We start from the raw sequence: 69917 nt of genomic DNA on the forward strand, positions 1-69917 counted from the left end.
ATTTGGCAAATCTGAAATGACCCCATGGTACACCTGGCTGAACTTTTACTCTATGATATTTGAACACTGTTTGGCCAGTCTTCATTCTCCTGCTGTGGTTTTCACAACCCACTAGTGGGACGCAGAAGGGGTAAACTGGTTTGTGGGACAGCCACAATAAACAACAGACGTATTTTCCAAAAATACATACCTTGTCGGTTTCATTTGATCATTAAGTTTGAATACTGTAGAGAGGAAAACGGTTTATTGTATGACATGCAAGAATGTTTTGCTTATTTTACTGCACAAAATATCTGTTTGTCTTTGAGTCAATAGCATTTGCAAGGCCATTGGCATGGGACACAAAATGCCTCGTATTGCGATACATTGGCCACGATACGACTCATATCACGATACATTGGACACGGCACCACTCGTATCACAAAACATGGGACACGATACCACTCATATCACTATACATGGGACACGATACGACTTATAGCATGATACATTGGTCTCGCTACGACTTGTATCATCAACATACGGCACTAAACTGGATAGTAATTGATGTATTGTTGTAAAGATATCTAATCAGCCTTGGAGAAGTTACCCTGTTCTCCTCCCAAACCCTACATTTTGGGGGCGAGGGCAGATGATAGCAGTTACTAGTACCACTAACTTTACCCATGAGGACTTGGAAGAGGGACTGATGCTCAAGATTATTTATTATTATCCTCAGCCCAGCCATCCGCTTAAACTTGTCTTACAATTGTCCACATGCATGGCACACGTTTAAGAGAGGCATCCGGCTTGTTTAAAGAAGAGCTTTAATATATGAGTGAATTAATAAGACGCATATCATCACCAAAGAATGTTTTCATTCACTGCCAGAGGGCATAACCAATGTGCCGAGACAAAAATTCACATCTTTAAGTTGTTAAAAGGTTACAGAGCTATAACTCATCTCCTGCCCTGCTGGGCTGAATTCTTCGTCCAGTTAGGATCTATTAGACAAATAAAGCTACAGATGGGGAATCCCCGGTGGCCAATATTTCTCGGAGTGGGATCTGGCTGTTTACAGATGTTCCCACACTACAGCTATGGAATTTCAAAGCAACTATTTCCTACTGGGCATGAATCTATACTGAACCCAGCGTCTTGTGCATATTATGTCTCTGTCATAGGTTCCAGGGCAGAGCTGGCATCAACACAGGACGTCAGGAAATGCAGCAGGCCAGGGAAGAAGTTTTTAGCCGATACGTCAACATGTTAATTCAACCTCAAAATGTTTTTCTGAGGTTAATCAAGGGCATGTATTGTTAATTGGCATGAGTGTGAATAACGAGAAGAAAATCTGCATTCTGACCTTGTTTTCTTGCATGGTAAATTATTCTCGGATTGGATACAGGATCAAAACAAACTCCCAAAGAGAGAAAGAAAAAGAGACAAAGAAAAACAAGTCTGATCAGTGATCTATAGGTCTTCTGACAGCAACCCTGTAGAACAAAAACAAAAGGCTTTGGGCCAAATCAGGCCTTCGGCCAAATTCCATCCATCCCGCGCAATCATTTGAGTTTTGAAAACTCGTCTACTCCCCCCATGAGCTCACAACTCGTCCCAGCAAGCACTGCCAACGTGCGCCTACCTGGTGCGCCTACCTGGTGCTGCATGCTGAGTGACTGCACCCTTCTGCCCCTCGGAGAACACTGTGGCGCTGCTATATCCAGGCGTCACTAGAATATCAGGAGAACTTTCTGGGTCAGCGGCCCCCTTGACTTCATAGAAGCCACCGTACCGCTGGGGGGGCACTGAGTCAGACTTGTGAACTCAAGCAGCTTCCAGAGGCAGCCATGCGATTCCTCGGGAATTGCCATGTAAACAACTAATAAAAAATGACCTTGGTTGGCAACATTTTGTCAAAACAAACCCCGCTTCCAGACGGATCTTTAGAGAGAAAAGCTTTGTGGAAGTTGGTCCAAAGAAAAGTAGAGTCACAAGAGTCTGAGTCATGTCAGGCACTGAGTTTATGAAAAGGGGCCGTTTGTTCCTTTTCGAGGTTCTTGCTCAATAGCCATTGTTTTTTATATAATTTAATAATATATCATTATAATGTTTTTTATATCATAGGTCGTCTGACTAGGAGAACTCCTGCGCTATTCATTATAAGATGATATATATGGATGTATGTATATATATATATGCATATATGTATATATATGTATATAGAGATACATATATTTATCCATGTAAAAGATATAGGCTATAGGTATATGTAATACAATTATTATTATTTTATATGTAGGCTATACTTATATAATAAAATAAAATAAAATATAAAAAAATATATAAAAAATATATATAGGTATGCAGTGCCCTTGTGCATTCGTTTATTTTATGTAAAGAAATAAAGATTTTATGCGTATCAGGGGTTCTAAGTTTGTAAGTTTGAAAGGAATGTTGTTTTGCCTATTTTCCGGACACAATGCATTGTGGGAAAGAGGCCGACATTGGAGTTCGTGTGTGTTTACCGCGGTTGCGACCGAACGGTCTGTGAAGGTGTTACAAGTTTGTCGCCAAGAGTCGAAAAGTGCGACCCACGGTTGATGTTTTGCTTCGGTTTTTTGGTTTTTTGAAGTTTGAGGAACGTCGTTGTTTTTTTTCGTGGGAACGTTTGGGTTCACTGAGTTGACGAAGACGGCTGAAGCTCAGAAAGTGTACGCGAACTAACAAACAGTAGACGCCAAATGCTGTGGCTTCAACGCGGAGCATCGCGAGAGGACAGCGGAGGCGCCGGAGGAGAGGACCCGCCAGACGGAGTTGCCTGTGGGAGTTCTCCTGTTGGTTTCAGACTACTGGTCATCGTGAGTACGAAAAGTACTCACGAAGTACTCAGTTATTACGGTATATTGAGCTCCAACAAGCTCCACCATCAACCGGTTATGAGTCCTGGAAACCCCGGGCACTCAGTTATTTTCTTTCATTTAAAATATTTAACTGACATGTGTCTTTTTGGACAATAAATCCACCAATATATTTAAGGAATATTTGAATCCTATGGTTGTTTTACAGGTAAATGCATATTGGGTGTGTTCCATCATTGAGTGCATGTGAGATGGCTTTACGACAGTATAACTACTACTAATGCTACCTGATCCCTCTCTGTTACGGATAGCGAGAGTTATGGTAAACAACATAGTCATTCTTTAGTAGGCCTAGATCTCATCTAGGCTTCTCCAATGCAAATAGGTAAAGTTTATGATGCTTTAAGAGTTTAAGAGCGATTTTGTGAGAGGGATGTGTGTATATATATATATATATATATATATATATATATATATACGGATATAGTGCCAAGTGAGGGACCGCAGAGTCAATGATCATGGGTCAACTTCTCCATCTTACTGGGCCCAAGGAGCTATGGCTACCAGGAAACAAAGCATAACATCTGCAGGCCATTCTATTCTACCTAGCAAACACAATCATGTCCATCTGCATCCCACCTTCTGAAGAGCCCAGCGAGGAGCAGCCAGGGGTCGTAAATGTTACAAAGTGGGCGGCTTGCCATGTGACATCTGAAAGCCAATAGCAAATCAGGACCGACTGTGAACGAGAATATGGGATCAATGTTGAGGGGAATGAAGTGCATGGGCTCTCACAGAAACATTGTGCTGATTCAGTGCAGAAGTGGATGTGTGATTTTGAGATTTGTGTTTTGAGGGTTTTATTACGAAACAATCATAACACAAACAACAAAGGTTTCTTTCTTGGCGTGAGAGCGGGTTATAGGGGAACTTTTGGATGCCATAATTCCTCTTTTGTCTGTTAATTGGAGTTGGATCTATTGCTGGTGCACATGGCGTCCACATGGGGCAGTTTTGGTGAGGGGAGATTCAACTGTCACAATTTCATCATGAACACATCATACAACGACCCCCTGGAGGTCAGTTGGGGGTTGGGGCAAACTTTGAGACGGTAGTGTTTGATCACTCTGAGCAAAATATTCAATATGGACATTGACACTATGACATTTAATAATAGGTGATGTTATTATTTCTCAAAGGGAGGCTGCACATCAGTAAACAAATTCAAAAGAAGGCAGCTTTGCTTGCCCGTGGGTCTAATTGACTTACTAGCCAGTCTGGTACTAAATGCAGTGAAACTCCTCATTTAGTTCCCCTAACAAGCTAGCAATTTGAACCAAGAGGTAACCAAGATGTCGGCTAGGTGAATGAGGTCCATGGGGCAACTCTTGATGAACTCAACAGCATTTGGTTGTTGGATCAGGACCATGCTCTGCATGTTGTTTATGTTGATGTATGTGGCTGATGTTTGTTAAAGAAAACCTGATGTTATTTATTACAGCAGGGCTGAGCTGCATCATGGAGTGCATAAAACCCTATAACTGCTAAATCCAACTGCATGTACACACCCACTGTGAATGTATTTCACATTTGGCAATCATTCATTTTGCTATAGTGCTGTTCTAGTCTAGAACTCGCAACAATAGCCAACCAATTAGCCACATTTCTGAAAATACATTGTTAAAGTCCTTCAATGGATTTGCTTGGATTTTTTCAAATTCCGATTATCTGCCTTTGCACTTGCTGCTTCTTTCTGCTTTTGAAACGTAAAAAAAACAAAAACACTGTGTGGTCCAAATGAAGTAAATCTCTACCAAGTAGAGCCGAAGCTGTGTGAGATAAATCAGAAAACAGGTCGGTGCTCAGACAGGATTTGGCACGAGAAAAATCTTTCTGCAGTTTATTTGTCTGTGCTGCTCTTCAGCAAAACGCCATAACTCTCCATGGCTGCCAGGCGTGTAGCATGGAGTTTCCATTTCTCAACAAGTTAGACAAATGGCCCAATCCAACTCTCTGCTCACATTCCCCATTTAACCCAACTCATGGCCTATCACCCCTTCCTCTGCTCCGTCTCTCATAATAGGTGCAGCGTCACTTTGAACACTGACACTTTCCTAACCAGCCTTATGTAAGAAAGCGCTCTCTCTCTCTTTCTTTCTCTTTCACGCTGCAAAAATGTGATGCCGCACATGAACAAGAGAAATATTGGTCTTGTCTTCGGAAAGTCTGAAGTGTGTATGGAAGTGCAGTGCCCCGAATCAAGCGTTGGAAGCCGAGCGCCAGACATATACAATCTTCTTCACCGGGTGAAGCCAGCAGCTCTGGATGTAAGCCCGGCAGAGTTTGGCAAACGCTGCGTGCTGTGATTGGTTGCAATGCAACCTGCTGCGCCGTCAGTAGTAGACGGCAGCAGTGCCTCTGTGATTGACTCCTCTTGTGTCATTTTTAACTGCCCTATTTTTCCTCTCAGGGAAAAAATATGTTTTCTTTTTTTTCCGCCAAAAACTTTTCAATATCCAAAACATATTTCATTCCTTTTGAGATCCTACGCATGCGTTTAGTTTTTATTAGAAAGCTCCCTTTGAAGCCACGTCGAATAGCAAAGCAGCCCTGTCGAAGGAAGCACTGCAGGGCTGAGTCTGTTGCAGGTTATATCACAGATCGGTGGCGTCATGCGTTCACTCACTCACCCTCCGGGACGGAGTGCTCTGTACCCCCCCGCTCGGAGCTGCTGTTGGGGCTCTTCAGCCCCCCCTTCTTGCTCTTGGCAGCCTTGCCGCCGTCTGTCTTCTCTGTGGAAGACACAAAGGACACGCACACCTTGCCGTCATTACATTTCACCTGACCGTGACCACTTTTGTAGACTAGCATCAAGCGCTTGATGCCCACGGCTTCAAAGTGTTTATTGGATGTGTTTGTGACCCAAAAGGTTCAAATAGATCGACCATAAGGGGTGTGTGTGTGTGTGTGTGTGTGTGTGTGTGTGTGTGTGTGTGTGTGTGTGTGTGTGTGTGTGTGTGTGTGTGTGTGTGTGTGTGTGTGTGTGTGTGTGTGTGTGTGTGTGTGTGTGTGTGTGTGTGTGGTGAATAACTTGGAGAGGGGGGGGCTTACTCACATTCCAAGAGGAAGTGGAAGATCGCAGTCTGAATGTGTGTGTGTATCTGAAGGTGTGTGTGTGTGTCTGAGTGACGTGTGAGAGGTTCTTCCCACATCTGAAAGCTCTTACGCTCCCCTCACTCGGCCGAGGACAGGTCTCAGAATCCACAACGATGCTTAGCGCCGCAGTGTGTGATTGAGCCCCGGGGAATCTGTTTGAACCGTGCAGCGCTGCATCTCAATGCCAGGATAGGATAATTGCGCCTTTCTGTTTTTCCTCAAAGCGTCGCGAGACTAGCATAAATAACCAAGCTCATCTGCGACCCGAAAGCAGACGACGGCTTGAGTTTCAGATGATCTGACGCCTGGGGCCCTCACCGCGCATCTGACACGTCGTTACGACGCCTGCTAATGTACAGGGAAAAAAAATACGCATTCATGACAGCGGCGTCCAGGAGGTCAAGGTTGTTTTCCCGGCTCCAACATGTTCCTGTTTTCCCTTTCCCGCCTCCGCGTCGAACCTCCCGGCTGTACCACGTGTGACCGGCCGGCGAACACGTTAAGTAGCGCCGTCGACACAGCTGTTCCTCGCACGCCTGCCCGCCTGCCGCCGTTGACCCATCCGAACCCTCTGCTAGTGCTGCGGCCGTCCCCTCCGATGCAACCAATCAGCTGGCAGCAGAAGTGATGTGTGCATAATGCCATTACGCGACAGCGCTGGCTGCAGGCAGGGCACAAAGAGTTCTGCTGCCTTATGGGATCATTGCATGAGGCTGGAGCACCTCCAGGATATTATCATAATGTGACGGTCCAAAAGTGTTATGCAATGTTATGTCTACACGCTCCCGGGACTGTGGATGGGAATGAGCGAGAGCCTTTTAATACGTGGTACGATGCTGTTCTTCTCATTGGGACTGGTGCATTTTGCACATTGTACTCGTTACGAATAAAGTAACAAAACTCAACAAAACTGTCAGTGCTGTCTCCGACGCTGTGCAGTGGAACAGTGAGTTTGCCCGGTTTCCCTGCTATTGCATCATCTCCAGACTCCAGCTCCACCAGGAAGCCAACACGTGGGCACAATGAGCATGAAAGCCAAACTTATGAGGCCGTTTGTTGTTGCTAATGTTTCCCGGTATTTACGGTTGCACATCCATCACCAATTTAGTTGATTTGATCTGCCCATGTGCGGGGGCATCAGGGCACCGGCGGCTTTACTCAGCCTCCGGCTTCTTCCATGTCTGGAGTGTCTGGAGCACATTAGTGGTCTTTGAAGGTAGATAAAGGAAGGCCGACTTGGTGTTGGAACACGGCCTTTAATCGCATTAACAAATTATTTCTTTTGATCAGACAGAGCAATACTTTTAGAAAAGATTTCCTCTGGTTATCTCTACGTGTACAGCTCTCCCCCTGTGTTGTTTTTTTTGCACTTATTTTCTTTTCCACATTTCCCATTATTGTATTAAGCTACAGAGATCATTACTCCGCCGCAGCCGTAGACCAGAGTGGGATTTTATGTACCTTCGATGTTATTACTTCCGCGGGTCAAAAAGGTTTTGTCATAATGTGTGTTAATATTGTGAAAGCCAGGAGGATTACACGTTGTTCATCGAGAGATGAACGCACTCCTGGCTAGATGAGCATTTTTCATCATATCGGATTTAAGCTACCTGGAGATGCAATATTGTATGATTTACAGCCACCATAGTGACAGACTAAACAAAAGCACGTAATGGCTTACATTAAACAGTCTCCTCTTCTGCTGATGATGGCTCACATCGCCTGCTCTGCAACCGAACCATCCAGAGTGTTGTCGTGTTCCTACCTGATTTGCTCTTGGCGGTCTGTTTCTCCGGGCTCCTGCTACCGTCCGTCTTCCCGCCCCGGGGGTTCTTCTTGTCGGCCGGGGTCTGTCGTAGCCGCGTCTCCGGGGGGCCGGGCATGGAGGCGGCGGGCTCCTCCCCCCCTGACACCTGCATCTTGCCATACTGCTCCCTGGCGAGCAGCTCCTGCAGGTAGTAGTCCTGGTCCTCGTGGCTGTAGCCCCGGCCGGGCTGGGCGGGCCCCACCAGGGTCAGGGTCAGGCCCAGCAGCACCGCCAACGCGGGGAGTCCCCGGCGCCTGCTCGCCCTGACCTCTGGGGTCAGCGTGGTCCTCTTCGTCATGGTCCTCGTCGTTTCCAGAGCGGTCTCCGATCGGCGTCTCCGAGGCAGACCGATAGGGCCGCTGGGCCGCCTCCCATCAGATTGCCTCTGCCTCCCCCTTTTTCGTTCCACTCCCCCCCCCCCTTTATCCTCACCTCTTCCTCACCCACGCCTGACACACGCTGGGTTTACAAACTGTCCGGGAACTCTGCGAGACTGAACCAGAGCCCCTCTAACCCGGGACCAGCCGAAGTATGCAGCTGGGGAGAGCAGAGAGCAGAAGAAGAGCACAGAGAGAGAGAGAGAGCACAGAGAGAGCAGAGAGAGGGAGAGGGAGAGAGGGAGAGGGAGAGGGAGAGGGAGAGAGAGAGAGAGAGGGATTCTTTTTCTCCTCTCCCTCTCTTGTGTCTCCGGGAGAACTTGGCAGGTGACTGGGAGTGCTTGAGGTTTAACGGGATCGCTCGTGTTTAAGCGGAGAACCGCAGGCAGCCGGAAGACGTGCATCCAGGTCCGCTCTGAGCAGGGAGGACTGCAACGGCGTCGGGCTTAACAAGCCCTCCACCGGGCCTCTGATTACCCTGTCCTCCCACTCCGTCTGGCCCGGAGACGCTGGTAATCAGAGAAACAGTGCGCTCTGCCCCGGAGCCGTAATCACCGGGCAGAGGGGGGCTGGATCGGTGCGTTGCTGAACTCTGAGCAATTAGCCTTTTTTTTTTTTTTTCGTTCAGAGAGCTTGTCTTTTATTTAACACCGTAGTCCTTTCATCCCCTCGTCACTAATTAACCCTCACTGCTGCAGCCACGTATGTAGCTGGTGCTACCGCAGAAGAAGAGGGTGTTGACGGCTGTACTGTAACTTCCTGTGGGTCTCATTTCAACATTAAAGGGACAGTGAAGCAGTTCAGATTAAGAATGACTGTGAGGTTGCCCTCACATCTCATCCGCATGGTAATTAACTGAACCGTTTTCTTACAATATCATTTAGAGTTATGAAATAAATTTGCCGTTGCCACTGCTCTGTCTCCAGCGTCTCTCCGGATGCAAGCTGTTCTTGTGCGGCGTCAGGGCCTGTTTGGACCGAGAACCAATTTCCACATTAACGAGTGGCATAAGTGCAACGGAGCCCCCTGATGCATGCTGGGACACGCCACCGACGCCATGCCCAGGGTGTCCCGCCGCATCACGTCAGCGTTCCCGCTCCCCGGAGGACTTGTCGTCCCTGGCATTCCCCGTATCGCGTTCTCTCTCTCAATGGGAAGCACTCAAGCACACACATGCATGCACTCGCACACAAACACACACATGCGCACAAGCTCACGAGCACAGAACAGATGTCCCCCCCGTTTTGCCATGACTACGTCGTAAGTGAAAGCTTTCAAGAAACCCTGGATATTGCCGAGCAACAACAATACCCCCTCCCTTTATCACCCCCCCCCCCCCCCCCCCGCCCCCCGACCAGGTTTAAACCTCCCCTCCCCATCACCGCTCTGAGGTAACAAAGAGGTGCTCCAGTGTACGGAGCGTATCCGGCGCAGTACGAGTCGAGCAACACAAACAGTATCTGGCACGGCTCTGGGCAGCCTATCTGATGTTCTCATCATGCACCAGAACTGCCTGGCCTGAGGCCTAGCACATGAAGCAACAAGGAGGGCCAGGCGTCCGCGGAGCTACCGCACAACTCGCAGCGCGGGACACACAACTCACTGCGCACAACCCGCCGGCCGGGACAGAGAACGTGGATCCTCTCTCTCTCTTCCACTTCCTCTCCCCGCAGCATATGAAGCTGAGAGCTGCCCATTTGTTTTCGCCTGACGAATGGGCTGGTGGAAAAATATGAAGTTATGTAACGATTGTTTTGTAACGAGGGGGGACCTTGAATCTTTGACGATACGAATGTTCAGTCTGTCGTTGAATTGTCATGTCGTGAAATTCTTGAGTGTGTAACGATGGTATATTCCATCTGGAGGATTGGGTTGCTAAATGAGTTGAGGCACCGCATTGCTCGGCTTCTGGAAGGAAAAGCCTATCAAAAGCCTATATTTTTTATCGGGGTGTGCAATGACTTGGTCGTCTGTGTGCAATTTGCTGTTTTATGTTGTGCTTTTAATAAATGTTCTTATTGTTTGCTTGATAACGCCTTTGTGTAATGGGAGTGGCAAAGCCAGGCTTTCCAAATTCTGTATGATGATAATAAGATAATGATAATTTATAATGGTCCTCCGGCAATCGTCGCACATTCCCAAGTCAATATCCGTTGACGCTCACTCCCATTTGGGTGCTTTGTTTGCATTTGTGTCGCGGCGTTTGCATATGTGCGGCTTATGCGTGTGTATATTCCGTTAATGCGCTTCTGTTTATCGAATTTTAAAATCTTTATGGATAGGCGGTTCTTTCGACATGTCTCGTCGTGCCACCGTGAAGATGATCCCAAAGAATTATAGAGGTGATATTTTTACCGCACGCGATGGTGAGAAGTTGAACCAGCATCTCTGTCGGTACTCTTGAGGCATGCTTGTTGTTCTGCTAACAACAAATACTGTGTCAAATACTTCCAAGGACTCATTGCAGGTTTTTTGATCGAATGATGATCGGATGTGAACACGTGTGCGTATTCAGACAGAGCCCTCAGTCTTCTGCCAGATGACTGCCATTTCGTCGCCGTATTATATTAATAACAGTATTTTATATTGGCCTACACTAAAGTGACAAATACAAGGCTATATTTTCTGTCAAATTGAATTCAGATGCTGACATGAACGGACGAGCACATTGTCACCATATTGTGAGATATGCGTTTCGCCTATTATGGAGTGTACGGGGGAAACCGATAAGCCAATGTATTATCTTGAAGCGTTTAAACCACGCAAAAAGTCAAAAAAACACGATGCCTCATTGAGACGCATATGTATAAAAAGATATAGGATTTGTAGATGGATCTGGCTTGACAAATCTGATTTGTCGATGCAAATTTGTAATCAAGGACGTCCCTAATTGTAAATATTATGCAAAATGCATGGCGCAGCAAACCTCTGAGGGACAGCCTCGGGGTGCCGGGAGGGATTGGAAATGTGTTCAGCACAGAGGGACGTGTGTGTGTGTGTGTGTGTGTGTGTGTGTGTGTGTGTGTGTGTGTGTGTGTGTGTGTGTGTGTGTGTGTGTGTGTGTGTGTGTGTGTGTGTGTGTGTGTGTGTGTGTGTGTGTGTGTGTGTGCGTGTGTGCGCATGCGCACGCGCGCCGGGGGGCCCACAGTAGGCTGCCAAGGCGAGACGGCAGCAGCCAGCGGCCTCTCAGCCCAACTAAACAGATCTGTCCAATAGAGGATGAGGGGGGAGATAAGAGGTGTCAAGAGCGCTTTGATACAAAGGCTTCACGGCAAGATGCGCCGTGAAGCCTCCCTCCCCTCGCTCCCCTCGCTCCCCTCACTCCCTCCCTCCCTCATCCCCTCCCTCCCGGTACACCTTTAAAACAATTGGCTCTGTTCCCGGTACACACACAAAGACCAGAGCAGAACAAGAAACTAACAAGCATGCCTTCAACAGCCAGCATTGAGGCCTGGCTCCGGCCTTGGTTATTGACACTAGAAAGGTCTGCACCCTGCAGCCTTATTGTGTATCCTTTTGATTATGGGATGTGCCTCTGTGCATCCTTTGCACCAAAATGACGGCCCAGTCAATCTGTTCAATTTGTCAGATTGCTACCTCCATGCATTATTTGATTGGATTCTCAATCTGTGTTGATTCAGTGGGATGCAGAAGCTCACACCCATCTCATTGACAGGGCAACACTTTCAATAAGGCTGAACACCCCACCCAGCTGATTGGTCACTCTGCTCCGGGCTTTGTGATAGATTTCCTTTGATCACTAAAGGGAAGGTTTTTTCTGACCAGTCCGACCACTGATCGGTGATGGCTTGGCACCATGCTTTATTTGCATCATTGTAACTCATGGGCCTTTTTGAGGTGGGACACTGAGTCAACTTTACTTTACTAGAGCAATCGAGAGATTAGCTTCTATATGTGCCAAAGTGTGACCTCTCTACAGCTCGCTCTACTGTGCAGATATAAATACAGTCTACAGCAGTACGAACGCTTGAGGGAATATGATGTCTTCTTCTCTATATAAGAAGATGCATGGGAGTTCTCTCTCGCTCTCGATTGCTCTCCTTTCTCTCTCGCACTCTCACTGTCGCACTCTCTTGCTCCCTTCTCCCTCTTGCTCCCCTCTTTCTCTCTCGCTCCCCTCTCTCTCTATCTCTCTCGCTCTCCTCTCTCTCTGTCACGCTCCTCTCTCTAGATCGCCCCTCTCTCTCTCGCTCCCCTCAGTCTCTCTCGCTCCCTTCTCTCTCTCTTTCTCTCTCTCTCGCTCCCCTTTTTCTCTCTCTCTCTCGCACCTCTCTCGATCCCCTCTATCGCTCTCCCCTCTCTCTCTCTGTCTCCAGTACTTCTTATGGGAGTGTAGATCCTACTGCTGACATTCTCATTAGCAGGGTGTCAGTGCAGCCAGTGACTCGGTAGAATTGAAATAATAAATAAATGCATGATGCCGCACCAAGCTATTGACAACAGAACTGGAGACGGCTTAGATGCGGAAGGTACTGGAAAGACGGTCGAACAATGACACTTTATGTTGACCAAACCTGGTAAACATAAAGTAAATTTCCATCGTTAAACATGTTAATGATATACAGAAGTGTAATTGAGTAAAAATAAAAAATAATGATTTATTTTCTGCAGGGCAAAGCAAGGGTCGACACCACAGTCTTTTAAGTGTTTGTTGTGTCATTGGAAATGTTGCGCAGTTGGATATTTCTTGGCCAGCTCATTAATCTGAAATCACAGCGCTAAGGGGGTAATGGATAAACAGAACGGCCTCTCTGAAAGGAACGAGCTCGGTTCCAAGTTGACATCTGGATACGTCATGACAGGCCATTGAACCCGAGAGACGATGATAAATCTGATGTTTGAATGACATCCCGCTCAAATAAATGTGATATGTTGAACGCTATGAACGCTAGATTGTATTAGTCATGGTCATGAATACACATTGGAGACCATAACCATTAAGCGATTGCTGCAGTACAAAATAACCTTTCATTTTTAAGACTGAAAGAAAATGGGTTAACTTTGTACAAGAATAATATCGGTAAACATGTTTGTTACACAAAGAGACTGTAATTCTGTCTAGATCTTGTGATGCGTTTTTTCTGTGTTGCTGAAGCACATCGTTACTCGTTGTTATTCCTCAACCAGATTGTCACTTTGGATCAGAACTCGACTGTTGAACGAAGAGGCGGCTCCTCAAAGCCATTATTCCATGTGGCTGTTATGGTCGATAGCTCAACATAGTTTCAAAACTTGGCTCAAATGCCACTGGGCAACGTTCAGCCCTTCGGTTCGATGTGATCAGACCAGAGATGGAGGAACTTTGCCATTAGGGCTATTGATATTTCCCGAGGATCTCCATGGTAACAGTGTGAACTGCCACAGGCGCACACAGGCTGAACAGGCCCAGAAGCTGCGTCAGTCCGCTCCCGATGAGCCAGTCCCAAACCACATCTGCAACCGGCCAGGGGCGTAGCACCAAATTCTGGGCCATGTATACAAGCACCGGGGCCCCTTTCTTTTTTATTTGACAAAATAATAAAATTGTATTTTATTTGACTGTATATAACCTAGTAAACCACTGATTACCAACGAAACATGTGTTAGGCCGCGGACAGAACCACATGTGACTTTGGCCCATCTTGGAGAATCAGTAATAGCCTATACATGTTTTTGAGGTCTCTTAGGGCGCACTCACACTAGGCAAGTTTGCCTGTTCCGTGCTGCAGGAAGATTCAGCATGATTCCCCCCCTCCCCACTCCCCCCTGGGCACGATTGCTCCTTCATACATACGTCATCACGTCGTAATACGATAAATACGTCATCACCAAGCGTGGTGTCCAGCTGCAAGTAAACACTCGACTTCACTATCGCACCAACGTAAACCCACTCGTGAACCGCTTGCCGCCATTGTTTAAAATGATTTTTTGTGAGGAAGGAGGGCATGGACCTATAAAGAAAGAAGGGTAGCGCAAGGACTACGTCATCCAGCTCACGTTGCGTATCCGCGCGTCATCTCATTAGCATCTGTACTTTGGCCACGGCACACCTCTCCCAAGTGCGCCGTGGCCAAGGGGCTGTTCCGTGCTGGAATACGGATGGCGTGGTCACACTAGCCAAACGTTCTAGACTTTAGTATGCAAATGAGCTCGGGCACAGGCCGCGGCCCTAGTGTGAGTGGCCCCTTAGTCTATGGACTCGACCATAACTCATTGGGTTTTATTTGTTGTGATAATGATTTTTTTAATTTACAAATAAACCAGTTAAATTCTGATTTCCGAGGGGCCTTTCACCAGCTTTGAGCCCTGTAAGTCCCTACCCCTATTACACGCCCTTGTAAACGCCCTTGCAACCAGCAGCCATAGCCCTGGGCCTGCTGCAGCTTTTTCTAGCGCTGACACACAGTGAAACATAAGCACATTTCCTCTGCTATTCAGACATTAAGTGAGACTGTGAACCAAACCTTTTTTAGTTTCCTGCAATCTTTTATTTAACCTTTATTGAACCCGAGGCAAGAATCATTGAGATTAGAATCTATTTTTTCAGAGGGGGAACTGCAGCATAAAACTACACCAGGGTACTTAAGAGACACCACTAAAAGCACAAACGGCATTCATAGACAAGCAGGAATCTCTGGTTTAAGCATACAACGAATCAGTTTGAAATTCATGTGAACAATTTTAGTCCTTAAACACAGAAACTGCCCAGAACTGTCTGTGTGAAGTCAAATCCTTCAGTTTCAAGCCCTCCTGCAGAGAGTAGCTCATGGAAGGGGCATCAGACCTAAAACATTTCCTCCCCTGTTCTATGCGGATACAAGGAACGGACATCAATAGTGAGTTCCGCGATCGTGGTCCTCGAAGTGCGTTACATCTGCTTTTCATCCGTCGACGGTAAAAGCGCAGCCTCTTTTAATTAGCTGCAGTGGTAATCCCACACTGCACACAGCATGGAGAGTAAACTGGGTGGTCAAGCCTCAGATAGCAGACGCTGGTATTTGCATGGTGCCGCTGGGTGTATGACTGCATTTCGGTTTATTTGCTAGCTAAAGGTCAGGGGAGGATGTAGGAATTGGATGTTGTGGCAGGGTTTTAGATTGTTTGTTCTGGTGTGTGTGTGTGTGTGTGTGTGTGTGTGTGTGTGTGTGTGTGTGTGTGTGTGTGTGTGTGTGTGTGTGTGTGTGTGTGTGTGTGTGTGTGTGTGTGTGTGTGTGTCCTGTTTGTAATCTAGTCACAGCTGATCCAGTTTAGTCAGTTCTAAACCTTTGATTTGATTTGGGTGTTTATAATAATTGTAATCTTTGTAGCCTTACGTCGGTCCGTTATGGCAGCCATCAGTCTCCGTACCATCTCTGGAAGGACGGATCCCTCTTCTCGGTTCCACCTCGCCGTTTCGTCCTCGATGATTTATTTGCTTTATCCTCGCGCTTTAGGGGTTTCAGGGTTGGGTTCCCTTATCAAAAATAGCCTTTGAAGCGTTTGGAGACTGGAACTGTGATAAAGGGCTGCCCAAATTAGATTCCTTCATTGAATAATAAAACATGATTAACAAGTTAACAACACTTTCCTTCTTGGGAAACTGACCATGCATGGCAGTCCGTGTCATCATGAACTCTTTTCTTCAAAGCGCTTTATCTGGGTATGTGTGGAGGGGAGAAAGCGTGCAGGGGTGACACTCAGGATGTTGTACAGAGCTGGATAACAGCGGAAAGGCTGTCCGCAGGAGACTCACTTTCACTGGGTGTCCGCCAAAGTCTTCGACTGGCATTCCCATCGGGCTTTTGTAACGGCGAGAGAAAAATATCCAACAAAGATATATTCATATTGTGTCAATATGCATTGAAATAGAATGGATTTCTTAACCCACGTTATGAATTTTAGACTGTGTGTGTGTGTGTGTGTGTGTGTGTGTGTGTGTGTGTGTGTGTGTGTGTGTGTGTGTGTGTGAAGTCGTTTCATCTGCTGACCCCAGAAGAGTCGGAGGCTGGACATTGCTGCCAGGGCAGTGACCTTAATCTCGATGCTAAGCACAACTCCGCCTCATTTCCCCCATGGAAGCCACCCTCTTCCTGGACACCTGCGTTCCTCATAACCTTCTCCCTGCTTAGGGCCGCTGCCTCCAGCAGAATGGGACCGTAAAGCATCCAGATGTGCACCGCATGACGACAAACACTCAGCGCTTCAACCCTTTATACTCGGGCCATGACCGATTGCATGTGTAGCAATGGGGTCTTTCATGAAATCTGTCTTTTTCTCTCACACTTTTACACAGCAGCATCAATGATGGCCTGCCTGAAGAAACAGGGATTTAAAGCACAGATTTGAGCAGTTCTTCACAAGAAAGGTCGGCGTTTGTTCAATCATTCAGTAGCTACCGAAAAACCCAAAAGTCAACCATTATAAAAACATGGCACGCGGTCGTTCCCACATGGTGGCTGTCGAGGGTAGTTGGTAGCTCATTGGCTGAGGAGGGGGAGGGTGGAACGTAGCAACCTTAGCACTCTGTTGTTGTGAGGGTCTGCTTATACTAGGGCTGCTTGATTATGGAAAAAATCATAATCACGATTATTTTGGTCAATATTGAAATCACGTTCATTCTAACGATTATTTTTGAGTTTGAAAACAAGTTGTATTTATTCAGCATGTCTCTCCCAAAAAACACTTTGTAACTGAGAACTTTGAAATTTGACCTTTAAAAAAAATACACAAAATGGTCAAAAAGAAAATGTTCAAATCTAATAATGTGCAGATATGTAAGATATGTTAGATATTCTATAAAACATTTAATTAAAAATAAACGAAAAATCGCAATCAAAATTAGATTAATCGCCCAGCCCTACCTTGTACTGGTGTACCTACTCTTGCGGGTGAACACGGAGCGATGACCCTTTCTGACGCAGCAGCGCTCTGCTCGTTACTGACCGCAGGGGAAACCGACAGCCAGAGAACAAGACGCTAACTCACAACATGAACACAAACATCAAACCCACATCTGGGGCTAGCATCTGGGGGACAGCTCTTTCTCAAACAGGGATGATCTCGATCCAAAAGAATCGCCCCAGCGTCCGGTGCTCCGAGCCTCTCGAGGGAACTGCAGAGGAAATAAGAGGAGGATGGCTAACAAATGATAAACATGTTTGATGCTTTACAAATGGGAACTGTGCCTTAGTCTCCCCAGGTGTGTATGTCTATAACCAGAGGAGGAGGAAGAGAACGGAGAGGAGGACGTGGAAGAGAGAGGAGGAGGAGGAGGAGGCAGATTAGGAAGAAGGGTAGGAAGAGGAGAACAGGGAAGAGGAAGAGAGCAGAGATGAGGAAGAGGGGGAGGAAGAAGAGAACAGGCAAATAGAAGCGGAGGTGGTGGAATAAGAACGGGAGGAAGAAGAGGAGGAAGGTAAGGAGGAGGAGCAGGAAAATAAAATGATTGCCAGGCACACGTTACGCAATTCCTGCTTGGTTCAAATCAGTCACAGATGATGGGACAGTTTTTCTCCTGCAACAATTCGTGTCGATGCGAAACTGTATTTACCCTCTGACATTTTATTGTAATTATTGGTCACCCGTTGACAACTGCAGTATAATGTCAGTTTCAATACCCCTGACACTACTAATCCCAATGGATATCCATGGCTGCAAGACAAGAACAAATTCCTGACCCTCCTGCCTGGAAGTATTATTACAATACGTGTCCAAAAGGAGAAAAAAAAAGACAAAGCATGCCGTATTCTATTGTAAACACGTGGTTTGGACTGAATCCTTTGAAAAGCTGATCAAGGCAAACCGGATGAATAATCAGTGAAATGATCAAATGGGGACGAAATTAATAACTTAAACTTTGCACTGGATTGCTGTGCAAATCGAATCATATCTTTTTATTTGAAGTGCTTTTTAAGGCAAACACACACACTTTACACATTTTAAAACCAACTATATGCCAACGTAGATTAAAAGATAAATAAAAACCAACTATATACTAACTACGTTAAAAAGATGCATTAAAACCAACGTTATACAAACTACATTACATAATACACATAGGTCGAAACAGTTTCATACTGGCTCATACAGGGCTCTTCCTCAAGTGAAGTCTGCAGTGTAACAAAGGCAGAGTCTGACTCTGTCTGTTAGTCATGCCCTAGTTGCGTGAGTCCCTGACTGCTGTGTCATCTCATCTCCCTGCACCCCCATCACCACCACCACCACCACCACCACCGCTGCGACGCACCGGGCCTGATACACGCCGACAGGGCGTCTTGAGACCTCAGAAAGCCTGATGACTTGCAAATGTGTGTCGCAAAAACGTGTGTTCATCTGCCCGTCTCTTTTTATAGATCTCAACGAAATTCTCTTATGGGAGAAAACCGCAGCATTTAACACACAGAAGTAGTTTCAAATAAAGGAGGATTTGTTCCTCTTCTATATCTGGAATATGTGTCTGCTTCTTTTTAACTGTGTGTTTGAAGGAGAATTTTTTTGGGGATGTTTCTGCAATGTTGGCAGGCATTGGTCACAGAGCCACAACTGTCTTTGACACTTCCCCTGCTGTCTTCTTTGTGATGGGATCCTTCCATGCTGTGGAATTTGATTTTCAGGTTCAACGTGACCATGATTGCTGAAGACAAGACTCTAGGGGGAATGAGTGAGATGGCCAGGGGAGCGAGGTGGCAAGAGAGAGCGAGTGGGAGAGGGCGGGAGGGTGAGGGAGAAATAGAGTGGGGGAGTTTGGTAGCACGAGATATGGAGAGAGGTAGCACGAGATATGGAGAGAGGAGGGAGAAATGCCAAAAATGCCGCGTGAGAAGGTGGATTGAACGATCAATTGTCATCACTGCAATCAGACAAAAAGAGACCTTCTAAGGCAATGTTTTGCATAAAGACTACCTCAGGAATTCTGAACAAGTCAAGGAATAGACTGGTCACTGAGCTTCCCCCCCCCAAGTGTAATCTGCAGTTCAACAAAGACATTGCCTGTTTAAAAAGAAACTAAATGTAAAGCAGTTAAAAAAAAATTATCCATCCAGCCATCTGTCAATGCAATATATCCATCCATCTGTCGGCCTGTTTGTCTATCGGAGATTACCAATTAAGTCTTGTACACCACCAGTCCGGGGTCACATGACCCACAGCATCCGCACACGGCTGCTCTTCCTCTCCGCACGCACAACGTTGCCGGGTAGCTATAGCAACGGATCATGCGCGAGTTCTGACGCCAAAGCGGATGACGAGCGTTGCGGTTCATCTGGAGGTTGGACAGATGTTGCTCGCCCTCCGTTCAGGGCTGTGAAGGGATGGGCCGGGGCCGGGGTTGGGTGGGACCACTTGTATTAGACGCAGGAGGTACCCGCGAAGGACACCGTCAATAGATACGGTCAAGTTGTGCCCGTATCTATTTGGGTATGGCCACAGAGATAACGGCCAGCCAGGAAGCCTCGTGATGGCGTTGTCTCTAGCTGCTGCTTGTGGACGTTTACCACGCTGTTATTGTTGTTGTTGTTGTTGTTGTTGGGTCGGCTTGGCTCAGGAGGTAGAGCAGGTTGGCTGGTAACCGGAAGGTTGTGAGTTCGATCCCCGGATCCTCCTTGCTAGAGTGTTGAGGTATCACTGAGCAAGACACCTCACCCTGACTGCTCCTGACGAGCCGGCTGTCGCCTTGCATGGCTGACCTGTGTGTATGAGCCATTGTAAGTCGCTTTGGATAATAGTGTCTGCTAAATGGCCTTTATTTAAATGTATTGCTTAAAATTGAACTTTATTCCAGCCCGCTCAACATCCAACAATCCCTTGACCCAGGCGATATTGCGTCGACCTACAGAGGGAATGGGAGGCGTTGCCAGTCGTGGGACCACATGTGTGCGTCTGCTGGGGCAGGACCTACATTGACAGGTGGCAGGTTGCCGGCCGCTGTCTGCTTTCCACAAGATGCTTTCCTGCTGCATGGCTCTTCTACTCAGCAGCTAGAATATCATTCAGAAAGAGCAGGGACTTCTGATTCCCTCTGTACACACAATAGACCGGGCCAGGTGGAACGGATTCTATTCATTATTATTCAATCCATGGTATTTTAATTCGCTTTATCTTTTTAATTGCAGGTCAAACCCCTGCCACCTCTGGTTTTTTGGCCATCAACCAAATTAAAGTATTTACTTTCATACGGTTGAACTGCAGTAGTGTGTTTGCTGTGGTCAGTGGTTTTCAACCTCATCTATTGATCTATTCTAATCTACTCGGATCCCGGGGGGCGACAGTGGGGTCGGGTCCCCTCCAACTTAAAAACATGGAGTTGGCCCCCAATAAAAATCACTTCTAAATGCATGTAATTTAAAAAAATATATTTAATAGATGCCTACTCCCCTTTTAATTAATTCCCACATCAATACAATAATTTTTAAAGGGTTTTGATTATCTCCCCTCCCCTCTATGTATCCTGCCCAGTGGTCTGACCCATTGTCTATACAATTGGTGCGTTATACCTCTATGCCTATTTTCTGAGCATGATGGTGCTTCATTTTTGGATAGGTTTGTCTGTAAAACAGGACGTTCCTGCATATAATATAATCATATATATTTAAACTACTACTGGCTGTGAGTTTGTTACAGCAGATCACCAAGAAAGTACTCCAAGGTAGCCATTATTTTCAGAGACGCAATCTGTTTTTTTATCACATCTTACCTTTTGAGAAACGCAGAATGCATAGCTATGACAACACTGACCTCTGGTGGTGATGAGCGCACATTTGGAGTGAGCGATCTCACTGCAAATGTCTGTTCAGCGCTAGTGCATAGTCAACTGATCATTTAAGCATCTGGGGGCTCTAATGCATTTTTCTTAATTTGACATCTGTTTTGAAGAGACAATGCTGCATTGGTAGCTTGGAAAGGTTGCATAGTCGCAAGGTGACAGTAAAACCTCTGCGTCGTCACACTGCTTTCTTCCTGAACATTTCACCCTCGAACATTTTACCTACTTCTGCAACTTGCCAGATCAGCCACTAGATGTCAGTACAGTACATCCTAAACTTCTTCTTAATATTTGACCAAATCTGTGCATAGTACAATTCATGCACAGTAATCTATAGCCATGGAAGAGCAGAAAACAGCATACTGTTTTGTGTTAAGAGTATGCATTTTAAGAAAAACAAATGCATTTGAATCGACCACTCTTATGTTTCTTAAAGTTTTTTTATTCAGTTTTATCCAAAAAAAAGAAAGTTTGAAATCTCTCAAATGTTCTCCCTCTATACATATATACATAAATACATTTGTGTTGTCGTACACACAAACAGACAAAAGCAAAGCATCAGCCCAACCCATTGTATTCTATTGTAGATTCACCACCACCACCACCACCACCTCCTCCACCACCACTACATTAAATAACTTTGAAACAAATTATTTGTACCATCGATTTCAGAGAAGCGAAACCAACAAACGATAGCAATTGGGTACTTGTTTTTGACGACTCAGTGGTTTCGTCTACACAACAGTTAGGCGGCTGTTTCCTATGTGTAGATAGTGGCGAGAGAGAGGGAGGGACTTCCGAGGGACAGAACAGGATATCGTGTCTGTTACATCCTTGGAGTGCAGAGAGGGAGGGATTTCAGAGGGAGGGGACAGGATATCGGCATCTGTAACATCCTTAGGAGTGACGAGAGAGAGAGGGAGGGACTTCAGAGGGAGTGGAAAGGATATCGGCATCTGTTACATGATCCTTAGGAGTGGTGAGAGAGAGAGGGAGGGTTTTGCGTTTCCGATATTGCTTTGTCGAATCCTTGGTAATAGTAAAACCCTCTGTATTTCTTCTTCTTATCGTTGCCGTTGTTATTCTTGTCGTGGTGTTAGTCCTTCACCTGGGAGTGTTCACAAAAATACACGGCTCACACAAAGTCAGAATTACCCAAAAAATTGCATTCGGGTTGCGGGAGCCGGCCGGATGCCAGCCCATAATACCCAGCGTCCCTCTCCTAGTCCAACACGAGGGAGCAGATGTTCCCCCGGCTGCTATGGGCCGTCCCAGAGGAAGGAGTTGTTGTGCAGGACCTGGGCCAGCTTCTGGTTGAAGGGCTTATAGAAGTCCTGCAGGAGGTCCCTGGTGCTGGCCAGCATGGGACCCAGGTTCCTGTTGGCCTCCTTCCGGGTGTTGGAGGCCGGGCTCTGGGTGATCTCAGCCTCCTGCTGCTCCGTCAGCGGACCTGGAACACACACACGCACACGCACACGCGCACACGCATGCACACACACATGCGCACAAGCACGTACGCACATACAAGCATATGCGCACGGGCACGCGATAAACAAGCACACACACAGACACACGCACGCGTACGAACACACACATACACGCACGCGTACGAACACACACATACACGCACGCGTACGAACACACACATACACGCACGCGTACGAACACACACACACACACACACACACACACACACACACACACACACACACACACACACACACACACACACACACACACACACACACACACACACACACACACACACACACCCCAAGGTCAATACAGATCCAGAGGCGTCCTGCACCGCTGTGATCCAGTTCCCACAGCCTCACAGCTCTGGACGCGTGAAGCCACACTGAAGCAGCCGCTGTGAAATTCCTGTGTGTGCAGTCACAGTGTGCTCCGAGCCCGCTCCCCTTGGCAGGTGCTCTCGAGGAGGTAAACACACACTGCGGCTGGTGTTGCCAGGTCTCTCTGTTTTGTGTCTGCATCTTTAGTATGTGTGGCTTCATTTGTTGAAGGAATCCAGGAAATGAAGTGCTTTGTTTTCACGATGCCATTCACTGCCAACTGTGGTACCGTCGCTTATCTGACAAGACCTCCAGGGCTCCCCACCTGCGTTGAGGACTTTGAGACATGCTTTTTCCATTAGGACAAGGCCAAATAGGTGTGCACATCACACCCACTGTTCAATAGTAAGTAGTCGGTCATAATCCGAGTGCATCTCCATGCCGAGTATGGTTCTATTAATAGGAGTGGGGAAGTAATCTGGGAAGCAGAAGTCCTGCCACATTAAACCGAGGAGAGAGGCTGGGCCGGAAACCAGAAACCAAAGGGGGCGGTGGTAGGCCTCATTTCCTGTTTCGTTCCGGAGACGTTCACCAAAGAAAAACGCATTCGTGAAGTGGTTGCCACTTTGAGACGGCGATTTGAATAAGTGTATTTCGACAGAAGCCAGTCTACACTGTTGATTTGAAACCAGCACAGACAATCTTTAGTTTTCTACCGCAGGCCACCAATTACACACTTGGAGATCCACGCCTCCAGCCACACTATTTGTCGAAAACGAACACGCCAAAACATGGCATCAGAACAGCGGATTGGTGGTTGTGTTCCTCACCCAGGTGGAGGAAGTCGAACACGCGCTTCATGGTGTACTTCCGGTTCAGGGCGTGGTCCTCCAGGCGCAGGACCAGCAGCTGGTCCCGGTGGAAGATGGTCAACCAATCTAGTAGGAAGACAACGTAGAGGCCCACAGGCATTCTGATCTACAAGCAGTGGAGACCACAGGGTCAGTGGGCATCGGTTAGGATCAGTGGACACTTGGATTTGATTGTATTAATTATGTATTTATTGCATATCATTCATATTTTGTTTACTTTAACCTAGCAGGTTGTGATGTTGATTCAAAAAACGGTCAGGCCGTTCTACTGCCTTCATTGCTGGTGCACTAGTGGGTGGGGCCACAGAGACGTCCAACGTGTTCCCAGTGATACTAAGGGACCACGGAATTGTCCCCAGCAATGATTTTGATTGACAGTACAATTGTCCAATCCCCGGCTCTGGACCTATCCCCTCCCACCCCCCGTGTCAGAATCAATCAAATAGATGCCCTTGAAGTCACCGTCACAGCAATTGCATCAGCATGAGGTGGTGAGGTGTGTGTGTGTGTGTGTGTGTGTGTGTGTGTGTGTGTGTGTGTGTGTTCGTATGTATGTACGTACGTACGTACGTACGCGTGTTCGTACGCGTGTCCCCCCCCAGTCCTGTCAAACCCGGACCCTCGTCATAACATGCAGTTCTCTGTGTTGGCCGTATGCGCGCTATGTTAATTTGATTCTCAATATTCAGAACAACAGCTCCGGTTTCCAATTGACCTGCCTCACCTCCGGAGAGGCAGACCCTTGAAGCCTGACGGTAAGCACACTGCCAAGACATCATCACCAATTTAATTGGGAGATTAGATTGAGTGTGATTCCGGAAAGGCTCGACGGCTTTCACATGAATCGTGTGCATCTCGGTGGTGAATCGGAGCCCTGTCATTAGGACTCGGTTCTGTGCTCCATGGGAGCACACTCGCTCTTTTAACTACAGTGAAAGGGGCCAATTCTGCCCAGTTTTATGACCAGGATTTGAAACGGCTCTCGAAACAACTCAGTCCTTTGTATGGAGAGAGCGCTGGAGTCCTGCTGTGAATGTGTCTGTTCATGCCTCCTCTGGCCCTTATCTCCTCATCTCTTCCTCCCAGTCCTTCAGCACCGCAGAGCCATGGCACGGCCCACGGGCCGCTCTCCGCAGACACCCACAATGCTTTGCATGTAGCCTAATGAGAGGGTGGACAATTAGGCCAGGAAGAGAGATTGAGCATGCTGTGGGACTGCTTCTCATGGGTAGCCTGTGTGTGTGTGTGTGTGTGTGTGTGTGTGTGTGTGTGTGTGTGTGTGTGTGTGTGTGTGTGTGTGTGTGTGTGTGTGTGTGTGTGTGTGTGTGTGTGTGTTTATGTGAAGGGGGGGGGGGGGGTCTAAAATAGGCCAGAATCCCGCCTCATCCCTTCTTAAATAAAAAAAATAAAATCTGGCCGAGGGCCCGGATGCTGGGCAGAGCGCTGGCCGTGTGTGTGTGTGTGTGTGTGTGCGTGTGCGTGAGTAAGAATGACCACAGGAGCGCACAGTGCTGCTGATAGAGCCGTCTTGTTAGCCTAGCCCTGATGGCCGAGCCATTCCTGTCTCTCCACTGGGTCAGGAATAATGACTTCCTCTGTGGCGCTGCCAAGTCTCCCTCAATGGCTCGCATTGCTCTCCACGGCGCGCCACATCACCCCCTGCCGACGCTAGCCCTTTGATTAGCGTTAGCTGTAGTAGCATGTGCTAATTAAGTGCGGGCACACAGTGTAGCTTGTGTGTCTCTCTCACACCCTAGACGGGACGCCACCAACCAACCAACACCGTCACCCTCCTACCCGCTAAAGGCCAAACGACATCTCCGCCTCCAGCACATAATATGCAAAGACACTCGAAGATCCACGTCGCAACTCAGGTGACGGCCACTGTACTGTACCGGGGCTATACCGCCCCCTGGTGTGCACGTTAACGCATGCAGCTCTCCGAAAACCTGTGTTGTTGTCTCTCGAGTCACGACGCGAGATCCATTTGAAGCGGGTGCATGCATTGCAGACCTCTAAACCCAGCCTGTAGTCACCGCCGTGGTTCTGTGTGGGAGGGGCGGGGGACTCTCACCGGCATGCCGTTGTTGAGGGTAGAGTTGTACACACAGGAGCGTATGGTGGTCATGGCAACACACCCGTCGAAGAGCTGCAGGGACTCCGACACCTTCTCGTGGAAGTCCTCCGCGGACTTATTGGTTCCGCCAAAGTAAAGGTAGTCGGAGTAGAGCCTGCAGGGCACACGGCAACCACACATCGTCACCAGAGTAAGAGCGCGTTCATTTTTATAGGTTTATTGTCTATTTATATACACAATTAAGTCAAGAAGTGCCTTAAAACTTTTGAAACACAAAAACAACATATTGCTAAGAGCACAAGGGCCTGTCTAAAAGCGTGCATTGTCAGCAGCTGAATGAAAATATCTACAGAGAAAATCGTAACCTGCACTATTATAATGATTCAATACCATGCGTGTGTGTGTGTGTGTGTGTGTGTGTGTGTGTGTGTGTGTGCTTGTGTGTGTAAGTGAGTGTGTGTGCATGTTTGTTCATGCATGTGTGTGTCTGGTTGCCTGTGGGTAAGTCTACGTGCTTGTGTGTGTGGTTGCCTGTGTGTGTGTGTGTGTGTGTTAGTGGGCCTGCGTGTGGGGTTGGTTGCCTGTGTGTGTGTGTGCGTGTGTCCCACCGCTCCACGGGGTCCCTGAAGATCACGATGAGGCGTGCGTCAGGCTGCAGGGCGTGGATGAAGTCCTGGTTCAGGTAGGGCGGCTCCTCCGTCGTGCTGTTGTCACTGTAGTACGTCCAGGCCTTGTTGTCCCACATAGTGGACGCACTGGCCTCCCCTGCACACACACACACACACACACACAGACACAGACACAAACACACACATGCCAAGACACATGCACACACCCAGACACATTCACACGCATGCAGATACACGCAAAGACACAAACACACAGAGAGACAGACACAAACACAGACACACACACACAGACAGACAGACACACACAGACAACGAGATAGACAGACACACAAAGATGCACACATGCACACACGTGGACACAAACACATTTCCAAACAGACATACACACACACAGACAATAACATAATCACACACACAAAAATTAACTGTTAATTCTTTCGGGAGAAAAATATGAAGCAAGAAAGAAATGATCTAAAGAAATATGTTGGAATAAATCCCAGAGGTAGACACAGCCATGGGGGTTGAGCTTAACGAGTAAACAAGTGTTATAGTATATTGGCAGCTCCTCATTGGCAGCTCAAGGCCTGACCACGCGCCCTTGCCACGCCCTCTCTACAACACATACACACCCATGGCCCGAACTTGAACCCTGAGCACTTCCTCACAATAGGGATTATTCAAAGAGGGAAGGAGATGAACAAAACACAGAGACACTCTAAGCTTCGCTACGTATACAACTTTCTCACTCAGCCTTGTTTTGATTGCAGTGAGTGTTTGGGGGGGGGGGGGGGGGGGGGGGGGGGGGAATTGAGATGGATGGAATATTAATCATGGAGGACGGACGGTTTGAGCTGTGACGCATTGCATTAGATCTAGACTCATTGCATTTGGTGTGTTTCTGTTTCAGACTAAAACCCAACCAGAAAACGACTTGTTTCAGATGGAAAGTGATGGGGTGGTTGAAACACATAGTACAAGTCGTGCTGTGGAATTATCCATTTCATGTAGTTGAATTGCCCTCTATAGGTTACCTGCACAAGCATGCCGGTACTTTTGGGTTACCAGGCAACGTCAACAAACCTTCCGACTGCGCCCCCTGTCTCAGATGTACATAGTGGGAGTACGTTGTGTAAGAGATTGCTAAAGCCTTCTGGCAAGTTTATGTCACTATCAAGAATGAACCCCGACCCCAGAGATACTAAAACAGCATGTGGGGGAGGGGTGTCTGTGTGTGGGCATGTGTCAGTTATTCAGCAAGCCGAGAGTTTCTTAGGTCAATATTACAACCAATTCATTTTCTGTTGAAGACATATTTTCCATTTTTGTTTCATCAGAAGTGCTTGCCCTCCCCGTTTCAAATGTCTTAACATGTCACCATTCTAAATACCATACTGGTCAACCTTCTGAAAAATAAATAACGTAACGGTAACAAATCCTAAATAAAAATAAAAAAAACATCCACAAAATAAAGATAAAATAATGTTTTCATCTTTTTTATCGCAACCTCTGCGAATTGAAAATCGCCTTCTATTACATTCTATTACACGATTGAATTAGATTCATAGTTCAGCCCTACCTATAATGATGTGGCGCTGGGGGTAGGGAAGGTCCCGGGCTCGGCTGGCGTTGGCCGACAGCTGGTCCTGGATCTGGAAGGCGGACAGATCAAACAGGTCCAGGTAATCCTCCACTGGGAAGCGGTCGTGGACGCCATCTTTCAGACGGACAATACCTGAAGGAGGGCGGGAGATAAAGACATCAACGCTAAAGTGGATAGACTACGGAAACATACAGGGCTAGCACTCATTGATACCTATCGCCAGGAGTGAAACATGTCGTTATTTGTATATATTATGCGTATTAATGTACAATTTGGATTATTAGTATTATTGGTGTACCTATCTTAACCTTGTTTAACATTTAAGTATTTTACTTAAATCAGTATTTTTATTATAATCATTTTTTGAATGATAGGAGGACTCATTGAGGTGGTCTCAATGAGTCCTCATTAACGATGACCTTGAGTTAACACCAGCTCTTCTTGACGAGGAACTGAAATCTGCTGCAAGTCACTTTCAGTCTCCCTCCTTACCCAAAAGACCAATCAACTCACAAAGTGGCGCGACCTTGCAGAGCAGAGTGTTTGGCATCGCTGTGCCTTTTCACATTACAGGAGCAACACTCGCAGAGTCTTCAAAAGCGCTCCCAGATCGGCGGCCGATGCTTTTTTTATTTAATCCTCCAATTAAGGAGCGGTGGCAGGCGCGCGCCGGCCATGCTGAACGGGCTGTGGACGGATGTGTTTATGTCCACGTCGGTGTCGCCTACAGCTCTAATTACAGCTGACCGGGCAGCTTTGGGCCGAGGGTCTCTGGTCCATTGTGGGGCTTCAGAAGAGTCCCCCTCTGCTCTGTGTTACGAGCCTGAGCTCAGACGGCCATTAGTTCCACATGGCGCTTTGATGGAGCTGCAGTAAACAACTCTGTGATTCACCTCTCCACGAACGCCCTGGCACAATGACTCTGGGCGCGTTGTTGTCGCACTGTTGCTACGCAGTCGTTTGTTTGTCTTTGTTGTCGGGTTGATTTTGCGCAGGGTTTAGGCAAGGGTTAAAGATAAAATATGTTACAATCTTGTTTTCTAATATTAAAGAGTTCAAGATGGGAAAAAACTGCTGGCAGAAATACCGGACACCCACGGTGAGGTAATAAAGTAAATATACGCAGTGCCGTGGGAAATCAAACACAATAAAATGTCTGGGAACACTTGAGATCATTAGAAGGAGATAGAAAAAGAAAGAAAGACAGAGAGGAAAGGAAAGGAGTGTATAATACCAGAAAGGTCACATACTGTGGAGCTGATAAACAAGCATGAACCAGGGTAAAAGTGCTAGACTGTATATTCATATCGTGGTTATATCACTCATATAAGACCTAATGTAATTTCTAAATCAATACGTTTGATTACATTCCTTTTGTTGACTGTACAGACGCATCAACATTCAAATCAGTACTGACCCATAAGTTGTCGTTAAAATTTAGTTGGAATCGCTCTGCTATTCAACAAGTGCTTTAATTAAGTCCCATTTTGAGATCGTTCTCTTAAGTTAATAACTTAAGTTATTCTATCTTTGGGGACTTTCATTCTGCCTCATTCCAAAGCATTTGTGCTATTTTTACTTCCCTTTTTAATAAAAGGTTGGAATCAATACACTCACTTACTTCTGAAAATGTCTTATATCTAGTACTTTTACTTGAGTTGGAATGTTCACTCCCATTTTTACCAAACAGATTTGAGCTTTTAGGTTATTGATTCCTGCCGGAGCTTCTACTGTGAATGAACTTTAGAAATGATAATAAAAGCAGTGTTGATAAGCGATGCTATTGAGACCATCAGACCAGCATCTCTTCACCTGAAAGTTATTAACCATTTGAAAATCTGTTTCAAGAAATTTTTGCTGAGACAGCTAGGCGTGCCTCGAAAATGATCTAAACATACTTTCTGACTACATGTATTAAATCGAATGAATAAAAGTACATGGCCTTGACTAACTCCAGTTATGCCAAAACCATGCTAATCCTGGGTGTTGACTACTCCTTAAGTGAAGGTTATTCTAAGACATTCATTATGTATGATTTGCTGCCTTCTAGACATGAGAGTAGCACTTAGAAAAGCAATCGATATCCACGTAGATGCATTAGTCGGCACTCTGAACTTACATTATCTGGGGTGTGGTGAACAACTCGTGGATCAGCGTTTGACAGATCAATGAACAACAAATAACATGAAATACTGTCTGACCTTCCTTTTGATGTCTAGTGTGTGTTTCTTTGATTTAGTAACACTTCTACTGTGACTTGAGAGGGACTTTGTATTCCACCTCAAGTCAATTATTTAATTGGGACTGATTTATTCCATTTATGGGTAAGACCATTCTTTCAGCTCAAAAATAGCTAATGAGTGCCAACGGATCCCGGCCTCCAGCAACTGATAGGCCTAAAAGAAACATGAAGCAAAAGAAAGAGAATCCACGATTTGAGCTGCGCTTCCAGCTGATCTGATCTGTGGCACTATGTCCTCCCTGGCTCTCGTGGAACGGGGTCCTCCTCGTAAGCTTGACTCTCTGAACCATCTGTGCTCCGAGCCACGCGCTCTCTCTAACATCACAGCTGCACACAGAGAGACGGGAACACGCGAGCATCCTCACAATCACACTCTCTACAAGGAGGCTGGCTTGGCATGGGAGTAGAGCCATGCTATCAAAGTAAATGTGTGTGTGCGGGTGTGTGGGCACATGCATGTGTGTGTGTGTGTGTGTGTGTGTGTGTGTCTGTTTCCAAGTGTGCTAGATGTGTGCGTGCATGTGCAAGTTTGGACCTGCTTGTGGGTGTGTGCGGCCATATGATTGTGGACTGGTTTGTTTGTGTGTGAGCGTGTTTGAGTGTAGATCGTTTTTTTTGTGTAGATTCAGCGTGCGTGTGTGGACCTGTTGGTTTGTGTGTGTGTGTGTGTGTGTGTGTGCGCATGCGTGCGTGCGTGCGTGCGCCAAGTGTGTGCGTGCAGCTGCGTTGTGTGGCTCCCAATGCAGTTTGGGGGGTTTATCTCTGAGCTTGGCGACTGACAAATAAGCAACGTGTTTAAACTCCATCAGGCCGACTTGGGAGGGTTGATATTGGCAGCCGGCTGAATCGCTCCGATAGCGCTCGCTTGAAACACGCCAGTGATTTCCAGGTGGTAATAAAGAAACCGTTCGCAAACCAGCCCATCTTCCAAGCCCAATCTTTTAACGGCCTCACAAGATACACAAATCCTATCACGCCATGTCCATTAAAACCGCCAGTGCATCCTTTTCATCTCCCGCTCTGTAAAAAATCGATTTCATACCGATTTACATGAAATAGTTTTTGGAGTCAGAATGCTGAAATTCAGCCGCACAGAAATTGCACGGATCCACTGAGAAACAGGAAACTGCAGTGCATGCATGCACATGTGTGGAGTCAATGTGGTTGGGGATTCAACGTACGCCCCAAAAGGCATCAAAGGGCGCCTAGGTCTGGCATCTGCCGGTTTCTTAGAGGCTTTCACCCGCGCACCGACTGTCTGTGTCACCGATTACGGTAAAACACTGCAGCCAGAGCATCCCTCTACCCGCGTGCGCCCAACGATGTATAGTGCGCTAATGAGTGCCGTCCCCACACGTAGCCAAACTTCCTGAGTGCCAATGCGGGAAACGACATCGCCAGGGGAGCTCTATTGATGTGCTCCTGGTGGTAGCCACAAAGCTAAGAAGATTATCACTCAAAATGGAGAATGGAGGCGCTATTCATCTTAGCAAATAAAAACCCATTAGCTTAATAAAAAACTCTGCCGTTATCCATCTTCTTAATATATATTAAATTCAACGCAGCTGATGATGAATGGCTGCAATGAACGCTTATTTTATATGATGGTTATTTTTCGATTCCTCGCGTGAACGTGTTGTACGTGAAGTTGCCGGGACGTACTGACAGTTGTAAAGACTGAGGGCAGAAAGGAGCGGAAGACATGAACATTTCTAAACTAAACTTTGTTTAGAAAGTGTTGCATTAACGCACCTGTGATTGACAGGCCAGATGGATTCATAGAACCAATCAGTGAAGAGATGCCTTAAATGATCGGTCCAAATGGCTCAAAATAGATATTCTCACAGAGCATTTGACTCACTAATACCTGATGGATAGCTATGTCATTTATAAGATATTGCTAAGACAGTCAAATTATTATAGCTCTTAAACACAGTATGATTTCCTGGTGATCACTAATATCTGTTAGATCACTTCTTTAACGTGTTTTGAGTCTTCAGCAAGGGAACAATAACTTTATAGATAAAATGAGAGAACCTGCCCTGGTGAGAGAACCTTATCTTTGAGGCAGAACAAAACAATGTGCTCTGTCACACACCGGTCATACGCAACCTTCGATATTCTGAAACCAATTTTCAATACATCAGCTTCGCTTCTTCAAATATTTTGTGACACCGTGACTCTGACCTTCAGTTTGATCCCATAAATATTTAGAAACATTGATATATACAACACGATAGGCAGTCGTTAAACAATAAAACTATTTTTTTAATGTTGGGCCATACGGCACCTAAGTCAGCCAATGAGGGCAAAGGGGCGGTGACCCGGGCCACTCAAGCCACACCCCTTTTCTGAGGGATGCCAGCAGAGCACCAATCAGTAGGCCTGTCCCGTTACCTACGGATGTCCCACCTGAAGGAACCCCCAGACACTCACTGAACCCCCAGACACTCACTGAACCCCCAGACACTCACTGAACCCCCAGACACTCACTGAACCCCCAGACACTCACTGAACCCCCAGACACTCACTGAACCCCCAGACACTCACTGAACCCCCAGGCACTCACTGAACCCCCAGACACTCACCAAACCGTTTGCGAGTCCACCAATGCGGCTCCTTGCTGATGCCAAAGCGGACGTCGGGGTGCATCTTCAGGCGGTCGTACAGGTCCGTGGTGCCACACTTGGGCTGACCGATGATGTAGAAGTACGGCAGGCAGCGCGTGCGGTACAATTTACCGTCCCAGTGAAACAAGTGTTCCCGGAAAGAGTTCCTCAAGAACTTGAGCAGCGTGCGGAAGCGCTTCGAGAAGTCGTACTTGTTGTTCCCGTAAGGGTCCGATGTGATGTTCCCCGTGTATTCCTCGTACCAGCACGGGTTCTTGAGGCCGGGCAGGAACTTGCGTGGGATCACGGAAAACATCTGCGAAGAACAAACAAAACGGATCATTAACCCAACACAGATTTGTAGAGTCAACTCTTTCGGTTTCCCGGACCAAAGGCTTGACCCTAAGGAAGCCCGAGTCATGAATACTGCTTTATAATGATTGCACCATTAAAACGCTATTTATCTCCAGATGTATTGACTCACTGAGTGGGGGGGATACACACACACACACACACACACACACACACACACACACACACACACACACACACACACACACACACACACACACCCCCTGCTGTATCATGTCTCAATCCTCTGTGGTTAAGGTAACACACCGATGACACAGCCCACATTCCCATGTCCCTCACATTTCAAGCTGCTATTTCCAGTGGATTCTACACCGCAATGCCTCGCAGTAGACGATGACTCACTGGCTGACGAACGGACGGAGCACGAGGGAGAAGACGGTTGCAACAGCATCCTTGCAGTCATGTGGTATTGATTATCCCCCATAGTACCCGGCACACGCTCACTAAACCCCCGCCTGGGGTGACGATGGATCCACATGGACAAGCAACAGGGCTCCGAATGTAGGAACGGTTCAGAAGATTCAGCCGTAGACTCGGGTTTGGGAGGCAGTTCGCCTCCCTGGCCTAATTGTATCTCTGCATTAATGAAAATAGAAAAGGCAATGAATGGATAATTGCGAAACAGTGCAGCTCCATTGAAGCTGGCAAGGACGAGCTGTAGGTTGGAGTATTGATTTGAGTCACCCCTCCCGGGCTTGGAGGCGACTGTCCAGGGCCAGGGCCTCTAATGCCCTTTCGTTCTCTTGGCTGTGGGTGGCTTTTTGTTGCCAACTAACTGATGCATGCTACTTTTGCATCACGCATTAACTTCCAGTTACAAGCAAGCAGCACAATCTCCTGTGCTGCACACACCTATGTGGCTTTACTGGGCTCCTTTGATGACCAGTTTTTGTTGAGTAATCCGGTATATTGTAGAGTATGAGCAATAGCGCGTGCAAAGTCGGTGTTCCATGCTGCCATGTCAGATCTGGATTGTGTGTTGTGATGGCTGTTTAACCTGTCTGCATCGATTGCTCAGTGCACCACATGGATGCGGCCTCGCCCAGCCCCAAAGTCAGGCCCGGGTGTGGCCTACCGTGACCTGCCATCAACCACAAATAGACCCCACTAACTTTAGCAGGGGAGTGGCTGCCCTTTTTGTTTTTAACTAATCAAAAAAAGTTGAATAAAGTTTGTATGAAGGGAACATGCTTCCTGTGAGGATTTGAAGAAGTCGCTGGTTAATAAATCATGGTCAGCCTTATGTGGCTAATGTTGGACTGGATTGTATTAAAAAAATTAGCTATTTAGTTGATGTTTTGCAGAGAGAAGCTACATAGTTCCACCTGACCCCCTGTGCATGTCGCGTAACGATTTTGTGCTACGTTAGCAGTTCACTGAACAACCTGGCCTGTTTAGACATTAATTATTGTGGTCGACTGTGATGTTTTAGGAGCCTGTTTAATGATTAATATTTCCACATGAAGAATCACAAGGACTGCAATTCAGCTAGAGAAGAAAAGCAGTGGAAGAGATATAACGGAGGACTTCCTGGTAAACGCTAAATACCCGTGATAGCTAGATATATTAAGAAGTGACGTTTGAGAGGTGTTACTTGCATTTATTATGTGCTTCCCATACTTGATGAAGATGGTAACCTTGACATCTCACATTGCACCTCCTTTGTATTCACTACATCTTGCTACCATGTCACAAAGCATCTCTCAAAACATTTGAAGCATTGATTGATCATCCTCGGCAGACAACGCAACCACACTCCTGATCGGCTTCGGCAAATGGGAAATTTGGGCGTACAAAGTGGAGTACTACTTTGAGGTTATGTAGAGATTCACTCTTCGGTTGCCTGGAAATGTTGGTTGACAATCTGCCGTTCACTACAATGGTACCTTTCATAACAACATGTAAACTAACCCAACACTCTTTAATCACACTCAGAAGTTGACTCGAAGGATGCAGTGATGATCCTGGTCACTTCAGACAGTGAATTGGATCATTGATGTTGTTGTCCAAGTCCGAGAGAGGGATAAGCTTCTCGGGACACTTGTATATCACGCCATTGTTTGTGGTGCATTTCATATACATCTTCGCTCATTCAAATGCTCTTAGACAACGATGCCGCTATCTTAAATCCATCTATTTATTGTTGAGAGCACGTTTCTCATCTTCAGATAAAAAGCTTTGCGTTGTTGACTCAACTTACCGTGAAATACGTTTTTATGCTCCGGATTTTTGTGTTTGAATTTTCCGCAACGTTTAGTTTGGTTGCAGCAACACACAAACTGGTATACTTTGTACTCGTCAATTAGATTTGTAGCGAAATGGGGAACAAAGTTATTTTTCCCTCAGGTTTGGTTTGTACTTTATGTGTGAAAACATTACTGAAAACATTTTTAATTTCATTTTTAATTTTTAACAGTTTTAACCCATCCTAACGTGAACCGTCGCGTCTCGCTTCACTTACGTGCGGCTCGCTGCTGACCAGGGCCTTGCGCTCAGGGAGCCGCCTGCTGCTCTGGAACGCCACCCTGGCCACGATGGACTTCACCACCAGCCGCACGTGGGCCAGGTCCCTGCTGGCGGACAGGTTGAAGTCCAAGGGCGCCGGGCTGGCCGGGCTCGCCGGGCTGACTGGGCTGACCGGGCTGCCGAAGCGGTACGGCGGCGGGGTGAGCAGGAGGCCCTTCCGGTCGGCCAGCAGCATGTAGGAGGCGGTGACCAGGAAGGTGACGGTCAGGAAGCACATGAAGCTGCACACCTTCAGCCTGTTGAGGAAGCCCAGCGCGCTGCGGTGCCACGCCGCCACGTCCCCGCGCCGCACCTCCAGGACGCCGAAGAGGCCCCCGGGGGAAGCGTCCGTGTGCAGCAGCAGCACAGGCCCCTGGCCGTAGTCATCGGACGGGGCGGCGGTCAGCAGGCTGTACTTGTAGTCCATCGGAGTCATGGCTGCGGGCCGCTCGCCTGTGGGGGCACATGGTTTCGCAATGTCAAATTCAAAGCCAAGTGAACTTTATTCACTTTGTGTAATTACACAGAGGATCGAAATTGTTTGTTTTCCAGTACTCCAAACGCACAACATGTGACGTAATGGTGCACAAAGACCAGAAAAAATAAACACAACATAAAACGACGGACAGTGGGCACATACATAATACAGAATATTCACAGCGTGCCAGAGTGTAGTTAATTTTGAGGTATGTTATTTCGGTGCAACAATAAAAAACAAATATAGTAAAGTGCAAAGTAGAGAATAGCAGCATGGTTGTCCATGTGTATGTAAACATGCATGTTCTAACGCATACGCCTTGCTACCCCACATTAAAGCTGCACTATGTACGTTCTGCCAGTAGCGACCTCTGGGGGGATTTGGGGTTGGACGTTATTTATGTGGGTTTATTCTTGATTTTTGAAAAAATTCAAGAAAGTTTCTGTGATGAACATATCATTCAGTGCATGGACACAGCCATGTCACTTGCAGTCGCTGTTCAGCCTTGAACTCGTGGACACACGGTGTGCGTGCTTTGCTTTCGGAGCTTCAACGTTTCAGAGGTGCGCTACACCGGCCGTGCATCATTTCTGTCATTTATCGACTACTCTTGTGTGCAACACATTTCTTATTCTTCCTTTGTTTTCATACAGTCGGTGATTGAGCGGTTCCACTCACTAAAATACATCAAATGATCCCTCTCTCCCTTGCTCCCACTCTGGGAAAAACTTTGACATTTTTTTCAAAATGATATAAAATACAACAGCATAGCTCTTTGCTGTGTTACGTCTTATTTTGTATCTATGCTTTCCACATTGTACTGCTTACTGTGAGTTGTACAATAGGTAGTCTCACATATCAGCCTTTAGATTAATAATTGAAAGAGCTTAGTTCGCCATTTCGAATAAAAACTCTGCCAGCACCAGTAAGTGTAAACCTTTTCAAATCAACAACGTGAAGCCCGGCCACTGAAGCACACTTATTAAAACCCCCTTCTGAAAGCTTCTTCCAAAACAGAAACAAAGTGAAAGTCTCTGAGTTCTGCTGTAGCTCGATAGGCCGGTCGGATCCCAAATTATGCACGAGGTCAAACTACCAACACTTTTACACGCAGCGCCAACGCTGGAACACACCGAGTTAATCTTTGAGGTTGCCCCCTCCGCTCAGAAAAAGATAGCCGTTTCCCGCCTGACTAGGGCGGAATTCATTATGCATACAGATTGACTTCTTCTGGCCCCTCCGGTTCTCATCGTTGATAAGGACCACCTCCACCCTGCTCCACCAGCCCGGAAGCCCGGTGCGGTGGTGCGCGGTCACAATATGGATGGTTTGATAAGGGAGGATCACCGGGGGGGGGGCAGGGGGGGCAGGGACTGGGAGTGCAGATGTACGCCAGCCCAGCCTGCATCTCCAGGCTCCAGAGGACAGATAGGGATACGGGGGGGCACAGGTGTGGAGCGAAGGATGGATTGCGCCCTGTTTATCGCCCAATGGCATCCCTCGTACACTCGCAATGTCACAGGGGTACGCAGACACACCTGCATTAAAGAGAGAGGTAAACACCCGTTATTTGCAGGGGAACTTCGCCCCACTAGTCAGACCCTCCAGGATTTCACGTTGTTGCGATTTGCAACTTCAACGCAACATCAACCAACCACCGCAACTTTCCCGCAAATTTCACCAATCATTGGCGTCATCTTGAACTGACGTCGACAAACTACCTTCTGCCTTACTTTCGTGTTTACGTTCAAGCGATTCAAGCATTCATGCAGCATGTGCGTGTCCAACATTTCCCACTTGCCGACCAAAATAACTGCAAAAGATCGCGAAAAGCAGTATCCTGGTATTCTACATGAAAGTTGGAGGAAATTATTTTGCACTGCATGCAACATTGTGGTGGAACATAAGCGGAAATCTTTGCCACGCTGGCAAAAGTAAATTGCCAGCGTGGAAAGAATCAAGAATCAATTATTCATAGGACCATTTCTCAGTGTTAATTAATGTTTTTTTCAGTCATAGCTTAATATTTACCAAATTCCTCAGGGAAAATTGCAGTAATAACTTAATATTTAACATCAGGAAAATCGCAACTTTCACTTCCTCTCGCACTGTAATCGCAACAAAAACCAAAAAAACACTTTCAACGCAACTTTTTGGAAAAGCTCACGCAACATCAGGCATTTTAGGCCGCAACAATCTCAAAAAAGGCCCGCGAAATCCTGGAGGGACTGACTAGTTAAACGAAATCTAATATCAAAACAGTTGTGGCTTTTTTGTTTTATAAAAACGTGCACTTGGGGTTCCACAGGAGAAGGGGCGAGGGGAGTTGTATCACACCTGCTCGAGCTAAGGTACGCAGTGGATAGAGTAATACCACTCTTTGGAAGAGCGTTGGTAGGCCACAGTAGCAGACTTCTGCTATATTAAACAGAATTTCCCTCGTTGGACAACTTATCAAAAATATCGCAGAAATGTTCCCCCCGAAACTGTTTCCGACTGAAAAACATCATCTAGGGGTTTACTCAACCTTTAAAGTAAAGACAACCTTTTATGAGATATGAAGTCTGGAAGATAGGGAGAGACGTGTTGTGAGAGAGTTTGGTTTATCCTTAATGCTTTGGTCTTAAAGGACGGCGTTGGACAGGAGAGCTTAAATGTAGGTTTCTTCTACATGCCTGCATTTGGAACACAAAGCAATCTGAGGGAAGGTGTTGTTCTATATATTAATATCATACTGTACAACTGTGATGCGGTGAGTCATAACACACACACGCGCACACACACACGCACACGCGCGCGTTAACACATTAACAATATGCGCACAAGCACACATTGAGCGCGCTCCAGGAGGTTTGAATGGTAAGCAGGGCTGATACACTTAGAACACCACACACACACACGCACGCATTAACAGACATACACAAACCGACACGCACACAGCTCTACTCTGTCTAACAGCATAGGCAGGAGGGGGTTACGGGGCAAACACGTCGCTGACCCCCAGCAGTCAGGCACCAAGGTAATGAGGAGCCCCCCACGGTGAGGGCCCCGAGCTTCCAATACATCAAAAAGCTCAAGTCTGCCTGAGAGAGAGAGAGAGAGAGAGAGAGAGAGAGAGAGAGAGAGAGAGAGAGAGAGAGAGAGAGAGAGAGAGAGAGAGAGAGAGAGAGAGAGAGAGAGAGAGAGAGAGAGAGAGAGAGAGAGAGAGAGAGAGAGAGAGAGAGAGAGAGAGAGAGAGAGAGAGAGAGAGAGAGAGAGAGAGAGAGAGAGAGAGAGATGCTGTTTTGAATGGACTCTGCAAGTGTCTGTCTTTTTCTTTTTGATTATAAATGAACCGGTCCTTTCTCCTAATTATTTTTATGGAAGTCATGGGGGAAGGCCAAATGATTTTGAATATAGACGGTAGCTAGTTAAATAGAAATATAAAGTTACTTTGCATATTGCACAAATGAAGCATTGCTTAACACACTGGTGGGAGAATAAATGACTCGGTGGAGCTTTTGGACTTGGGATTTATTTGGGGGGTTATTGGTTTTTAGGAGGTGGGAATGCAGAAATTTAAATGAAAGCGCCGTCGAAGGGCCCATCGACGGTGGGTGTGGGTGCTACGCAGAAGTGTAATACTGCCTCAAGCTCTCATACTGCATAATGTGGTTTGGTTACAGCAAAGCTGAGCGGTTTTCTATAGGAATCTAAGACAATATTTTCATCCAGTCATTTTCACACTCATCTTTCAAGCTTCTCAAGCCGAGGGGAGCGAAGTGGCTGCCCACTGCACACGCCGCTCTGCCCGGTTTCCTTCCGGAGAGTTGAGTGTTTGTACTTGAAAGCTCAAACGTTGGCCCAGGCATCGCTGCTTTGGTGGAAGGACAATAAAAGGAAGGAGGATCGCACGGCCGTGGGCGGCCCCTGTGTCCCAGAAGGTATCGACTGCCTCCTGGGTGTCCTTCGTCATCTCAGAAGTCAATGACCTGCACTGCCCCGAGGTCGTGTGACATTTACTGGGACGCAGCGAGGATAATGAAAAAAAGACGGAAGACAAAGAGCAACCAACAAAACGAATGAAGTCACAGCAAACAGAAAAAGAGGATCGAATCTTCTCTGATATCTCGGGTGTGAAGCATTTTTTTTTGTTAACCTTTATTTAAACCAGGTTGGCCTCATTGACATTCAACACCTCTTTCACAAGAGAGGCCAAGATGGCAGCATCAGAATAATATTATAAAGCTGCGTTGTTATTAAAGCAAAAGCTGATCCATACAGAATTATTTCACGCTCGCCTGTGAGATGGACCTCCTCTTCTTGGTTCGTTATTTCTGCTAGATTTCACGTTACCATAAAATTTCGGCTCATTTCCATCTATTGCACTCCTCCCCATCCATGGAGGAGTTCTGTTCTGTGTTCCTTCTCAAGCTCTCTGTACCCCAAAAAAAAGCAGTATTTTGGGGTACAGTCCTTGCCATTAAGGGGGCTTAAGGCCGGTTTATAGTCCTCCGTAAAGTGCTGTACGTAGACAAGGAGAGCAAAATGAAGCCCTTTTTGCGACTATAGCCCTTGTACTCTAGTCTACTCGATCGATCAACCTGGCTAAAATGGTTTAAGCTGACAGATTTCTGTATATTTTCATTTCACAGTGTTTTGTTCACGGCTCATTAGAGACACATTCACACGTCGCGTCTCTCTCTCCTGTCAGTCAAAATGTGTGTTGGACTAAAGAAAGCAATCAGGCAGCTTGTGTAACGCCTTCCGCTCTAGTCTGCTGCTTTCTGTCCATCTCAGCACTGCCAGGGCTCACGAAAAATCCAAATGGCCAGCCGCTAATTGGCCACTCTCTCGTTTCTCTTCCATTCCGATTCCTCGCCGACATTTTGTCCTCTCTTAAAGACGTGTCGATGGAACATCATCATGTTGTTTGTGTCAGACACAGAACAACTTCTTTCTGCTCTAGACGGGGGCATAGCAAGTACCAATACAATCTATTCCCTGAGACAAGCAAGTTCCCCAAAAGGGCCTGTCCATCATACTGACTGAGACAGCACAGACTGCGAAAATAAAAACAAGTAATAATAAATAGAAAACTACGAGCTGAATGAATGTGGAGGCATTTTCAGTGACCTTCCTTCGGTGCCCTGGAAGCATCAATATTGATTTATTTGATATGTGTATTTCCTACAAAAGTTATTGCTTGTATTCTGCATTTAATAGGTTTGTGACAAAGTAGACGCAGCTATATCATTAAAGTAATATGGTCACAGATAATCCCTACTGATGAGTTCTGCATAAATAAAAAGCTTTTTCTTGGATGGGAACCGCAGCAAGCGCACTACTTCAGATATGCTATCACTTCTTGACAACACTCTGCCCAACAGGAATAGTTAACAATTTCCCCAGGGCCTCAGCTCTTTCTTGTATATATTCCACATTAAACAATGATATGAGATGCTGGAAATGGCATTTGTTTTTAATAAAAAGGCACAGCACAACATTCATTGAAATTCAGGAATATAACTATGAATTAGTTTCGACTTTTTCCCCTACAGAGAATACTTAAAATATCCCTAAATTCTTACAGACCCTGCAGTGTTGTAGTAATCATGAAAACATTGCTGCTGGGCTTTAGAACTAACCAAATTACAAATACAGTAAAGATTTCTACTTATCTTAAATTTAAATTAACCAAATTAAAGTAACGGCAAAACGGCATGGTTTTCATAGTGGATCTCTAATACCAGTATAGTTTATTGCAGTGTAACTTAGTGTTGTTTTACCTCGCGTGCCTAAACCTGCAACCAACATAGTATAGAGTAAAGGTTATCAGTGACTGAGCTGGGCCGAAAGACTCAATGACGGATGGCTCTGTCGCTACAAATCAATACTCTGAAGAAGCCCTAAATCCATATTGCTAGGAACCCAATGCGCGGGTTAATCACACCGGGGGCCGTTGCGTCCGGGGCACAGTACCCGGGGGGGGGGCTAGGAAACTTCGTTGCGTAATGAGATAAATGTTCCGTTGTAAATAAACCACTGCATATAATTTACAAGAGCTGATTTGAAATCCAAATCAGTTTGTTTGTGGACGCCCAAAGCTGGGTTTGTGCTCGGGCGCTGTGGCTCTCTGCGTCACCGGCGTAGCAGAAAGTGGGAACGCAAGTCCGGCTGCAGAAATTTAAATGAAAGCACCGTCGCAGGGACCCCGACGGTGGGTGTTCTACGCAGAAGTGAAATACTGCCTCAAGCTCTCATACTGCATAATGTGGTTTGGTTACAGCAAAGCTGAGCAGTTTTCTATAGGAATCTAAGACATTATCTCCGGAGGTAGAGTCGTTCTTCTGGCTATTGAAGGGCTCGCTGATTGTATCCCGTTCCTCCTGAGCTGATGGTTGCTGACATTGTGTGTGCGTGTGCGTGTGTGTGTTTCGGTGTGTTGGCTGAATGTGAGGCATTCATTATTAATCGCTGTGGCCTCAGTAGTAAGAGCACTGCTCTATGCATATTAGTCCACTGTTATTAACATTGACAAGCTGTCATCCATTCCCATTAATACAAACGGGAGGTTCCACTTGGCTGCATAGCCGTGTTGACACCACCCTATAACAATGTGAGTTGCACTGCGCAAGGGAATCATAAAATGGAATCACTTAATAGTGGAGTGAAATAATGGACTGAGGAGACTTTGAAAAATAAAGAAAGGGATAACCCAGTCTGTCACAAAGTTGTTTTTCATGAACAGCGACCCAGTGGAAATGTACTGTTGAAAACTCTCCTGACACACTGAACAAATCTTCCCAAAGAAAGCACTCTAGTTATACGGCCCTGTGGGCCGCTGAGTGCTAATCTATCACAACATATCACAGCAAACGCAACAGAAGAAGGGTTCCAGATTCATCAGGTAAGACAGTGGGCCCTGTACAGTACAAGTCCAACTGACTTGGCCAATGATATGTTGCGCCTGTGAAACCTCAATTTCTTCTGTACTCGGATATTCCGATACAGTCCCTGTTTGGAAGGAGGAGCTCATCTGCACTTCCTCTGCATGTTTTGGACATTTCCAATGAATAAAATGGGTCGCCTGTTGAACTGAAATCTAAAGAACACAGGAAGTATGACCGGGGGAGCAGGGACAGAAGTAAAGCCATGCCTCACAACCTTTGACTTTAGACGGACAACCAGATGGTTGTCCGGTCCTTGGCGAATCACGGCATATATCCCGTGGTTTATATGCAAATATGAATATGTAAATAGTAAACAATTTATAAACAAACGTGTACAGTGCTCGTTGGAAAGCGTTTACAACTGATGGAATGCCTGAAGGGCCACTATTTACAGGATCCATGTCATTTGAAAGAACGATCATACTACATATTTTCATCAAAAAATATGCTGATCCCATGTTATTTTCCAATCATCCGTTTCCTTTTTTCTATCATTGCCAAGGACATAAGGACATTTATATTTTCTTTAACGTTTCCCACGAGGACCGGAGGGACCACCTCGGCGCACAGACTTGTCCGTGTCACCACCGTGTCGGCACAGAGCAGGCAGGGGTGGAGGGGAGAAAAATGCTTTTCCCGCAAGGCCACTCACAGTAATTAAAGTTCAGCGCGGGGCCACCGGAACGGTGGGACACAGCCGTGGGACGGTCCCAGTGCCCTGGGACCGCCCAGCGAGCGCTGGACCAGGCAGCTGTGGCGACGACAGGACTGAACACAAGGGAATGTTCCCAAAACCGCCACCCAGTCCTCTACCCCCACCCCCCTACCCAGCCACCCCCCTACCCAGCCACCCCCAGCCATCTTACAATGGGGCCGTCTAATTAAAAATAAACAGATCCTAACTCAATAACCGCCCTCGCTGGTGGAAACACATCCTGGAGGGGGAAAAACCTGATAAGACGATAACCGTCGAGGCGTAAAATGAAAGCTCTACGGCGGGGTGAGTGGAGCGGGAAAGAACACAACGCAACAAACAAGCGACGGGACATGGGGTCGCAGCAGCCGCGAGTTTATTAATCGATATTCATAGAAGGAAGGGGCCTTATCAGCCATCGGATGTCCCTGCTTTAGCCTCGTAGCCCCCTGCTCCTTGCCTCACCCCGTCCTGTCTTCGGAACCATCCACCCCCCCCTCTTTGGGGTCCCGGGGCCATGTCCAATGATGTAAATCATGCTCTTATAACACCAGCACGACGGAGAAGATCGATATTCACTCTGGTTCAAGGTACTCTCGTTCTTCATCTTTCCAGAAGGACGCCCCCACCCTCTCCCCCACCCAGCACTGTATCCCCCCCGCCCCCCCCCCATACACTTCCCATGTCCCCCCTGACCTCATCTCCAGGAGAGCCCAACTCCGCCTCAGGCTGGAATGGGGTCAGACCCAAAGACGCGCCGGTCTTTGGGTCGGACCTAGCCTGGCTATTGCCAGGCCAAGAAGATCAATCGTAGATTGCACGTTGATCTGGGGAGGCTGCCGTCATTCACTTCAGCACAAGAGGCGTGACCAACGGGCCTAGTTCAAATGACTCGAAGCAATTTGCTGCGTGCCGTCGCTTCCCTGTCGTCATTGTCGTCAAACCGGCCAAAAAACGCGCCTGGGGTGAAGCCAGCTCGGTGGAAGCCAGCTCGGTGGAAGGATTGGCTCCTTCAAAAGCGTATTGGAAGCAGAAAGAAATGTATTGCCCCGCTCCAGACCCCCCTTCTGAAGGGCGAATTCAAATCGGCGGCAGAATGGGCTGGGGGTACTCAGTCTAGGTCAGACCGGGACAGTTTAATCTGCCATTAGCGCGTGGCAGGGAGCCGGTGATGACCTGGATTCATAAGGAGCCCCTGAGCGAGGTGGGGGGGGGGGCTATACGTTCAGCACTCTGCCCACCATATATTTTATTCATTATTGTAATTTCTTTGGCAGCCTCGGGCTTAGGTGAACAGAGCTGCTAATAAGGGGATCATAAAATGAATTGGCAATATCAATTATTGATTGGTTATAGTGGTGTGTAGGTTGTGAAGGTTGTCGGAATAAACTGGATTCTGAACGAGGAGCCGCTGGCCTTTATGAGAAGAAGGGGCTTTAGATTAAAAACGTTTATTCAAATTTAAAACTAATTTTTCTAATATGTATGCAATCTCCTATATCCTTTGCTCATTGCTTTGTTCTTTTACAAACTCATTAGATGAACAAATGGCTGCCAGGCTTAATAGCAGATTTCAATATTTTATTTTAGGCAAATTCTTATTCTATGCAGAGTAAGAAATACTGAATCACATGAAGACAAAAATGCAAGCCTGGATGCTCAAATCTGAATTAAATCCAAAAGTTCAAGTGTGAATAAAGAAATGCAACAAAAAATCATGGTGAAAGGTCAAAATCCTTAAATCTGTCCGTCAAAAAAAATAAATAAAAAAGACTGATTGAAGATAGGTGAGGAATATTTTTTTGCCAAGATAGAAGCATCTCTAATACAATTAATAATTGAGGAGCTCTTCAGTGAATGAAGGGGTGAGTTTGAGGGACATATGCGAAAAATGGCTATAAATCATTCAGTGGGAGAAGACTTGTCTATAAACCAATCCCAAACTTATACACAACTATTATCCCAGAAACTATGCGAATATGCATAGTTTCTAGCGAATATGTTTTGTAGAAATTACTTGGTTTTATATTTGCATATTGTTGTTTTTATCCCAAAAAAAAAGAAATGCATAAATGACCAAATAAATACATTGATTAATAAATAAATAAAAGGAAAGCGATACAAAACCCTTTTCTTTTTGCTCCTGAAACACGCTTTGACTGAATACGTATAGAGCTACAGCTTAATGGCCTGAGGGCTATTAAATCCCCCCACTCTAGGGTAGTGAAGCAGGGGATGAGTGGGTGGTGGTGAGTGACTTCACTTCCATCAGGCGAGTGGGAGGATCGGGCCTTCCTGAAATTAGTGAAGTGTGTGCCAATCAGTCCCTCACACCCCGAAGCGCGATCAAGAGTGCCAGAAATGTGGGCTGCCACCCACAAGGTGAACTCTAACCCAACCACATCCTGCACCATTTGCTGGTAAAATATCTGCTATCTACAATGAGGGAAAAACCACAAACAAGTTCTTCCACGATGCATGGAAACTTGGATGGAAATGGTGTAAAAACAAATTCATCTACCTTTTCGTTAGCCTCAAAGATCGCAGACTACCTAAAATGTGGGCGAAAATGTGGGTTTCACTCTCTCTGGCTTCATCGGAACAAGGAAATACTTACCGTTGAAAGTGAAACAAAAAAAAAACATGCCTGGAGACAGGTTTTCAAGTTTCAGTTTCATGTAGACTTGCCATGTTAAATATGCTTCTTGTAATCCTCGTTAGAAAGCCCCATCTTAACACTTGCAGAAGAGTTCCTCTTTGGTACAGTATCCCTTCGCCGAAACAGGAAACACAGACAGAAATGTCTGTGTTTCCGGTCCAGACTCTGTGCCACCTCAACCCCAGATGCTCTGCAAGTATCATAGTGCCTGATCCCAGATCCCCTTTTCCTTTACCCGACCTGACAATCGGCCTCCTATGATCCTGAGTCGGCCAGGCGGCCCACAGAGTTTGGCCCAGCAGCAGGTAATTAATCCAGAGGGAATGTTTACTGTTAGCACAGGAATGTGTGTGAACCCTCAGTGCACTAATGGCTCCGGCTGCAACCAAATCACAGAAAACGTGGTGGATTACTAGCCATAAAGATGGAACGGAAATAAAGCCGTTTCAGAATTAATGGTTGTCCCAGAGCGGATGTAGCTTTCCGAATGCCGTTTTATTTGAGCCATACCTCATATAGTCCGCCTCTGAACATGTTTTGGCCAAACAAACACAGATTCGCCGTCTTTCAGACACCTCTTTGAACACTGCTATGTAATTAGGGGTCACAATGCATTTCAAGTGCTTGGGCCGTTGAGGGCAAGCCTTACACAATATGACTGAACTGAGGTTGTTTTTGTACGAGCATGCAACGTCCTGCCACCGACCACAGACCAGAAAACAAACATACCAAAAAAGGGAATTCTTTTTACAAAGGAATTAAAGATTAATCAAATTCAGCGTGGATTCATTGCCCCTTGAAGCAATAAAGCATAAATTGGATCGTTTTCAACCTCAAAGGCAAAAGTGTACAGCTGCCACCATTAAAAAAACCTAACCCTTAATAAATAATGTACAAGGAAAAAAAATCAGTTGCTCTTGATAAATTTTTAAGTAAATTAAAAAAGTTGCTTAACCTTTTCACATTCATTCTAAAATCACTTAGCTATGCAGTTGTTTTATATATGCCTTTAGTGTTGACACGATAGGCAACACATGATGCTCAGAGAGCCTGTCATCACATGCAGTGGCCTGCTAAGAATAGAAACACCCACCTACGCAGTGGCTCGTATGGTGGAGCTGTTCCATTCGCTCACACAATACTGCTGGGAGTGGGAACACTACAGACTGCAGGCTGGTACCGGTGGGTTGCTGGGAGAGTCAATAGGTTTGGAATGCAGCCATGCCAGCATGCCAACGTCCTTACTGTACCGACTGCGATATATTGTGGTTTCTCTTTCTTCTGACAAATGTACTTAATTTAAGTCACTGTTGGATAAAAGCGTCGGCTAAATGCCCTAAATGTAAATGTGACTGTAAATGCGACTGAGAGACAAACATATTTGTTCAGCAAATACAGTTTAAAAACACATGATATGCATGTCAAACACAAATTCTGCAACAAACTGTCACATTTTCCATGTCCCTCAACATGTTCTCAAGCTGGAAAATTTACCCATACTTCTACTGGTCTCTGTTCGCACTCCGGACGGCGGCATTTGTCTTACTTTTCCCAAATCGTAATCTTTAATGTCTGATTCAAACCGATTTGAAGTTCTAATTACGATTTTTTTTCCAGCATCTTCCAATCTTAAAATAATTGCTCCCACGATTGACATTGTGGGAATCTCAGGGGGTTTCAACAATTACCCATTTAATTAATAATTAAAATGATTTAAGGAACTTAATTGAAAGTTAAAGCTTGAATGAAATAGTTTAAACGATCTGACCGTAATAAAGAAGATTTATATCATATTTATTCGGTTTTCAGTGTCTCAATCTCTTACTTTTAAACATTGTAATTTGAGTGTGTATTTGAGCCTGAAACGTATTTACTTGAACCTTTCCTATTCAGCCTGCTTTGGTGGTAGTTTATTGCAAAGACAATTGTCGCAATGTTCGGGTTAGACGCGACCTAGGTGCCACACTCGGGCCAGGTGAGGCTGCTTGAACCAACCATCATTGACATACACAATAGAGCGAGAGCCAGAGAGAAACTAGGGGAAGGACTTATCCAGACTGCTGCCTTTGCTTAGGTTGTAAAGGCTAATGTTCTCAGAGACACTGAGCTGCAGTGACACTCAATCGGGAACCCAAATGAATGAGAATAACATATGTAGAGAATATGCTTCTCTGAGCTGCCCACTGAGGGGAAGTGAACGACAGCTGCAATTTGAGGCATGCCAACCCTCTCTACTAAACTGAATCCAACAGCGACCTTTCACCCCTCGATGAATACAAGACCGATCAGCAAGTGTGTGCCAGTAGTTTATGGATCTGAGAGAATATTAACATGCAAACGTTTGCCCTTATCAAGAGGGGAGCACGGTGACTTGTCAGTTATTTTGAAGAGAAAGAAAAAGCCGCTGCAAGTTAGTCCGCTGTGATGGAACCCGGCTTTCCCGGAACGCACTGCGGAAGGAGTAATGGGGAGAGGAATACTTCTCTGCCTCTCCCGGTGATGTACAACGCCGGGGTTTCCCCCTCTGGTTGGTGCTGATGTCCATTAGGGTGACATCTGGAAGACTCATCCTAGAGCCCTGAAGGGCTACACCACCGCCACTGTGTTTCTGCTAACCTAAGGTATTACAGCGCAGTAAATGAGAGCCAGGCCATGGACCGGTGTTTAGGAATGACAGGATGTAAAAATCTTTTTTTGGGGGGGAGGGGGATGAATATGTTCCTTTCATAGTATATCAAAAAATATATGAATTAGACTGGAGTCAGTGGTTTAGAATGATATAGCAAGGGATCCTGACTCAAATCTTTCTTTTGCCCTAACGTTCGTGATGTGACCATTCCCGTCTATTCTTGTCCCTCTGTACTTTGTAGATGACTATTGATGATGACATAAAATCTAATTGAGTGTTTAGTACTACAACGGAATGGCCCCGGAGTAGTCTCACAAATCAGCCTTTAAGATAACATCACTAATGGCCACAAAGTGACCATTAGTGATGTGAAGAGGAAGCAAATGGGGGCATTAATTGTTCACTTCACTAAGCCAGAACCGTCGAATAAGATCAGAAAATTGGATTGCCTTACAGCAATACGATGAAGCCATTAAGAAGAGGCAACATTTAGGCTATTCCTACAATCCGACTGTAACCCTCTGTAGACACTCAAACCTTGTGCAAAATGGTTTTCATGAAGAGGAAATTTCGCCGTCATATCGTTGAGTAGCAGAACGAGAAACTACTTTATCAGAGCCTTTAGTGGAGACAGAAAACGGTCTGCCACCCTCGCACCGCAATATAAATCCATAAATCCACCTCTCAAGAAGGTGTTGTCAACCATAATGGAATACATGACTAAGTACAGATGGCGGGCCGATAAAAATTCACCTTATTTTGTTATGCGCCGTTAGGACGAGCAGTGACCTGTAGCTTGGCAGGAGATTCACTGCCTCAACCTCACCAGAATTCCCGCTCAGCAGTTGCTTGTCAAAGCCTGTCCTTGATTGCTTTCTTACAACTACACTGGATAATCTCACGGTTGTCAATCGGCACCTCTTTGGTAGAGGCAAAAAAAATAAATAAAGGTATTTGAGTCATTCACAAGAATAGCTCGCTGGGCCGTCCACAGCCCTCATCAGAATGCATGATGCAATTTGGTTGGATGAGTCCTTGCGGCCGTTCCTTTCTGATAAGCAATCACAGCAGTCAAAGTAGCCCACTCCTACACTGCATTTGCTGCTGCAGCCGAACGCCCCGTACAGAGTGCTGGGTGGCTGGCGTTCATGACGCAGCACCCTGTAATGACAGCCTATGAAAGATTTATGCAACAGAAAGGTTCACCCGTGACAGGTTTGACGTTGAAAGCAGCATGTTGAAGAAACACTGACACGTATTAATGGATGGCGGGATAGCCAAGCACATCATCTAACAGACTACATCTAAAGGAGTATTACAAAGGGAAGAAGAGCATTTGGACAGTACCACTGACTTACTTGCCATGCTTATGCAAACATCATGCTCTCTCAGTGCGAGTGTCTGCACTGACTGTATAAGTTCTGGGCTGTGCTTTGCTTTGGTTTGATTTTTTAAACTGAGTTTGAAAACCAGGCTCAGGAAACCTTAACTGAGGCTAAGATGAGATCATTCAGTTGGAATTCTTAGTGAGATTTTGACTCAATCGACTTCCAATAACTTGTCTAAAGTAGTGGTCTAAAGGCGAACGCAAACTTTTCCATCAGAGTGTCACTTTGAGTGTCGCAGTGGATCTCTACGGTACAGGCGTATCCGGAAATGTAACTGTGATTGAACTTGTCCGCAATGCATCGAGACCCATTACGGCTATTCAACAAAGAAGAAGAATACAACCTATTGACCTAATAGACAACCTTTTTATGTGCTAGCTTGTACAAGCTAGTGCTCGGTCACAATAAAAATAGTTAGATGGGAATTGCAAAGCTACGTTTCCCAGGTTTGTGAGAAATCACCGCCCTAAGGTAAGGGGGTCATCGACCTCAAAGTATCGACGCTGGCCCAGAAAGGCCAAAACCCTGCATTTCTGACGACTCCAGCGTCTGTGATTAAGATAGCAGCACAGAGGCTCATTGGACCTGGGCTTGGCTGCTGGCCTTAGCCTTGCCCCTTTCTTGTGCACACTTCCAGACCAAACTGTTGTGGAAAAACAAATGAGGTGACATGCAGCCCTGGAATTTGGCAGCCTCGCTTCAGGAAATAGTGCAGCACGAGGGTCATCAGAGCTGTTTTAGGGTTGTTTTGGGTTGTTTTGTTGTCAGATGGTAAGGAACTATAACCCTTCGGGGAAAAACATGAATCTGTTTTTGTCAAACGTTAAAGTATAGGCCAGACGTGTTTCCTAAGCATTCCGGGTGGTAATAAGGGTACTTAAACCCGTTGTTGGGGGTCATCCTCAAATGACAGGTCTGTATTGTTTGGTGAAGTTGGGATTTGAGACGTATTTCCACAGTGTAATATCAAGGAGACTCTAAATGAACCACAGCTAAACACACCACAAGAAAATATCTATTTGGTGTGTGTGTCGTGTGAGGAGGGACGGGGTTGAGTAATGCATCGCAAGCAACACAAAGACTGCCCTCTGACAATACGCACAACTGAAAGGGAAACAACACCAGCTATTTCCTGCGCTGACGGAATTGCCGATCACACAGGGATGTCCCACCCTGTCCTATAATGCTGCTTTCCTGGAAGACAGAAGCACTCTGCTTTGGAAACACTTCATGACTCATTAGCTCCGGGTTTGGGACAAACAGCTTCAACACAATCTGCAGAAGAATAGCGGGAGCCGAAGCAGGTCAGGACAAACCCAAGTCTCTGCTGTCTGGAGGTTGACAGAAACGAGACTGCTTTGCTGTCAAGAAATGTCCTTCAACAGCATATTCCACATTATTGTTCAATACTTGATTTGTATTTGTCAATAAGGTTCCAAAGTGAACATAACAGAACACCTGAGTTAAAAAAAGTTTACAACAGAAAAACAATAAACTCAAAACACCACAGAATAATTTGATTTTGGCTGATTAAATTGATAGAATACCAAGAACGTAGATTAATCATTGTTGGTGGTCTAAGTCTTTTCTTTTTTTCTCAGCCCATTTGTTGTTTGTTTGTCTTTGTCTTCGGGAAATGAACAAGGACAAGGAAACTTTTTAATGAATTCATGTTGAATCCAACTTCTTTTTAGTCTTCGGGCAAAAAATAAACAATTACCTCCATGAATGGACTTCAATGGCAAGATTTTCCCAGGTAGTGTGACACGGATAGGGAGTGCATGGCTGGGCCTATTACTGAGCGGAGTGTCATCACAGGTGTTTCACCGCTAATGGACGTGTAAGTCAACACGAGGAGAGCAGTCTGACTGCAGGCTACTGGCTCCTATAATAACATTTACAGGAAATGGAGTTGATGATGCCAAAAAAGGTCTTCTCGCTGATTGTTTTCGTTGTGTGTGCGTGTGGCTCATGACTTAAAAACGTTAGTTCTGGTCTGAATGAAAATCCAAATCCATGTGTTTCTCCACGTTTTGAGGGATTGCTTATTGAGTTGAGGTGTACGAGCTTCAGAAATAAACAAAGACCTTCATCCATGGCCGAAGCACAAAGTGATGAAGAGGCTGTTGTTAGTTCTTGTTTTGCCGCATAGTCCTATAGTGACCTTGAACCAATGCCCGGTACACTGTTAAGTCTTTATCACATTTGCGGCCTATTTATAAAAAAGAGGTGGTCAGCCTCAACGAACAAAGGCGGTGACATTAAAATAACTCTATATAGATGTACTTATTTTTGTCAAGGCTTCTAAAATGTGCCCTTAATTAAAACACACACATGCCACGTTTTAAGTGGAAAGGGGGGGGATACCGTCATTCTCTAGAGTGCTTGGTGTTGATTGGGCAGCTTTGAGGTGGGATTGCAAAAGAAATAAGACAAAGTTACGAGAAAATAACAGTAATACACTCAACTGTGACATTTAAATCCTTCTAATCAGGCGTCCCGCTCGCGAGGCTAATTGCACAGTGCAAAGACGAGCGGTATCTCCGGCTGTATCGTCATGACGCCCACGTCCCCCTCACCACGTCCCCCCCCCCCACACTCCCAAATCGCCCTCGTCCCAACTGTAAGTAAACAGCCAGGGCGGAGACATGACAGAGATGTATGAATCCCTGTGTTTTATGGAGATGGATTCGGTCGCTTTTTCCCCACTGTCAGTTCCCTCTGACGGAGAATTCCCTCACATTAAAACCCTCCACTATAAAAGTACTATGCACTTCCTGGAAAATCACTGTCATTTCTGTATATGGTAATTATTTCCGGGGAATATCTCCGAGACACACTATACAGGCTATCTTACGAGCACACACAGGACACATTCATTAGCCTAAAGGTATTCATTAGGCCAAAATCCCCCATTGTCTCTTAGGTTTGAATAAGAAACTCTCTTAACCAATAGGGAAACCCGACTGACAAATCAATCTGAAACAAACCACTAAGTCAAGGTCCATGAATTAAGTTACAAAAAATATTTTATAAATTGAGGTAATTAGTGACGTGACAGAACATAGTGTGTGTGTGTGTGTGTGTGTGTGTGTGTGTGTGTGTGTGTGTGTGTGTGTGTGTGTGTGTGTGTGTGTGTGTGTGTGTGTGTGTGTGTGTGTGTGTGTGTGTGTGTGTGTGTGTGTGTGTGCGTGCGCGCGCGCGTCTTTGTGTAAGCGTGTCTTTGTGTAAGCGTGTGGGTTTGTGCGCTTGTGAGCGTGCCTTTGTGTGCGCGCGTGCGTGTGTGTGTGTGTGTGTGTGTGTGAACGAGCTAATGTGCACTTTGCAAAAGACCAATAAGCCTTAGCACACTCGCGGAGACGTTAAGCGCCCTTTGACCGAAGCGCTCAGGAGAATCTCTTCCGCCGCTCCGGACAAAGAGAGGCGTGAGGACCACGCCGCTCACCGGAGCCCGCATGCCTGGGTCCCATTGGTCAGCTTTTATGTGAACATATCCTTTTGTTTTGACTCTCTCCGACTTTCACAATGCCAACATTCATGCCCGAATGGCCATCTGACAAAACGCAAAGACGCAAAGAAAAATGTGTGTCGGTTTCTGCAGAATAAGACTCGAATAAGACGGAAGTGTTTCCTCCATAATGATGAATTAAATCCTATTTTAATATTGTTTTGACATGATTGTGTTGACATGGACCAAGCAACAAATCGGACTCATTCAGCTCGACTTTAACTCGGATTAGACGAGAGCTCCAAGTTGAGTCGGAGAATAGGAGCAGCCTGATAAGGATCCCCGCTTATCCCCTCCCCGGGGCTCCGGGTCCCCTCCCCGGGGCTCCGGGTCCCCTCTCCGGGACTCCCGGTGGAGGGTCGAGGGTGCAAGTTCCGCCGGGATGGCTCTAGCGTTACGAACCACCCGGCGACATTCAGACATTGTGTGCGTAAACTGAAACGGTTCCACCGAGGGATGCACACGTGTGAGGGAACCGAAGGCATGGTCTAGCAGAACAGTGCGGACAGTTTCCGATCCACTAAATATATTCATTCATACAATTTAAATCTAAACTATTATCAATAACTTTATTGATTTATTACGCGTAATCCAAAAAGATATGAAGAAAAACAACCACCTACCATGAGTTTTGTGTTGCGGGCGGCAGCTCGACACAGCCCCACGTATCAAACTTTAATCGCCGGTACATCGGATAAGTCCATGTTGTCTACCGGACACCCGGGATTGTTAATCAGCGGACCTGCGGGGGGGTCCGTTCCGCGGGACTATGGGAGCCATGTGCGGACATTTATCCCCTGTGATGGTCCTCGCGTCTCCGGGAGTTGTGTGTGACAGCTCGTTCTGCTCGGTCCCCCTCCACAGAGCCAGCGTTTTGAATCACCGCCTGTGTGTGTGTCTCTCTCTCTCTCTCTCTCTCTCTCTCTCTCTCTCTCTCTCTCTCTCTCTCTCTCTCTCTCTCTCTCTCTCTCTCTCTCTCTCTCTCTCTCTCTCTCTCTCTCTCTCTCTCTCTCTCTATAAAAGGTTGCAGGGTCACCACTGGGGGAGGGGTTGCTAGTGGGGGTAACAGGGCAGCTGTTCATTTGCAGACCAGAATAATTGAAATAACAACGCAGTATTTGTCACAGATCTGTGGGCCTGCTGTTTAGAATAAATCTGAGGTTAAATGTAATTATTTCATCGACCGAGCCGTGATAAATAGTCGAATATAGTCTGACTCCTACTTGCCTTTTCTTTATGCCTCTAGTAGAAATACGCCTAGCAGTTACCTTATTTACGTTAACTGCATAGAAAATAAACTTGGGCAGCCAAGTAGGCCAAGGGCAAGACATTTATCTATAATGATTTATAAGTAATTCATCCTGGTGATGATGAAGTGATTGTAATTTGTCTTTATGGTGGTCTTGTGAAACTGCATCTTTTCCCCGCGCGGTCCACACCTTCATATTGGCAGGCCGCCCAGCAGCCCAATATGTCTACTGTGCACTGATAATATCTCCACAAATGTTTACTTAATCGTGGCTGGTGCGCTGAGCGGTGAGAGAATGTGTCCAATAACTCACACAGAGGATAGCCCAGTGTGACGCAGCTCTCTGTTTCATCATAAAAGGGCTTATGAGTTTACTTTTCTTTATGTGCTTGAGAATATATCAAGCATTGCTACTTTCCAAATAATTCTAAATCCAGAGATATATGTTATAGGACTTTATCATGGGTTATTTCGGACTTGTCACTTCTAACACAAATTTGTTTTTTAGTTAAACATTCTTCTTCCTTATGAACAGCACCATATGCAAGTCTAGCTTGTTTGAAATTTGTCACGTCAAGTACATTTTATTTGCATTTGTAGTGCAAGTCTTTGATGTCCCCTGACATTTTGGATTGCAGACGGAAGCCACACAAAATGCAAAAAGCAAGAAAATAGAAACCATACAATGCCTGGTGTCCTATATATCATATTGCTACCCAGTTGCCAGAAGGAAATAAAGCTATTTTAGCTAGCCTAGGTAAGATCCCAGGCTTTCTGTGGTTTCTCTTTTCTTGCACGCTGAATCTCAACGCTTCAGAATCTTTCCTATAAACGCCTACATCAACGTATGGGTTTAAACTGCTCGTTGTGCATTTGATGCTCTCTTGATGTATTGAGGAAAGAGAATGGGGGCAGACTATACTCTAAAATAGCTTTGTTTCATCCTTGCGACTGGGTTTCATATTGTGAAGCCTTTCCTCCCAGTTTCAGTCTCAAAGGGCTTCACAGGCCACATTATATGACCCCCCCCTAACCCTGAGTTCTCTAAAGGTCAAAGAAAAACGAATTATTAAGGAGGAAGCCTTGAGGAGGAACGCAGAAAGAGGGATTGCTCCTTCCAGGGTTGTTAAGAAGGCCAGATCTCAATGACCTCAGTCTCTGTACTCCTACTTTAGAGGGTGGGCAAAGATTCTAGTCTTCCTCTGTGTTGTAAAAAGTCCTATCTATCAATAAATGCATTGCACACACCGACACTAAAATATTGACTTGGACATAATTCATAATTCAAGTTGCCGTTTCGGGATTACACGCCCAGAGTGTCATCACAAGACTCACTGAACAGCCAAACATCCTGGTTCACCCTGTCCACCACACCGCCCCAGCCTCTGAGCAACCAGCCATTAGGTGAGCGCTAGCATGAAGGCCTAGCTTGCTCCCTGTAATCCACTGAAACAAACAGAAGTTTAAATGGCTCCAAAGGGCTCTGCGCCAGCAAGGCAGAGGACAGAAGCTACTTATGGTTATCAGATTGAAAATAATAGCTTTTGCAAAAAATAATCCCAAAAAAAATACAAAGAATGTGGGAAAATGGTCTGATAACCTGAATACCATCTCCATGACTTTTCTTGTCATGAATCAGAGCGTTTCACTCTTTCACTCCCCATGGTGAATAGTTTGCAACGTGCTGTGATGATGTTGACATTTACATTTAGCAGACGCTTGTGACTTGCAGTACCTTTTGTCAGAAGAAGGTGAAACAATAATATATCTTTCGGTACAGTAAGGATTGTTCATAGAATCAAGTGACGACCATTAACAATCACTAGGTTAACCCATCCCCCTTGCACAACGAAGATAGCTTAGATCAGACGCTGCATGACTAATGATGTGTAATTCAAACAGACCGTTTTGTGTCCTCTTCACAAACATAATTGTTGGTACGACGGCACACTGTAACAACCTGTACTGCGGTGTCAACCGATGCCTTATGGAACCTCACACCAGCCGTTCTGCACCTCTATCTCCCCATCACGCAGAACAAAAGCCCGGCAGTGCACTATTAAGATAACCGTGTTTCATCATCCAGTCCGCTGCACTGAGCTGTCTGTTGGCATTTTTAAACGCAGCGCATTAAGATGCATAGATGTGAGTGGAAGGCCAGAACACCCTTTTCCAGGAAATTGAAATCTAATCAGGTGTAGAACGTTCGTAATATGAAGTATAGAGGGTGTGCTTTCCTTTAAATTATGCGAATTATGATTTGTTATGTTATGGTAATCCATGATTTGATTCCCAAACAGATGGTATTATATAAGAGACCGGGGCATGTTGATACAGCTAGTTAGACATAAAACATCCCCGCACCATGTCTGCATCCTGTAATATGCAACGGCGGAGGCCAGAGGTTGCAGAGAGGCTGTGGGGGAGTCATGATTCTTTAACTATACTTTGATAAGGACTTCCATCGCCTCAATTGATAATGCAGAGAAAGCCGTGGGGATTTTCTACGGCAGAGCTAAAAATACCACAAGTGTCAGTGTTACCCTGGTGGACGTTCCCTATGGAGGAGAGGATCCACTCTGACCCGTGAAGCATTCAAGTGCCCCACGGTGACTCCATGGCCCGTGCATACAGCCGGAACGACGAGCGCTTTCAGAATGACATGAATACGACAGCGATGATGTCCACGTGCACTTTAAAAGGGAGACACTCGCGCGTCAGTGCCGTGTCGCTCTGGAAGCTGACACTGCCCACGAGGGGTGTCGTACGGCTCGCTGTTGCATGGGCCCGCGCTGTCTTCGACCCCTCCGTTTGAATCAGCACATGAAAGACATCCAGATCCGAGCGTTGTAGAGAGAGACGGCAGACGAGAGCGGACGAGATAACGAATTTCAAGCTGGACCACCCCAAAAAAAACGTCTATTCCCGAGCTGTATTTCTCTGCCGTCTTGTCTGTGGATTTCCTGAGCCAAATCAGGGAGGACATGCCCTGGTGGGTTAAGAATGAGCGTATGGACCTGACCTACAGCACCTTTTTAAAAGCAACAATCTACCCTCTGATTCGATTCAGTTCATTGTAGACGATAGTGTGCTGATTGCTTCTCTGTTGGCCTGGCTCACGGGTGGTAAGATGACGGATCTGCACTGCATCTTGGCTCTCGGGTTCCTTTTTCAGCTGCCGTTGGCTCCTTAAAGTAGAATATTGCATACAGATTAAACTCAGCCATTAACAGGCAGGGGCCACACCTGTTCTCTCATAGGAATACCAAAGTGCGCACTCAGAAACACACACATGTATGCATGAGCTTACACAAACATACACGTATGCACACACGAAATGCATATTCATATCACAAAGTGCATTGCAGACGCATACAAAATACGTATAATCCTCTCTAGCTTTTGTATGCATCAAGCATGTGTTCACTTGTAAGTGTGAACATCAACATGTGCACATGCAAAGCTATTTTTAAACAAAGCTGGGATTCTTCCTCGGGATATGAATATGGAGTTGGCTGCTATAAAGACCAGGCTGCTCAATGAAATGGTCCTCGGAAGTTCTTTAAATAAGTTACACTGACCTAATTGTCCTTGTCCTGCTTCACAACTCCCTGACGGGAATTAGATTAGCGGATGATTTTACTTCATTGTCCTTTCTGGAAACCCATTAAGAGGACTTGGAATCCCATTCCTCCACGAGGCAGCTCTTGTAGGCGATTCAGGAGGAATCACGATGCTACGTTGAGACGCTAATACTGCAACCACCTAAGTATTAATGGGTCGGCCTGGGTTATAACTACATTTATTTGGCATGGTATGAGGTCGTAACCACTTGTTTTAACAACGCAACATGTTTGGATCACCTGTTTCTCCGAAAGACATCCGTACGTGACTCACACCAGGTTGTTATGTAGAAGAGAAGTGACCTGGTCAGGATTCAAACCGTTTTTTTGGTGTCACAGTTCAGTTACCATGGCAACTCATCCTCATTGGGTTTGAGATAATGACAACAAACTACTTTAAACGATTATATCAAAAACGATTGTATCCCAGGCAATTTACCTCCTTGTTGTTTTACTCCCTTTTCTACAATAACGATCGACTGAACGGGGATAAATTGAGGTAATAGGCGCTTTCTGTAAAAGCACTTATACAAGTTTGTCTCAACTGAACGAGGGCATAATGGCATGTCCCTCTGTTAGACTACTTGTACACTGCATGCTTTTGGGTTTCGGTTTGGCGTCTTTAGTGCTTTTATCATGCTCCACGAGGGCTCACAGCATAAAACCACTGAAGATTAAACCGAGATGAATGTTAATATAGTTTATTAACATTGTTGTGTAATGCAAATTCATGCATGTTCACAGTATGCAACTACAGTAGGCTGAACTACAAATGCTGCTTCACCTTTCTTCAAAATTCAATAGGCTTAGATCTATACATGTTCTAACTTTTGTCATTTCTGTCTGGTGAAAGCTATGGTGTCGACTTGACTTCAACATGGTGACGCAGCGCAAACGAACCAACTCGGCTTCAACCAATAAAAGCACCGAAATAGCAACAAAGGCTCTGGAATTCCCTGACCGATCCCATTTAAAGGGGGTGATGGATTCGCCAGGCCCTTTGAAGCCCGTCATGAGCGCTGTTTTTTCCAGGGTCGGCCCATCCTGAGGTCGAGTGAACCCGTACCTCGAAACTAAAATCAGCTGTTGTGCAACTGAACATCCCAACTACCCTGTGAACCGCTCGCTTGAGTCTGAGTTCTGCTTTAGGCTTCAACACAAACCCCTCACGCACCCTGCCTACGGAGACGCTGGCAGACTGTGAATCCTGCAGCACTGCGCTCAGTGGTTCCTCCCCGACTTGATTTCCTGTGTGCCAGGGAGTTGAAACGGCATATCGCACTCAGGACTTGAAGGTGAGGCCCACAGGGGCATTGCCTCTAGTTATCCTTGGATTCCCTTTTGATAGCGGATCTGGTTTTGATGTGCCGTCTCCGCGCGACCACGGCACTCCTCCTCCTCCTCTTTGCTGTTCTCGGCGTGCTCTCGAAGAGCTTTACACAATTACTTCCAAATCCCTAGTTCTTTCTTAATTCTGCAACTCCCACCTTCTTGGAGAAAAGCCAGAATAAATCGCACATGGTGGGGACAGGCTGGGAGAGATTCTGAGCCAATATGTCGTTACTGAAGCTGATCACACGGAACAAGGGCTTAGCCTGGTGCTAGTCATGGATCAAATGGAGGTAATTGGTTTAATAGGCTCGCTACCTCGGATGCTGCATTTTACCGGGGGCATGTTTAATTGAAGCTCACATCAAGCCCAGGAGAAAATGAGACAGCCACTGTTGTGTATGAGTATTAAGGCCAAGCAGAACCACTTCTCAGCAGGGCCGTTTTTGATATCCTGAGGCCCCGAGGCCACATCCTTCTTGGGGGGGCTGGGTGGGTGGGTGGGTGGGTGGGTGTGCTGGTGTATTGGTACTTTTGGCTTGCACCCCTGATGGTAGCCTGGGAACAGCTCACCATGTAGTACGCAGATTCGAATGCAACCAACCGATCGCAGTCGGTTGATTAGCGAGTGGTTATTTAGTTAATGTGTTCAGTAGCTTTAAGGCATGGAAAACATGTTACTCATACAGCGACCGGAAACACACAGATGACTGCGACCTAGAGTGGAAAAATTGCAGCTCAAAAACAGCCCAGGTAGATTTGTAAAGGCCAACTCTGTTGTGAACCGTTGAGTGGAAAGAATTGCTCTCCCACTTGGACCGTGTACTGGATCTGTCTAGATCTAGTTGAGTGGTTCTCCAGCCATAATGTAGACACAAGCCTTCATGGTCCTCAATGACTGAATGACGGACATGTAGTAACGGGATTCGGGCTAACTGATTGACTGACAGCTGACCAGTGGCGGTTCTAGACCATTTAAACTGAGGCTGGGGGGAGCAGAACCAGTAACATTACATCTTGTTTTTCTCTTAATGTTCTTGGCGAAGACAAACGTATAGGCCTACAAATACATGCTCAAGTGAAGTGTGCCTGTTGTCTATTTGATGTGTTGTGTGTCTGCTGTGTTGTGTGTCAGTGTAATTTGTTATCTGTCTCATGTAATGTGTCTGTCATGTGTTATGGATCTGTCATGTTATGCATGTGTTATGTTTTATGTTATGTAATGTGTCTGTCATATGTTGTGGGTCTATGTTATGCATATGTTACGTGTGATATGTTTGTTCTGTAATGTGTCTATGTTATGTGTTATGGATCTATATCATGTGTTATGTCTTTTATGCAATGTCTTCTTGTCCTAAGTTATGTGTCTGTCGTGTTGTGTAGCTCAACTATTCATTCCATTATTTATCCTTTTGTGTTCTGCAAAGCAAAAGCATAATCGTTATTTCAGTCCAGTCCGATAACGAGTAAAACCTTGGAAGGGTATTCAGTCTCGACAACAAAGGAAAACAGAAATGATTGAAGGAATACTTCAGGATTCTTCCACCAGGACCCTATTCTCAGATAATTGTGGGTCTAAGCGAATAATGCATTCACATTTTTGGATGCAGTATTGATCCAATAAGGCGGTATTGAGCATGAACGATGCAGCCGTAATCCTCAGTTACATTTTAGCAGGAAAGAACACTAAGCTATGGTTTGTATTGTGAAACGCAGCAATCTCTGACACTCCTCTCTCAAACTCTCACTCGCGTTTCCATTTTTTTTTCCCTGCAGCAACGCAACCTTCATTTTACCAATCTCACCAAGATTGATTTTTTTTCCCAGCTCCAGTCTGGGAATTAATCAGTTTAACGGATCGCAAGTAGGTATATCTTTCATAGTCACCATGGGTCACTGTGCATGTGGTTGGACATGGCGGAGTCACTAGCCTATTTACGTTTCTCAACAAACAGTCCTCCTACTGCATCCAAAGTGAGGAACGACATTCATGGACCTGTAATTATTGCCATCTGTAACATGCATTCATCATTCACCTCGATATGAGCAGGTACTGCAAGACAATTACAGTCACTTGCATTGCGATGGTAAGCAGTTGTATCGCAAAAGTCTAATTTTGTATACCAACGGTCTCCAAAAGAGGGATATTTTTTAGTTATCGACCAGGGAAATGTTGTATCGCCCCAAAAGATTACATTGCAGGCTTTCTTTTTTTTTTTTTTTTACAGATTACAGCTGTAGGGTTCTCGCTCGAAAATCATGGGGAAATAAATAGGGTCCAGGTTGAAAACCCCCCCTAAGTTATCCTTTATATCAGCCCCAATCATCTTCTGTGAAATCCTTTTCCTCATCAAATAACCGAATACGTGAAGGTGTTCCTAAAGCCCTGTCAAAGATTGTGCTTTCCTATGCAAGAGACATGCATAATTCAGCCTTGCACGTTCAGCCCCAAGGAGGGGCTGTTTGAATATTCCTCAGCATGCCTCAAAATATTGGTCCATTGTGAGAGTGAACCGGGGGCTGCTGCCTGACAGATTGGGCCAGGGTTCACCAACGGGGTTGAGGGGCCTCGAGCAAAACCCCGTCCGTCCCAGGCCCCGCGGGGCCCGGCGAATGGAAGCGGAGTATGAGGGTCATCTTGAATTTCTATGTCTACTATCCATCTGACGGCTTTCAGAGACTGGGAGAGGGGAATGATTCTGAAAGTGGCGTTGCTCTCTGTGGTCGATTTGCGAGCTGATTTCTGAACAGAAACCACCCATCCCCCCCCCCCCCTCCTAATTATGAAATATGCTGAGAAGAAAAGAAAAGAGATGCTCAGAGATGCTTTTTAGAAATAACAAGACAAAAAAAGTCAAGGAATAACCAGAATAGGTCAAGAGTGCGTGTGTTTGATGCTGCTCATCGGCGGAGAGTCGGCTTCGTCTGAAGTTTTGAGATAATGACCGTACACTCTCTGTGAGCGGCAGGCAGACACAGCGTCCCGCGGGACGAGGGTCGTTAGAACGAGCTGAGCTCAGCCCCCGCCGTCGTGCTCTAGTGTTTGTTTGTTAGTAATCGTGTGTACCTGTGTGTACACAGAGAACACAAAGAAACGCACAAAGGCAAACCTGTGTTACACATTTGCACAAACCCAAACTTCAAGCTCTGCTTCTGCTGAGTCTGTTCTGGTCTGCGGTTCGCACAGATGGAGGAGTCGAGAGCTGTGGCTCCCACAGCACGGCCGTAAGTCTACTGGCTGACCTCAGCGCTGGGCTCCAGTCCAGGGTCAATGCCCCCCCGCTGGAACCCAGAGCTACTTAAGCCTTCAATCCTCCTTCTCTCCTCCACTCTCTCGTTCCCCACCACCCTCTTGTTATCTCTCTTCTAGTAGTCGATTTCTGTAGGACTTTATTTTTGCTTTGTTCTCCACTCTTATTGTACTGGTAAACTCAGTTAGGGTCAAAAGGACTACACAGGTCCTTCACTCATCTTTGTTTGCAGCTGGAAGGATCTTTTCAGCCAATTAGTTTCAGGTGCCCTAAATCTCTCGCCGAGGCGGCCAGGACAGATAAGACTAAATGAAAAGGTTGTGCGGCTTCGACAGCCAAATGTACTCTTATGGCTAACGTAATTTCATGAGGTTATGGCCTCTATAAAGTCCCATAGTTGGCCCTCGACTGCTGGCTAATGGCTGTTCCCCGTTGCTTCCACGGGGCGACGGGATGAATTATGGGGCACACCTTCGGAATAGGGGTTCCCACAATGCACCAGGAGCCATCTTAGAAACCCACCAACACCATCTCCTCAAGGTTTCAAGTTTGAGTTAACAAATGTACATAAATGGTAAATGGACTGCATTAATAAAGCGCTATTCTAACCGGTCGCCGCTCAAAAAGCTGAACAATATTGTCTCACGTTCACCCGTTCATGCACACATTCACACAACAACGGCGGTGACAACAACCATGCAAGGCACCAGCCAGCACGTCGGGAGCAGTGAGGGTTAAGTGTCTTGGCTCGGGGACACCTCAACACTCAGCTAGGAGGAGCCGGGGATCGAACTAGCAACCTCACATTCCGCCCCAATAGTTGGTACTCTGCAATCGGTGGATTCAAGCGGGGTGTTACTGCATCGCAAACGCTGCTTTAAATCGAGCTTCTGCATCTTATGGTGCAGTTCCAGACGCGCTCGCCGGATTAACAGATTTGCCGTGGGAGAAGGGGGCTGCGCTGTATCCTTACATCTTGGTTCTCTCCTGCCGTTCCGTCAGCAGAAGCTGGCACCGTCGTCGTATCGCTGCCGACACGCTGCTGGGCCTGAGATGCACATTTTGATACGCAGCCAACAGCAAAGAAACGTCTTTTTCTGAGAAACATCTTTGTTTACAGAGCCATCCAGCAGGGGAGCATAATTTAAATTAGCCACCGCTATTTAACAGCTGACTAGCGGCGGAAATGGAAAATCACATTTGTCTAAGAATTACAGAGGCGATTGGTAACGTTTGATGAATAAAGAATCGAGTATCGTTGCAGAGTTTGATGTGGAAGCACAGAAGACGCGTAACACATATCTTTGCATCACACCAGATAGTGCAGTCATGCATGTCGATTATGAACGGCTACATGGAGGGTTAAATCCCTCTGGGCAAACGGGCAAGGCAGTGTTCATACTATAGATAGGACAACATTGAACATCAAACAACTTGGACATTATGTGATAATGATTCGGCTTGCCTTGGTCTCGGACTCATGTTTCCCTCTTGGGGGGAGACCCAGTAATAGCAATAACCCAGGCATGTTAATGTTCCCCGAAGTCAACGGCCCCTCAGGTCAGATCTACTGGGGTTGGCTTAGCTCATGAGGTAAAGGTTGCTAGTTTGACCCCCGGCTCGTCATAGCTGTGTGTCGTGGTGTCCCTGAGCGAGACATCTCACCCAAACTGCTCCCGACGAGCTGGCTGTCGCCCTGCGTGGTTGACTCTGCCGTTGGTGTGTCAATATGTGTTTGAATGGTTGTCAGTCTCTTTGGATAAAAGCGAATAACAACCAACTCTGCTAAATGCCCTGAATGTAAATGTAATCGACAAATGCCAACCATATCTCCAGTGTTGTTAATTTAGTCCTATAGTTGATTGACTGACAACAGACATTAAACATATCAAAAGAACCCATCGTAATACACTCTGTGGCACAGAAAATTTCAAACCAACGAACAAGGCCTAAGAAGAAGTTGATCTTCAGCAGAAGATTTACTGAGGCAGAGAACTCTGCTGAGAATCAATGGAAATAGTTCATATAATTTCAGCATCACTTCTTCCACACATCCCACACGCCAAGCCCGTATGGAAACAGCCTGGACACTAGGCCCACCAGTGTGCCAGGTCAAGGGCTTCAGAACCAAGAGGACATCATGTTCTTTTATAATGGTGTACACATGAGGTAGCTTCTGGAAACTGGGTTCTAGTCAACACTTGCGCCAAGCTGTTGAGCCTTTGGTGCAGAATGCCCGGGAACATCCATGCCAGTTTTCCTGTGCATTCCCTGGTTTAAGGTCACTTCGATGCTCTTTGCATGGGGCTGTTTTTGGAGTTCTGGTGGTAACGGTGATTCTTTGGGACAGGTTTAGTTCAGGTTCACTTTAGTTTGGTCATCCCACCATAAACAGTCAGGTATATGGTCGGCCGCACAACACTGCAATCTCTGGGGTCTGATTCTATGGTGTGATGAGAAGTTGCACAAAAACAATGAAAAAGGCTGTAAAATATGTATGGTAAAATGAATTATATTTTATGCAAGAATTGAGGTTGACCAAACAAACACATACTTATGTATGTTGCACTTATACACACACACACACGCACGCACGCACGCACGCACGCACGCACGCACGCACGCACGCACGCACGCACACACGCACGCACACACGCAATACCTTACGGATAGTCTTTCTCGTTGGAGTTGTTTGTGTTAAAATAGCTACATCTATTATTGTGTTTACTAATCAAACCGCTATCCAAAGAAGAAGATTAGAACATTTGGGGAAAGTCTCATTTGGTGGAGGTGATATGGCGCCTGATCAAACAGTGTCTTCCGTGAAAAGCCGCCGGTAATTAGCTGCCGAGGGCCGATAAAGAAAAAGGATTCTGTTCCAGACTCTCAGTATGCTACACCCCTCACCTAATGAATATGCATGATCTTGCCGCAACTTTAATTGAGGATAATCCCCCGCGTCTGCGCTTGGTTTCCTGTACATTCTTTGCTGAATACCATTACCAACTTTGTCAAAAGCGACGCCCTAATCGGGAACCTCTTCAATCAAACTGTTTTTATTCAACCGATTTCTTACTTTTCTTCATGACTCTGCATGAATCCTTTAGAACCAAGGGGAACCGTCTCCCTGAGCTATCTCCTGGGATATGAGGACACAGTTTCATGCCATAGACTGAACGAAGCTCCATGCATGTGTTGGGAAAAGATTGCAGGAAAGCTCTGGGATTGACGTCATTGGTCGGGCAATTTGTGTTCTTAATTGGACCCCATCCAGGTGGCGGCCACCGTGCTCCAAGGAGGTGTTGGCCACGCCCCTAGGTGGCTGTATCAGCCTGACTCAGGCCAGGTGAGGCTGCCTGAACCAGCCATCAACCACACACACTCCACAGTGGGATTCAGATTAACAGCATCAATGGTCCAACTTTTTTTTGGAAACAGAGTTGATGTATTGAAGCTAATCCTGCTTCAGTTAGCAGCTCAGTCATTAGCCGCCAGAGAAGCTAAACCCCAGACAAACAAGCCACATTAATCCACATTTCTTCCTGGCACTGAATTCAAATCCTGTTTCTCCACTCGAATGCAAACTCTAATCGACACCTACTCAAAATTAATCAGAATCATATCAACTAAAACAGTTCTGGTTATCAAATCCAATGCCGTGGTTCATCGAAACATTGACTCTGCTATGCAATGCTGCCTTTTAGCTCCGCAGACCCAGACTGCAGCAGCGGTTGGCCCTGCTGCGGTTAAGCTGTGTTTGTGGATTCTGTAGCAGTCTGACGGCACGTGCCGTTCACCCCAGACGTACACGCCGACACCCCTGCTACTCCCAGGTGCAGGCCTGAGAGATGCATTAACCGCCAAGTTAACCCCTTATGGTAACAAGGGGACTAACTGATTGCATAAGAAAAATGCATCGGAGGCTCAAAAAGACCTGACGCTTCGTGTTGCGCAAGAAGCAGGTGAGAGGTGGCGGTGGCGGACGTCAGAGAGCACGTCACACTCGCTTGAGTGCGGGCGCTCAGCCAATGGGGAAATTGCCCTGTGGAAAAGTGTTTTGGCCGAGGAAAGCGGAACCCTAGCCCTTGGAGACCGTCCCCATCTCATTGGTTCACGTTCTATTTCCCTCTGCAGAACCGGTCTGGACAAGATCCAGTTAAATGGTGAATGGACTGCATTTATAGAGCGCTTCTCTAACCAGTGGCCACTCAAAGCGCTTTACAATATTGCCTAAAATTCACCCATTCACGCACACATTCAGCCAGCTCGTCAGGAGCAGTTAGGGTGAGGTGTCTTGCTCAGGGACACCTCGACACATGGTTACCAGCCATCCCACCCTACCTCCTGAGCCACGTGCCGCCCCCAGTTGTTTTGCAGAACACCAGGACATATCGCCGCCCGGGGGAGGGAGTTTCAGTTCATGACAAACAACAAGAACCGTGCCGTCTGCCGGTTTATGAAAACAATTGTGGATTCATGGAAAGTGTAGCGATCACAACGGAAGGCTCTTCTCGTATTGGAATGTTTTTGCTTTACTTCGAACCGGATTCTGCAAGAGCAGGAGGAGAGCACTCTGATTGGCTTGAGTCTTTTAAACAATTTAGTGCCACGGATGCATTCCGAAATCAATGGCTGGCCAGCCAAGGCCGGAATGATATTTATTATTAAAGGTAAACACCAGGCTGGTCTCCTGAGGCGAGCAGACTCTTCGAGGAGAGGACCCTGCGTAACATCGTAATCGATTAGCAGTGAATTCGGGGGTTTAGGCCCAATCCCATTTCTACCCCTTACCCCTTCCCCTTACACCTCCCCCCTTCCCCTTACGCCTTCAAAACAAGGGGCCATACTTCCCCTTAAGTGCTTGACCCCAAGAGAGCACACAAAATCAACCAAACAGAGAGGCCCAGTCCTGTCACACATGAGGTTTAAACTCTGGGGAAGGAAAAATAGTTGTTTCAAGGAGTTGTTTCAACTCCTTTTGAAGGGAGTGGCTTTGTGGTGGAAATACTCGAGTGACCTGAAAGGAAGGCAGAAGTCAAAGATGACGTTAGGTTTTGCTGATCAGTTAGTATGACTCACACAGAGTATGACACAATCCAAGAGGATGTGTACAAGCAGTAGGTTTCAGAAAACTTTTTATGCAACGCTTATAGTCAGTCTTCCACGAAAGTTCCTCACTTGAAGTTCAACTGCCGTTTGATATGCCCCCGGTGTTCCTTAGCTTTGTATAAATATGATTATATTAAGAAGTACGGGAGGGAGCCCGAGGAATTTCTACGGTAACAGAAAGTATCAGCGGCCCCAAAAGTTCCAGGCACAAATACTCCCCTTTTATTTTATTCTCATTACCATGAAAACGCATATTAAGGAAAAGGGCTGAGTCAGTCTTCAGCATAGCACCGCGCGAGGACATCTCAAGCCTTGCCGTGTTCAGCGAAGAGAAGGGGGACTGGAAGGAAGAGGGGAACCAACCTGGCCTTGTGCAGTGTGCTAAGCCGTGGTTAAGGAGCTGTTGGCGCACCCACAGCCTGATTCATTATTTAGAGAATGACAAAGTCGAGACCTTGTAATGAGCGCCATTGACGACTTCGAACAATCCCACAATCCAAACATGTATCCAGTGACTAAGGGGTAGTTTTCGCCTGTGGGCTCCGCCGTTGGGTTACACATTCTGTTGTGTTTCATATGCACTGTTCTATCTGCTGGGAGAGAGGGAGAGAGACACACACTCACACTCACAATCACTCACTCACACAACTCATACAACTCACTCAGTCACTCACACAACTCAATCACTCTCTCAACACACACACACACACACACACACACACACACACACACACACACACACACACACACACACACACACACACACACACACACACACACACACACACACTTTCAAGGCTATTTAGGAATGGAACAGGCTCCCTGACAGTTTGGAGACATGTATAGATTTTCCTGTCTATTCCTGTCAAAGAAATGGATTGAATCCATCTTGTTAACATTAATTTGACACAGACGCAGTCTCTGTATTTTTTGGACTAGGCGTCTTTACTCACTCCCATAATGTATGACATGTTTTTAACATCAGTTACTGTCAGTGATAGTTGGGGGTGGGGGGATGGGAATTATTACAAATATTGCATATTGTTGTATTGTTCAAAATAAGTAGGATTGGATCTAATTATCCTATTGTTGCATATCTAGATCTATGGCAGATTTTCATGTGTTTTTTAACCAGATTTTGTATTGATTGTGTAAGTGTTTGTGTACTGCACAGGGTCTCCAGATCCAAATGAAGTAGCCGCTAACTCTGGTACAATGCAATCTTTCTCCTTGTGCGAGATTCATGTTTTTGTATATGGCCCCTGACAAGTTCAATGAAAAAAACGTTAAACCACACACATAACGCACACACATGCACAAACCAAAACCTGCACACAGGCGCACACACACATGCAAACCAAACCATGCACACAGACACACACACATTCACGATACCAAGACACATGCAAGCACATGTGCAGAAATATCCACACACCACACCCACTCAAAC

General features: G+C 46.1%; 2 protein-coding genes across 2 annotated transcripts in view; both read right to left on the bottom strand.

Annotated features, from left to right (window-relative positions):
* Positions 1–8180, bottom strand: part of cpxm2 (carboxypeptidase X (M14 family), member 2) — a 35229-nt gene extending 27049 nt beyond the window's left edge. The window contains exons 1-2 of the mRNA XM_060037218.1: positions 7762–8180; positions 5531–5632 (exon numbers count right to left, since the gene is read on the bottom strand). Coding sequence (XP_059893201.1) covers positions 5531–5632; positions 7762–8101 — 442 coding nt within the window. The 5' untranslated portion in view covers positions 8102–8180. The remainder of the gene's footprint in view (positions 1–5530; positions 5633–7761) is intronic.
* A 13173-nt stretch (positions 8181–21353) lies between these two features.
* On the bottom strand, positions 21354–54822 carry LOC132446889 (carbohydrate sulfotransferase 15-like). The gene is made up of 8 exons (XM_060037462.1): positions 54530–54822; positions 35575–36071; positions 32721–33057; positions 27867–28022; positions 26270–26426; positions 25659–25815; positions 23543–23690; positions 21354–22369 (listed from the first exon to the last, which is right to left on the bottom strand). Exons 2-8 carry the CDS (start codon positions 36052–36054, stop codon positions 22179–22181), a joined length of 1626 nt encoding a protein of 541 aa, XP_059893445.1. The 5' UTR covers positions 36055–36071; positions 54530–54822; the 3' UTR covers positions 21354–22178.
* Between the last annotated feature and the right edge of the window lie 15095 nt (positions 54823–69917).

The sequence above is a fragment of the Gadus macrocephalus genome, chromosome 18 (assembly GCF_031168955.1).
Source record: "Gadus macrocephalus chromosome 18, ASM3116895v1".
NCBI classification, from domain to species: Eukaryota; Metazoa; Chordata; class Actinopteri; order Gadiformes; family Gadidae; genus Gadus; species Gadus macrocephalus.

Coding starts and splice junctions, on each gene's coding strand:
- LOC132446889 (XM_060037462.1), bottom strand. CDS start 36,054: ATGACTCCGATGGACTACAAGTACAGCCTGCTGACCGCCGCCCCGTCC. Junction 28,023..32,720: donor GTGGACTCGCAAACGGTTTG/GTGAGTGTCTGG, acceptor GCCCTCCTTCAG/GTATTGTCCGTCTGAAAGAT. Junction 26,427..27,866: donor CCAGCGCCACATCATTATAG/GTAGGGCTGAAC, acceptor GTGTGTGTGCAG/GGGAGGCCAGTGCGTCCACT.